The sequence below is a fragment of the Diadema antillarum genome, unplaced genomic scaffold, assembly GCF_040938485.1.
Source record: "Diadema antillarum isolate AM-2024a unplaced genomic scaffold, OU_Dant_1.0 seq00000485_RagTag, whole genome shotgun sequence".
NCBI classification, from domain to species: Eukaryota; Metazoa; Echinodermata; class Echinoidea; order Diadematoida; family Diadematidae; genus Diadema; species Diadema antillarum.
Window position 1 is genome coordinate 285,618 of NW_027271448.1, and position 72,089 is coordinate 357,706.

The 72,089-nt window shown below is 38.0% G+C and overlaps 1 protein-coding gene across 1 annotated transcript; it reads left to right on the plus strand.

The window, feature by feature from the left end:
* Positions 1-16,847: 16,847 nt before the first annotated feature.
* Positions 16,848-41,683, plus strand: LOC139733633 (uncharacterized). The gene is made up of 6 exons (XM_071644448.1): positions 16,848-16,946; positions 21,719-24,292; positions 28,490-28,652; positions 38,425-38,615; positions 39,865-39,986; positions 41,626-41,683. Exons 1-6 carry the CDS (start codon positions 16,848-16,850, stop codon positions 41,681-41,683), a joined length of 3,207 nt encoding a protein of 1,068 aa, XP_071500549.1.
* The last annotated feature ends 30,406 nt before the right edge of the window (positions 41,684-72,089 follow it).

A 72,089-nucleotide genomic window follows, 5' to 3' on the forward strand; every position in this document is an offset into this window, starting at 1 on the left:
ATTTGCAACCATGAACATGGCTGAATTGCAGAATTTTGTACAGTGTAATATTTCATTTTATGGTAACATACATAATCATACAATCAGTCTACGATTAAAAGATAAAACTACACAATTATATACATACATATAGAAAGCCACCTGATAACCAAAATAGCAGAATTAATCAAATACACTTATACACACACATTGAGAAATATGCTAGGAAAATTATACATAATCTTCATATCACCATCATATACATACACAAACGTATAGACAAAAATATATCAAAAATACACAAATCATTACACTTCTCCGACAACTTTCAAATTTTGTTTACATCGTGTTTACATCAAATACATGTGCTGAAAAAAAAAATAGGCCGGCAGTGATAACATATAAGAGATGTCAAACACTCGTGTATGGAAACGGAGATATATATATATATATATATATATATATATATATATATATATATATATAAAAACACACAAATCATTATACTTCTGCAACAACTTTTATATTTTGTTTATACATGTGCTGAGAAATAATTTAAGGGGGCAGTGATAACAAGAGATATCAAACACTTGTGTATGGAGACGGAGAGAGAGAAACACAGAAGGGGTACTTGTAAAAAGGAGATAGCAAGAAAGATAGAAAGAGACAAGAGAATACTAGGGAAGAGATATGCAAAAAGATATAAAATCAAATATATTTGTTTTCATCTTCTATTTCTATCAAAATCATCATTTCAATCCATATAATCTCTTAACTTTGCTATCTTTTTAACAATACTGTACATCATTATTGATCAAAATTAGATAAAAACCAAACTACCTTATCCATATAAATCGTATAATAGATATAAAATATCAATCTTATGAATGCAGATGTGAAATACACACAAAATATATGGATCAGAAAAAAAAAACATTCCAAAAACTCACAGAAAATATTACAATATCATAACATTCAGGAATAATTATTGCACAACAAAAATATTGTAAAAATGTGGCTTATTAAATTTCGATCGCATGATTATCATTATGACCACTGATGGACGGGGAGGGCGCCCCATGAAACCGTATCAAACGGACATTGTCATATTGCTTGGTATACTCTTTTGATGTAGAGGTATGAATATTGCAGAAAGATCTCTAAAGACAACCAATAAACTCTGTACACCCCTGAGAACCATTATTTAGATGGCGATTTTTAAAACGTTGCGCTATTTCGCGTAAAAGTAATTTGAAGAGAGGGAGAGAGAGAGAGAGAGATAGGAAGAAAGAAGCGAGGGCAAGAGAGAGGGAGAGAGATAGGAGAGAGCGAGATAGGTATAAAAGCCCATTGCCATAATGCCTCATAAATAGTGCATCCGAACAATAAAATATAAATTATGTAAATTATGTAACATACAAACAATCTGCAACTTAGTTTGTACAAAATACCATACAAATAATATATCATTACCAACCTGATTAAAAAGAATTCAACAAATCAATGGGATACGGTACTGATCTGTTGCGGAATCACTGGGTTTTGCATCTTAATTGTTCTCTGACATTTGATTTGCGTAAATCTCTAATGTTCTTACATAGGGGTATGAGGCAGGGAATCTTATCATTTGAAAACAAGTTCTCAAATCTCAAATGATAACCAATGTACTCTGAACACCAATGAGAACCATATTTGTAAGGTAATTACAAAACTTTGCACTATGTCACAAAAAAGTGGTTTGAATAGGGGAGAGATAGAGAGAGAGAGAGAGAGAGAGAGAGAGAGATGGGAAGAGAGAAGCGAGAACGAGAGGGAGAGGAGAGAGCGAGATAGGTATAAAGGTCCAAAGAGATAATGCCTCGTGGATAGTGCAACCGAACAATAAAATATGAATTATGTAACATACAACCAATATGCCACTTAGTTTTACAATATATAATCATAAGCCTGATTAACATGAATTCAACAAATCGATGAAATACGGTACTGAACTGTTACGGAATCTCTTTGTTTTGCATCTTAATTGTTCTCTGACATTTGATTTGCGTAGATTTCTAATGTTCTTACAAGGGGGTATGAGGTAGGAGACCTTATCATTTGAGACCATTTTCTCAGCAAAAGTCAGACATAATTGTTTCCTTCTGTCAGCCAAGGATGACAAGTTCAGAAGAGTCAGAGCTGTCTCGTATGATGAATAATTCGTGCCTAAGATTATTTTCAAACTTCTTTTCTGCACCCTTTCTAAACAGTATACTTGTTCTTTAGTTAAGCCACCATTCCAAACAGGGCAGGCATACTCCACAAGGGGTCTAATGAAGCCAATGTATATGGTGCAGAGATCCTCAATTGATAATCCGTATCCTTTCAAAATCCTAATGAGATATATCCGTGCGTTAGCTCGCTTAATCATAAAATCAACATGATCATTCCACTTTAGATCATGACGAATGTGGACTCCCAGCAATTTTACAGAAGTGGATTGTATGAGGGGTTCTTGGTCAATTTGCAGTGGCCATGGGTTTGGGGGATTTTTCATGAAACAGACTTGCATACTCTCACATTTAGCGGGGATAATAGACATTCCATTGGACGTAGACCATTCGGCTAAACGCTTGAGAGTCGCTTCCAATAAAAGGGGTTGCTCTCCGGCGAATCTTGAGTCAACAATGGAAAGGTCATCGACATACTTCCAATATGCTATATCACTATCACGTAGCGCATCGTTGATGACGATTAAAAACACAATTGGTCCAAGTTTGGTCCCCTGAGGTACTCCGGCCTTTAGAGTCGCCCACATGGATGTGGCACCACGGTAGCGCACGCATTGGCTCCTGTCCGTAAGGAAGTGTGCTATCCAGCGAATCAGCGTAGGTTTCACTCCCAGAGAGATCATCTTTTGGACGGCAACAGTGTGGTTGATTCGATCGAAAGCCTTGTGGAAATCGGTCATGACAAGTGTAGATACAGCTTTACTAGTCTCTGCGTGCTGATAAAGGTGATGCAATAAGTCAACTAGGTAATGCGTAGTGGATAATCCTTTCACATTACCAAACTGTTTGTTGTCAAGCTGCGATCCAATGGACTTCATCAGCCACTTCGAGACGAAACCCTCAAAGACTTTGGCGAAAGTATCAGTCAGAGAGATTGGACGGAGTTTATCAATTCTCGCAGGAGTGGTTTTAGGGACAGGGACAACTACAGCTCTCTTCCACATCGTCGGGACGGCACCTTCAGCAAGTGAAGTACTGTAGATATGGGCCAATGGGACACTAAGTTCAAATGCAAATTCTCTAATGATTCGGCAAGGTATCATGTCAGGACCAACCGCTTTCCCAACCTTCACCTTCCTAAGTTGCAGATAGACGTCCCATGGTTCAACGCGGGGAGGAGGAGAAGGATCAGGTAAGTATGCAGGTAAGTCTTTAGTGTCCATAGCAGGTACATCTTCAGCGACCGAGGAGAAGAAGGCATTGATCATATTCGCTATGACGGCGGTGTCATCTCTGTTAACTCCAGGAACAGTTATGTGTGAGTTGACATTTCTCATGTTGGTCATAATTTTTATTTGTTTATACCATTCTGCAGGATTGGCCTTTTTATGTTTCTTCACTCGGTCGTTGTAATAACTGTGCTTGGCTTTACGTATCTCTTTTTGAACACGATTAGCAAGTTTCCTGGCAAGTTTCTTGTCACCACTATTGAAAGCAGCTTGTCTTTCCTTAATCATAGATTTGATGACAGGAGTAACCCATTGCTTGTCACGACAGTGTATTCTGGTCATTTTTGTTGGCAGAAATCGGTCAATCTGGGAGTTAAGAGTGGCATAAAAAGATTCCGTCTGCTCGTCTGATGAGATGCTGTCTATCACAGAACTCCAATCATAGCTTGTGATCCAGGACCCGAATCGCCTCAAGTCTGAATCTCTAAGTGGTCTTGTTATCCGTTTTGAGGTAGAGTTTTGATAATGAGGAGGGGTACTCGGTGACCATACCACCATGTTGTGATCACTAGCTCCTAATGGGCAACAGACGAGTGGTTGGTCATAGAAGTTAGGGAAGTTTGTCACTATCTTGTCCAAGATCCTACTATCTCTCGTTGGCGTCTTGACAACTTGTGTGAAGTTTGCGTTAGCAAGCAACGTAGTTAAGTCAAGCTGGTTGAAATCTCCCATAATCGCTATGCCAGTATCTGGATGTTGGCTTAAGATCTGGTCCATGGTATCCTGTAAGTGATCGATGAGTCTGTCTGCATGTTTAAAACAATATATATATATATATATATATATATATATATATATATATATATAAATTGAAACAAGAAAGGGAAAACTGGCACATTAACCTGTCACATGTCAGGTTAATGTGTGTGTGTGTGTGTGGCACACATACACACACTATAGCTTCTGATCACACGAGCAAAGAGAGTTAAGGGTTCGGGACGAACACCGATCTAGTAATCCGGAGGTCTCGGGTTCGAATCCCGATGAAAACCCATTTTCTTTGCTCAAAGTTTTCGCCATATATATATATATATATATATATATATATATATATATATGTATATATATGTAAGATGCTATATTCATTTAAAGGTAGGGGATACCTTTTACAGACCTCCCAAAATGCAGCAAAACATTAAATATGAACCTCAGGGGACTTGCTTAGGCCACTGCTTAGAAATTTGGAAGTCAACAGTTATCTAAAATTTGAATAATGCACAAAACTCAACTACTCAGTAGTTCTGTGTGTCAGCCACACTTAAGCCTTTTTGTTGCATTCATCTGTATTTGTGATCTATAAACACAAATCTAAAACTACAAGAGCTGATGTAATAACATATAGAGTGTGTGGCAAGAATGTATGTAGAAATGTTTGTAAATGTTGATGAACTTTCTTCACAAAATATACATGATGGACACACATGCAGTACATGGGTCTGCAAAGGTAGCCTAGTAATGTACTGGAATTTACGGTGAGCCCCGAAAACAATTCAATTCAAAATCTAACGGTCAAAAAAATGTACTAAATGTTACCTCTCATTTTCAATACTTTATGGGAGTTTCTAAAATGATGCTCTCTTCAACATACCACTGTATTTATACAGCTCTGCATTTAAGGCATGCAAATGGGATTCCCTACCTTTAAATACAACAATTTATGAATAAACACAAGGCATCAATAGATTCATGTAGGTCCTTTGTAATTTATCCTCAGCCTGCCTTTCGTCACCTTGTCCGGAGAATTCGGTTTGCGTGGAAACAGTCTCAAGCTTTCAGTGTATGTATCAATTACTATACTTGCAGGTGCGAATGTTAACTGAAAGGTCAAGTGTACAAGTGGGTGTGGTTGAAACAATGATGTGTAGTGCTCTGCACGTGGAGTAGCAATGTAAAAGCGACATTTTTAGGGCCTAAAGTTATATACAGGTTCTGTAATCGATATTTTCATCACGAATATGGGTACAGTTGTTATCGTCATCATTTAATCACACAGTGTGGAATAAAAGCACCCTCAGTTTAGAGCTTTTTGAAACCAATTCACACATTCTATTCAACAATGCTCTAGGTGATAGATATATGGTTCGAAAGTTAGTGCTCTTATAAATTGCCTTTTTAGTGGATTGTTATAGGCTAGATTTGAATCTTTGGATATAATGCTGTTTCCACGGTAATACCGCTGAATGCTGTCCATCTGGGACTTTTACACTGAACATGGTGTCCTGACATATAACAAGATTTTCTTAATGACACACACACAAAAAAAAAATCCTCGTCAAGTTCGTTGGATTCCAGATGATCGAAAGTTATCTTAAATGTTAAGTTGTTATCTATGTAAATAAAATGCCATGCGCTCAAACATTATTAACTTGAGCACTTAGTTCTGTTCGTGCTATGAAGTCCACGTGTATACTTCGAACCCTCAGCCTTGGACACCGTTCTGTGGGAAATCTTTGTAGTTTGGCAAAGATGATTTTGCATTAAAATTTCAATTCTAAAGATATGTTTTTTACGTGTTTTGTCGATAACGGTGTTATATCACTGAGATTGAATGATACGTCAAGAAGACGTGCAGATTGCAACATATAGTCCATGGTCCAGGCCAGATATTGGTACCATCTGAGGTGGCAATACCTTTTTGGTGTCATTTTGTTTGTCGGGCATAGATATGCTTATCAAGCTATGATAGCATTTCCAAATGAGTAGCTTAGTCATAGTAAATGAATTTTAAACCAATTTGGTTTCGTTGTTATATCCCTGTACTTCTGAATGGAGACCAACCGCTATACAAAGAAGAGCACTGTCTTCTGTATGTTCACAGGTGTTCTGTTGTAAACGCGGTGCGCTTAGTCTTTATTCAAGGCAGCGAAGGGAATATCCAAGGGTTATGATGTCCACAGCGCTTAGTCTAATATTCAAGACGGCGACGGGAAAATCCAAAGCTTATGATACAGTGTATATCCCTTTATCTAAAAACAACAACAACAAAAAAGCAATTTCTCGTGAATTTCAGCGTCTTTTTCAATTATTTATCATTTTCCGGTGAAAACGCTACGCTGAAAACGCTAATACCACGCCAATGTCGCTTTATTTCCATCCAACAATGAAAGATTATGCAAAAACAATGTACCGGTACACTACAGTACATTATAATTAATAATGTTGTAAATGAACAGAGTGATTTTTGTTTAAAACTGATGTATTTGTTGAGAGGGTGGTATAAAACAGTATAGATAATCCCTTTTATTAGGAACTTTAGATATGATAACGGTACATTGTTCTAGATAAAGACTAAGCGCACCGCGTGACAGTTGTGGACATCATAACCCTTTGGATATTCCCTTCGCTGCCTTGAATAAAGACTAAGCGCACCGCGTTTACAACAGAACACCTGTGGACATACAGAAGGCAGTGCTCGTATTTGTATAGTGGTTAGTTTCGATTCAGAAGTATAGGGATATAAAAACGAGACCAAATTGGTTAAAAATTCATTTATTATGACTAAGCTACTCATTTGGAAATGCTATCATAGCTTGATAAGCGTATTTATGTCCGACAAACAAAATGACACCAAAAAGGTTTTGCCACCTCGGATGGTACCAACAACCCATTTTTCGGCTCTTGGCCCATGGACTAATAGGATCTTTGCCTCGTTAAACGTAATCCTCTCCATGTGTAACTGGTTACATTCCCAAAAGGCGTTCCATCTGAAAACGGTATTGTGCATGCAGAGAAAGACCGTGATGTCCGCCTAATCGGCGATCGTAACAAACGGGATGGTGCAGTAGAAGTGAAGAGTGGCGCCACTGGTCATGCTGGTTGGTTATCGCTTCCCGCTTTACACTGGGACATATTCCAAGCATCGGTCCTCTGTAGAGAGTTGGGCTATCCAGGCGCCCTTGCTGCCTATGCTAAGGGAGGAAGTCAGAATTCTACAACTCACATTTTCGCTGTAGCATCGCTACCGAGTCATTTCCGATGCAATGGTAACGAATCAAGAATGGATGAATGTACCCGAGTCTCATCTTTTGTCGAGGGCTTCGGCGACCAGCTTAGCTCCGATGACGTCCCATGGCTTGCCCATACCTCCTGCTGTACAAGTAGGAATGCCAATATTTTCCCGAATGTCAATTATCGTACACCTAAAATACATGGGTAATTCATAAAAATGTTAAGATTCATGTAGTGTCAGATCACAGCAATGTAATGTATAAGTCAACAAAAATATGCTGAATGTACTTTTGCACTTATGTGTTTGGTAATGAACTTTTGTACTAACCACATAATAGGAGAAAGAGAAACGCAAAGTCTGATATCTTTTAAAATGCTAAATTTCAAACTGAGAGTATTTCATCTCGTTTATTACTTCATTTTTATAATGTCTAAAATAAATAGGCACTACGTCACTATCGACGACATTCATAAACCGGAAAAATAAAAACACTCTACACGTAATTTGATGACAGAGTCATATCATAAAAAGTGGTTGGTGAAAGGGGACGTGCAATCTTTTTCGACACTTCCAAGAGAGAAAAACGATAAGGTTTTCGCTGTGTTGCGTATCGCGAAATCGCACTGTTGAAAGCATTTACTGACAAAAAGGAAAATTACAAACACAGACACACAGCACTTACAATTACACAACACATACAAACACAAAGACAGACAGACAGACAGACACACACCCACACACAAACTTTCAACTACCCTTTGGCCATCGCCGGGGAAGATAAAACGTACGACCAAGAAGAGCACCATACTCTACCCCGTGGCGTATTGCCACGAGACCCGGAAAAATTGTGTCATATTCATTACCAGGAATGCCTACTGGGATCGCAAGTCAGCATACTGCAATAGACGGAAAATCATAGTAAGCAGACAATGGAACATCCGTATTTCAAGGAGAGAATAATTCATGCATCAAAATGTTTGGCTACGTGTGATGAGTGCATGCGTATTCATTTTGCCAATGTGTAAATGTAATTGTCAGAGAGACAGAGAGAGTGAGAGAGCAAAATGAAGTGAAGACTTACTTTCGAACAAGCTTCTGCCTTATACCAGGAAATCTATTATGATATTAACACAGAAAAAAAATCTCTTGTAGTGTTGTTTGATTGCTGGCACCAAAATCATGGTGTTTCGAAACAAGTTTACATGGAGTGTGTTATGCATATAAAGTGCGAACTTCTATACTAATTTCATTTTTTCGTGGGAAAAAGATGGACGTTTGACGAAAACACTTGTTAGTACTTCATGAAACAGCAGAAGACCTGTAATGCTCGTCACCAGGTCCAAATTCAACACTGCTTTAATTGGCGTTTTACCACATCCCATGTTAATACTGCTTTAGGTAGTATCCATGACACTTGGGTTTTAACTGGTGTTATGCTCTTCTGCTGTGCAGTCATCATAGTGTTGAAATAATACAGTAAAACAAAAAACAAAATAAAAAACTTTACTGACAGGCAGACCAAAGTGATTTTTTTTCTTTGGTTCAGCATTACTTTTTTTTTTTCCTGCTAAACTGCGATGGATATTATTAAATTTTGTAGATATAGTACACGCTAACACAACAAGTTAACACCCACGCATAATCATAAATCTCTATGTCTCTGTATATTATATGTATACATAATAATATTAATCATAACAGTGCATATATATATATATATATACATATACATATATATACATATATATTGATATTGATATATCATTGATATTATAATCATCAATTTTATGAATATCATCATTCTTATTTTTGTATAAATAATCGTCATGGTTATATTGTTATTTTAGAAATGTACTTATTGAGCTGCCGTTCTCATTATCTTTCGTATCTCTTTGGTTTTTGTTTTGTTTTTGTTTTGTTTTTGTTTTTTGGTCTACCAACAAAATACAGTTAAATAACTTTTGAAGAAATATTTGATGAACCTCATATATAGCACTTCTCTTTTGACTGCTTTTTGTGCACTGTAGATGGATGCACGCAAGAAGGTGAAGTTCCAAGGGATTATCGTTAGCTCACAGAAGGGGTGCACTAACACCACATTTACACTGTCCTACTCTAGCAACTCGGCCAGAATTCTCCACTCTCTGAAGTCAGCATGTGACCATGACAATACAAAGGTGTGACATTACGTAATGAGCTTATATGTGTATGTGTGACAGTACATCAAAAAACGAACAAAAAGTCGCACCTCTTGATTTTACTTGATGACTCCAAAAAGATGAAACGGGTCAACCAAGGCAATAGCGACTTGTTCATATCTTCTTAAAGAGCTATTCTTTTTTTTTTAAGTTTGTGATCATAAAATGAATTGGAAAGTGCGTTTTCGGCATTTTTGTACGTCGGTTTTATTTTGTTTTGTTTTTTGGCTCTTTTTTTTTTGGGGGGGGGGCTACATTTCTGTAAACAGGTATGTCTTAGAGGCAACTTTTCATTTCTTAAAGACACTTTACACATTCTTCCCTATCGACTCTAACAACTTTTTGAAAGGATAAACCTACTGGTTTGAATGATGGTTTTAGAAAGAATGATGTACCAATAGAGCACTAGGAAGTTTAGCTTAATTTGATATTCCCTTCATTATTGTTACTGCGGAGATTAAAAACCCTTTTTTATGTCCCATTCATTGCACAGCTAATATGGCTTGAAGATAGACCCCATATACTTAAGAGCCGTTTTCTCAGTGAACGCTTTTTCCAGATTATCGTAATGTGTCTTCTTTTCAATGTCTAGATTAGTTTAGGTTAAGAGAGTCCATTTGAAATGACTTATACACTTGTATATCATTTTAGAATCAGGGTCTGGTCTCTCAGAATCTGCATTTAACTTAAAAACCATGTCTGGCCACCTTTTGTTGGTTTTGTGGTGCAGGGTCATATAAATATATGTTATAATCATACATGTATGAAGAAATCAAGTTTGGTGCGGAAAAAGAGAAACAAGACGTTGACTCTCGGTCTGTATACATGGAACTCTCGCAATATATATATATATATATATATATATATATATATATATATATATATAAATGGTATGACCTTTACTTGTCTGAAAGACTCAATTTGATCAGCAAGTTCTCAGTTGCTAAGATAATTGTGCAGAAGGTCATGAGCAAATCTGCTGTATTAGTGTATATTGGCATGTACGCTTGCTTGAGTTCGGCGGCTTCCAATTCTAGGAGAGAAAGGAACTTTATAATATGTAGTTTTATGTATATATATATATATATATATATATATATATACATATATATATATAGAGAGAGAGAGAGAAAAAAAAATATATGTACATATTATTGTCGCCTAATGCAGATTTTTTTTTTTTTTGTCGCAAATGTTCCATTTTCAGGTCTTCACAATTTTTGAGGAAAGTGACGACGAAATTTTGTATAGCTTTCCCTACCACTGGCGTAGCCAGGGGGGGGGGGGCGATGGGGGCGATCGCCCCCCCTAAGATTTGGACCGGGGATTTGGGAGGCGGAAAAAAAAAATGCGTGTATACTGTATATGCATGCACATGAAGCGGGTCTCCTTTGCAACCTTTCATCAAATAAGATATTTTTTGAATATTTCACTCAAAGTGTGCACCAGATCGTTGAATTTCAATTCAAAATATGCAAAATCTCTCGTGCTTGGGAGGGGGATACCCCCTCCCAAACCCTCCCCCTCTATGCCTCTTTCCCTAGCTTAGTACACTTTTTAGATTTACAAAAAAATTATGAATAATTCTGAGTGCACAAGACTTATCACTTATATTCCGAAAACTCAAGGTTCCCTCATGTATAAGGGGAACGGGCCTTTTAATCGGCCCTTTCCTCCCTCAGCCCCCCCCCCCCCAATCAGTTTTGTGTGTGTGTGTGTGTGTGTGTGTGTGATTTCCCAAATGGTGATTCCATCAAAAATGCGTAGATGAGATATCTCAATTTCAACCTTAAAAAGGCAAAAGCTCGATCGGAAGGGAAGGGTGGGGATAACACTCGCCCACGCCTTCTCCCTGCTCCCCCGCCCCTCCCCCTTCCACCATGCATAGAAGTATAGACTGTTGCTACACCCAGATCGCTTTATTTCAATTCTAAAAACGCAAAAGCTCCGCGAGCGGGAGGAGGAATCCCCCTTCCTCTATATATACCTCACTAGACTTTATACATACACACAGATGGTGCACATTCGGAATAAGAGCTAAATTCCGTGATTTTATCACTTCGATGAAAAAGTATTGCACCAAAAATTTGCAACAGATCGCTGAATTTCAGGTCTGAAAACGCAAAGTCACCTTCGTGTGGGAGGGGATATGCCCCTATCTACACCCTCGTGTGCATGCTTTTTCTGTTTGACTGCTGAACAGACGGTGTTCATGATATTCAGTGTAAGAATTAATACAAGAAGATTATTTAAATGATACTATTTTATAGGCAAATTGTTCAATAATAATATACACTAAATTATACTGCAACCTTAAACAAGTGGGACTGTTTCATCACGTTAAAACACGCAAAAACATGCATCAAATTGCACCATTTGCAACATCGAAATGCAAAAAGTTCTCACCGTGGGAGGGGGGACACCCCCTCCCCTCCCCCCTCGATCGCTCTGCTCGCTCGGGTTCAGTCGCGTTCATGATATTCAGTGAAAAGAATTGATACAAAAAGTGTATTTAAATTATACCATTATATAGGCAAATTGTTCAATGATAATCTACATCAAAATATACTGCAACCTTAAACAAGTGGGACTGTTTCAACTCGTTAAAACACGCAAAAACATGCATCAAATTGCACCATTTGCAACATCAAAATGCAAAAAGTTCTCACCGTAGGAGGGGGGACACCCCCCTCCCACACCCTCCCCTCCCCCTTCACTCGCTCCACTCGCTCGGGTTCAGTCGCGTTCATGATATTCAGTGAAAAGAATTAATACAAGAAGTGTATTTAACGTATACCATTTTATAGGCAAATTGTTCAATAATAATCTACACTAAAATATACTGCAACCCTAAACAAGTGGGACTGTTTCACGTCGATAAAACGCGCAAAAACATGCATCTAATTGCACCATTTGCAATATCAAAATGCAAAAAGTTCTTACCGTGGGAGGGGGACACCCCCTCCCACACCCTCCCCTCCCCCCTCGCTCGCTCCGCTCGCTCGGGTTCAGTCGCGTTCATGATATTCAGTGAAAAGAAGTAATACAAGAAGTGTATTTAAATTATACCATATTATAGGCAAATTATTCAATGATAATCTACATCAAAATATACTGCAACCTTAAACAAGTGGGACTGTTTCAACTCGTTAAAACACGCAAAAACATGCATCAAATTGCACCATTTGCAACATCAAAATACAAAAAGTTCTCACCATGGGAGGGGGACACCCCCCTCCCACACCCTCCCCTCCCCCTTCACTCGCTCCGCTCTCTCGGGTTCAGTCGCGTTCATGATATTCAGTGAAAAGAGTTAATACAAGAAGTGTATTTAACTTATAGCATTTTATAGGCAAATTGTTCAATAATAATCTACATCAAAATAAACTGCTGCCTTAAACAAGTGGGACTGTTTCACGTCTATATAACGCGCAGAAACATGCATCAAATTGCACCATTTGCAACATCGAAATGCAAAAAGTTCTCACCGTGGGAGGGGGGACACCCCCTCCCCTCCCCCCTCGATCGCTCTGCTCGCTCGGGTTCAGTCGCGTTCATGATATTCAGTGAAAAGAACTGATACAAAAAGTGTATTTAAATTATACCATTATATAGGTAAATTGTTCAATGATAATCTACATCAAAATATACTGCAACCTTAAACAAGTGGGACTGTTTCAACTCGTTAAAACACGCAAAAACATGCATCAAATTGCACCATTTGCAACATCAAAATGCAAAAAGTTCTCACCGTAGGAGGGGGGACACCCCCTTCCCACACCCTCCCCTCCCCCTTCACTCGCTCCACTCGCTCGGGTTCAGTCGCGTTCATGATATTCAGTGAAAAGAATTAATACAAGAAGTGTATTTAACGTATACCATTTTATAGGCAAATTGTTCAATAATAATCTACACTAAAATATACTGCAACCCTAAACAAGTGGGACTGTTTCACGTCGATAAAACGCGCAAAAACATGCATCTAACTGCACCATTTGCAATATCAAAATGCAAAAAGTTCTTACCGTGGGAGGGGGACACCCCCTCCCACACCCTCCCCTCCCCCCTCGCTCGCTCCGCTCGCTCGGTTTCAGTCGCGTTCATGATATTCAGTGAAAAGAAGTAATACAAGAAGTGTATTTAAATTATACCATATTATAGGCAAATTATTCAATGATAATCTACATCAAAATATACTGCAACCTTAAACAAGTGGGACTGTTTCAACTCGTTAAAACACGCAAAAACATGCATCAAATTGCACCATTTGCAACATCAAAATACAAAAAGTTCTCACCATGGGAGGGGGACACCCCCCTCCCACACCCTCCCCTCCCCCTTCACTCGCTCCGCTCTCTCGGGTTCAGTCGCGTTCATGATATTCAGTGAAAAGAGTTAATACAAGAAGTGTATTTAACTTATAGCATTTTATAGGCAAATTGTTCAATAATAATCTACATCAAAATAAACTGCTGCCTTAAACAAGTGGGACTGTTTCACGTCTATATAACGCGCAGAAACATGCATCAAATTGCACCATTTACAACATCAAAATGCAAAAAGTTCTTACCGTGGCAGGGGGGACACCCCCCTCCCACACCCTCCCCCCCCCCCCCCCCTCGCTAGCTCCGCTCGCTCGGGCTCGGTCGCTTCGCTCCCTCGCAGACTAACCGCCCCCCCTAAGATGAAATCCTGGCTACGCCGTTGTTCCCTACGTCTTGGATCTCCGGTTTCTCTTGATATCCGTGAAACCCACCAATAGCTGTACTCATATGAGGTTTGACCCGTTAACAGGTGAATCAAAATTTGAAGTAAAGTAAACCCGATTTTTTTTTTTCATAATCCCACCAAGAAGACAAAAGAGGACATTGATATCTTAAGAGAAAGTACTGCTGTATGATTATCATTTTCCCTTTATTATTTTCCCGCTACTTATTTTTCCATGCTTGTTTGAACTGTCAAAATAGCAAATTGTAGAGAGAAAGAGAGAGAGGATTTGAATATTTGATTTAATTCAATAAACGTACCTGCACATTTATTTTCTATGTAACATTCAGTGGTAACAAAACTTTAACAGATTATATTTACGTACATATTACCCCCTTTCCTGGTTGAAGTGTCGTTTGATCAGACATTTGAGTATATGAATATAAGAACGACACAAGTCCATGGAAGACCATTTCGAGTAAACTAAAAAGAACTTCATATCTTTTTTATTTGTCCGATAATATTCTATTTAACTGTGATGGGAAGGCAACATTGTATATACAAATTAGAACATATATTGCTATGACAATTAACATTTACATTAATTGTGGAGAGGCCATTTTGTGTGGTGGACTTGGGTCGTTCTTTGATTCGTATGGACTTGGGTTGTTCTTTGATTCATATACATGATATTCTGCTATAGAGATGAGAGAAGGATGAGAGAGGGCGCTATTATATGAATGTAAGAATGACCCAAGTCCTTCATTTTTACATTAATATAAGATTTTACTCATTCATTTCAGGTGCTTCCGGGGGTAATTAGGATTTATCATTTATACACAAGATGAGTCCGTGCATATGCTACAATTTCCCATGTCAAACTGAATTTGGCCAAAAATTGGACTTGGGTCGTTCTTATATTCAGTTCTTCATTTCTTATGATTATCATGAAATTTATTTCATCCCCATCGTACATGCGAATTAAATATTAATGATGCATTAATAATTTAGCGCATAAAAAATATTTCTACTATAAAGAGGTATTTTTTTTTGAAAAATTAAATGCTTCTGATTAGACAGAGTTATACGCTTTGCAAAATGGCAATACTGGAATTAATATGGTTAAATCTTTTTTTATGTATTAGAACGTTCTTTTGATAAAAATTCAACATACAACAAGAATCTAGGAATTCTATGAGTTTCTAAGTGTACCAATTTTCTTTTTTCTGTCAAAAGAAGTTGTGATTTACAACATTTTGCGGAAATGAAACAGAATTGATATGCTCATCCTAACTACAGTTCTTATTGATATACTCTTACTAAGATATTTGGAATTGGAAAAATGTAACATCGTAATAATCGATTGTCTTTAATTTAACATGAAATAAAAACATCTGGAGAATCATTCGTATGCCATCTGATCATATTCATTCGTAAAGACTTGCTCTTGTTCTTTGTAGACGTTCACACTGGCATATGTGATCCTGTATCTCCAAAAAACAAACAAACAAACAAACAAACAAAGATTAAGGGTTGTGACTTTTTTTTTTTTTTTTGGTTTTGGTTTTGGTTTATGATGCACAGTCACATATAGAGAGTTCTCACGTCACTTTGAAACTTGTTCTGTGTTACATCAACAGTTGAAGACAACCAAGGAAGACAACAAACTTTACTCGGTAAGTGTATTCGGTCCCCTCAGAGATAAACGAAAGTTGTAGACAGTTCATGGCCTTTGGTTACCTTGGAACATAGTTGTTTCTTGAGCCAAAACAAATTTACATCCAAAGACACACGCTGTATTTACTAATATGGCTTCTGATTTGCGTAATGTACAAAAGTGATTGCATATTTGAAATAAATCCAAGGGATATATATATATATATATATATATATATATATATATTGAAATATACATACATATATACACACACTCAATTCAATTCTTATGAATGTATCATTCTATCATTATCATTTACAAACTTTTAAGAATTCAATTTTCCATTAATAATACTTTTAGTAAAAATCGCAAGAAGACTATATGTACAAAGAAAATTGTTAACAAAAATGGTCTGTAGTGATTAAGATAAACACTCGGTTCAAATGATTATGCAAATCAGGCCTTTGTGATAAAGGAAATTCTCGTTGCAAGCCGTGTTACTCGCAAGCATTGACACAAACTTAGCCCCTTACAATCTCTACTTGTAAAAATCCTTTTCGAAGCAGATAATATAAAAAAAGAAAATGCGTTGTAAATGATACTAGCTGCAATCTTGTCCTCACACTTTCCTTTACTGGTGCTTCTAATGTGCATGTACCCATCTCGTTGCTGTTCCCTCCCATTTTGTTCGGTGCAGAAACAGAGTGCGTCTTTTCCAAAGCCGGTGCACGGTGGTATATACCCTATCACACGCTTTCATATAGTAAGCCGATACCACCCAGTACTACCTGGTGCACTCAAGATTTCAATTTCCGAGTTTCCTTAGCCGGTCAGTACATGATATACGGGTTTCGAATCATGTCCGAGGCTGTGATATCTGCTGCCATCAGCGCCTTCGTCACAGAGGACGTCTACTATGTGACACGTCTTATGCCGGTGAACCCGTCTGGCACAGACGTAAGTACAACAACGGTTGCATTTATGACAAACAAGTACACTGGCAAGCACAACAACAATTCGAATGAATATCATAGGCCTAAATATGTGACCCTGCATCACAAACCTCCTATTTTTTTTTAAGTCGCCAGACAATGATTTTAAGCTTTAAAACTAGGCATTAAAACAATGTATAGCTCAATCGAAATGGACTCTAGTAGCATAATGTTATCTAAATATTAGAAAGAAAGCACACACTCTGGAAAAATGCGATCATAGAAAAGAGGCTCTGAAAAACAGTGTCTATTCGAGCGCTTAATCTGCACCAAACAGTGCTAGCTGCGCGAGGAATGAAACTAAAAAAATGGAAGACAGTGTGTACATCACCGGAGCATAGCTCCATTGAATGGATTCTCCTAATATATCTAAATATTGGAGAGAAAGCACACACCCTGGAAAAGTGTGAACCGAGAAAACAGGCTCTGAAGGACAGTGTCAATGCAAGCTCTTAATCTTCACCAAACAGTGCTGAGTGTGCGATGAATGGGACCAAAAAAAAACAAAAACAAAAAAAAAAACAGGGTGTAAACCACCGGAGCAATAACAATGAAGAGATTCTCAGACTAGGCTGATATAATAAGCTTTGTTACTACATTCTGTTTGAGGTAAAAGACATCATTTACCATTTGCAGATGAAACAAAACACCGGCTGTAGTGCTTCAAAATAGTTTAAAAATATGAGTTTGGCATAGAAACAACCGGAATTGTAAAATTCTAATCAAGATACAAAATGTGAACAATAGATATGATTAAATTATGTGTAGACTAAACCGTCTACAGTTATGGTTTAATGAGAAAAAAACAGTGATTTCTATTTTCGGTTTTATTGCAAAGTTTTATATGATAGAACGTTTTGTGATACAACTGACCTACAAATATGCATCAAAGTGATAACTAAAAAAAAAATTAAATCACTGCTCCCAAAGGTAAACTGTATCTTTAATGCCATCTTTCAGAGCAGCAGCCTTATCCCTTCAAAAGTTACTAGACTTGAAAGTGAACAGTATATGCAATTAAGGTTACCAGGCAATGAAAAGGGGCCTCTAAGACACACGCAAAAAAAAAAAGTTGTAGAAAAAAAAAACCAGCTGAAAATGCGCTCTCACATTCATTTTATGATCCCAAACTTAAGGATGATATGAACGAAGGGGAGCTCTTTCAGAAAATATGAAAAACCTAATATTTTGCCTTGGTTGACCGTTTCATCTTTTTGAGTCCTCGTGTGAAATAAGAGGTGCGACTTATTGTTGGTTTTGTGATGCACGGTCTTATTATACAGTGTGAGAAGATTGAACGGCATTCAACGGACGGAGCAAGTTCGGGCATATTCCTAGTTAGTAGCTAGTAACTAGCTAGCTGCGAACCAAACGGTCGGGTCCCGTTTTCGGACACACACACACACACACACACACACACACATTTACGCGTTTTCCAGCCATTAGGGGAAGTACGGAATAAATGCTAGTTTAGAGGACTTTTGATAAAAAGCATAGAAATAGTTTTTATACTGATCTAACACATATATTTTGATCATTATTCTGTATATCGAAATCCTGTTTCGACCCTTTCCAGAATTTTAGACAGTGCCTCGACAAAATATCAGAGAAATAACCCAGCTAACATTTGGACGTTTTATGAACGTTCTTGAAACGATCCAAGTTCGTTATTTGGATGTTTTGTCAAAACGTTTTCAGAACGTCTTTTTGTGGAAGGTTTTCGACGTATTCCAAATGTTTCACATGACGTTATAAAAAATTTTTCTAAACGTTTAAAAGAACAATACAAAACCTTTCACACTTTTTAAGGACATGCAGAAAACTTTTTGGACGTTGTAGACGTCAGAAAACCATTTTAGAATATTCAAAACGTTCTGTCGACGTTCTGCGGTCGTCCAGAAAACCTTTGAAAACCGTCTAGAACGTTCAAAAAACGTTTTAAGAACGTGTAAAAAGTCTTATGACCCTTTCCAGAACGTTTAGACAACCTTTCATATTCGTCTAAACGTCAAGAAAAATTTCTAAGAACGTCTATGTTTATTCTTTGATAGGCCATTAAAAAAGTAAGGTTATGAGATTATGCAGGCACAATCTGGGATATATGTGCCCTAATCCTGATCCTATAAAGAATTCTATCCTAATCTGTTTCTAATGTCCTACTACATATATCTACTATATAGGAATTTGTATCACATTCTTTTATATACCGGAAAAAATGTTGAAATGCATGAAGACATGGTTACTAAAATTAAATCACATATATCTAAATTAGGCCTATTCACAACTGAAAAATATTTCTTCATAGCACAGCTTGAAATTGTGAATAACTGAACAATAACGCAGGTAAAATTTTTAACACAGAAAGTTTGAACCCAGCATAAATACTTCAGATTTCAATGTCTTCTATCTAGTTTTCATATTCTAGATTTTATTATATGAATATTCATACATATGTATGAATATTCATGATAAAGAAACCGATGACGGAGACGTAGCTGGCCAAATGAAAAAAAAAAACAAACGTTTTTTTAAATGTTCATTAAAGACAACGTAGACAAAGCAGACGCAATAAAAACGTTTTGTGGATGTTTATAAATGACGAAGAGGTAGCAGACATAATAAAAACGTTTTGTAACGTCCATTGACGTTTTAGAAACGTTTTCAAAAAACCGGTGCTATGCGGTAAATTCTAAGTCCCAACTTTGAACTTTTACGAAGACGCACGGAACCTAAAAAAATTAAGGAAACGTTCTGAAAACGCTACATATTTGCTGGGAAATGCGTTATGAACAGACAGGTCTGCTATGATATCGACGGAACTTTTACGCCGTTGTTCTGTATGCTCAACTTGAAGTCAAAGATGTGTTTAAATTTGATTTACTCACCAATGTAAGAACTCGATGAAACATGCAATGTTGTTTTCTTAGCATACATGCTTTTAAATAGTCTTCCAGTCGTATAATAGCAAAGACAATTTTATTTCCAAATTTTATTTGATGAAATGTATAGTTGATATGTGAAACATTCAGGTGTGAATTTCTTTATTTTTTTCATTCATTTGATATGAAACATCGTTCTGCAGCATCCGTGTTCAGTAAATGATTCACATTCAAAATCAACCTCATGCGAGGTACCCAAAGCAGTCCACCCCTACAGTTACCCAAGGCAAATAAATTTGTTGTTCCAAGTTTACATGCTTTTAAAGAGTTGTTCAGAGGGTAAAATATTTATTTAAAAAAAAAAAAAAAAAACTTGTTTTCATGAAATGTAATGAAATTGATAAGGGAGACCTTTCTCTGAACATCTTATGACAGTGAAGTGCTGAAACAAGGCATTCAAAGGTGTCCACAGTTATGTACCCCACCTCCACGTCCCTGTCCCTCACATGAATTATGCCAGAGCGGACTCAGTTGTTCCAAGAGTACATCATTTTCCTCAGACTTTGTTCTGTTTGAGGTCGCGCTCGCGGGAACACGTAATTTGAAAAGTGTTCCGTACCATGAATTCTTTTTTGCTTTAGATAATGTGTTTTGGATATTTATTTTCTTGCCAAACTACCTCATTACGTTTAGGACATCACCAGGGATCACGAATATGGAATCAAAATTTTGTTGATGAATTTCTACACGTTTCAGACCCTTTCTTTATTTTTCGCGGGCTTGGACAATTCATCGGCCATCTTGGCTTTTGCCAATACAGTAGTCCCACAGCTTTATCTTCTCGTTATTGGGATGTTACCTATGTACCTACACTGCAGTGTTCACACCGCCTCGCAGGCATGGCACCCTAAACTTTGAAAGGTACAACCTTCAAAACCAGACTTGCAGTGATCATGCAGCCTGCAGTAGTAACAGTACCAGTACACGGATTTGAGGTCAGTACTATCCATGTCATTCCTCCTGTCTATCCTGCCATTGTGCATTGAGCCTGGGCAGCCATCTTCGAATTTCCAATAGCATAATAGATCTAGAGCTGTGTAACGTGTTAGAGTCCCACAGACACAGCTGCAATCTTTAGGACACAGACAGCATTCAGCGAAACATGTTTAACTCACAGATCTTCGCAGGAGCCTTTCTCCTTCCAATTCTGATAACAAATTTGCTTGTGTCTGAACAATTTTCAACTCCCTTTGCATCAGGAGGAAACCTTGGTGGCAAAACACCCACTTCTGCATTTTCTCTCGTTGGAGATTTTCACTGTCATGGAAGTGTTGCAAATACAAACAGCAAATTTCTTCAAGCTTCATGGGTCACTTCGATACATAGTTTCTCAGTTCCTCATATTAGGTTCAAGCCTGAGCAGAAGAAGAAATCTGTTTACATGTACATAGCCATTCTTCTGATTATCCGATCGCATGATACCGAAACCAATCCAGGACCACGCAAACCAAAATTCCCATGTGGTGTTTGTCAAAAAGCAGTTGGCTGGTCTAACACCAGGACAGCAGTGGCTTGCGATAACTGTGATACCTGGTATCACACTGATTGCATGGGCATGTCATCAGAGTCATATGATCGAGTCAACAAATCCAATGTCACTTGGATATGTAGCAAATGTGATACACCCAACCATAGTCTATTCCTCTTTGATTCATATTTATTTGACTCGGACAACAAATTCAACCTCCTCGATGACTGTAGAAATGATTCAACTCGTATAAATAGCGCGTCAAGTCAAGAGACTTTAGACACAGTGTCAAACCCAGGATCCCCCGTACATCACTCTTCACCAATTAAGAAAAACCTTAGAAGAAAAACCGAACCAAAACCCCTGAAGGTTTTAACAGTAAACCTACACAGTTTGTGTGCAAAAAGGGAAGCTTTCTGGGAGGCTGTTGAAAGCAGCCAACCAGCCATCATCATCGCAAATGAAACATGGCTCAAACCATCAATTCTAAACTCAGAGATAATGCCTCCTGGATTTAACACCCCATTGAGGAAGGATCGCCCTGACGGCTATGGTGGTGTCCTGCTTGCTACAAGAAAGGATCTAACTGATTGTGAAATCAAAGTTGAGTCTACTTGTGAGCTGACAGCCACCAAGATCCAAGTCTGCGGTCAACAACCCTTGATCGTCATATCGTCATACCGGCCTCCCAAGAACGACATGGCTTACGCGCTGGAAATGTGTCAAGCTATCAGAGATGTCATCATCAGCAACCCATCTGCTGTAGCTTGGGTCAGTGGGGACTTCAACCTCCCAGACATCAACTGGTCGACGGGCTCCATCGAGAGTCATCAGTACACAAACGCAATCAACAAGCACTTCCTGTCCACCTTCTCTGATGCTGGGCTCACACAGATCATTGATTTTCCTACACGAGGGGAGAAGACATTAGATCTATTTCTTACCAACAGGCCATCACTGATCACCAAATGTGTACCTTTGCCAGGTGTTAGTGATCATGATATGGTTCTTATTCTCTCTGATACACGTGCAAAGAGACAAAAACCTGTACGCCACAAGATTTTCTTATGGAAAAAGGTTGACATATGCCGCATGAAGTCAGAAGCTCTCACGTTGAGTGAGGATTTTGTTGAGGAAAACTCTTTCCAGACAGATGTTGATACTTTATGGATGAAATTAGCGAATGGACTCCATCAAATTTTGGACACACTAGTCCCGTCTAAGTTTAGCTCAACACGTTTCAGTCAACCATGGATTAATGCCAACATCAAACGCTTATCCAGAAGGAAGAAGCGAGCCTTAAAACAAGCTCGGAAAACTGGAAGATCAGGAGACTGGACAAGATACAAATCCATGAAGAGTATTATGCAGAGGGAGTGTAGAGTGGCTTACAACACATTTATCAGCGACATGCTCAGTGAAGAAGACGGCAAACCTAAAAGATTCTGGTCTTATATAAAAAGCACTAGGTGTGAAAACTCAGGTATTGCACCTCTGCTGAAGGACGGCTTTCTCCAGAATGACGCTCACATTAAGGCCAACCTACTGAATGAACAGTTCTCTTCAGTGTTTACACAAGAGAATATGTCCAACCTCCCTGACCTGGGTGAAAGCCCTCATGCTGCTGTTCCATTTTTCTCAATCAGTCAAGAAGGGGTCAGGAAACTTCTTGCCAACATCAAACCCCACACAGCCTGTGGACCAGACAATTTACCAGCCCGTCTTTTGAAAGAGACTGCAGATGAACTAGCCCCAGCTCTCTGTCTCCTGTTCAATGCAACTCTCCATCAAGGAAAAGTTCCACAGGACTGGAAAACTGCAAATGTTACCCCTGTCTTCAAGAAGGGAGACAAGCACAAGCCGGACAACTATCGCCCGATCTCCCTTACGTCCATCATCTGTAAGACTGTTGAGCACATCATTCACAGCCAGATCATGCGCCATCTTGACACCCATGGCCTACTTGCAGAATCCCAATTTGGCTTCAGGCGCGGTCACTCGTGTGAGTCGCAGCTACTGATTACCGTTCAAGATCTCGCTGCAGGACTCCGAGATAAACAGCAGATCGATGCTGTCTTACTAGATCTCTCCAAGGCTTTCGATCGTGTCCCACACAAGCGGCTCCTACTCAAACTCCACTTCTACGGAATAAGAGGGCAGCTCCTATCCTGGATCCATGACTTCCTCCAAGGGCGCACCCAACGAGTGACAATCGAAGGGGTCAAGAGTGACACTACTACTGTGTCTTCAGGTGTGCCCCAAGGCCCAGTGTTGGGGCCTTTACTTTTTTTGGTATTTATAAACGACCTTCCTGAGTATGTATCATCATCTATACCCCTTTACGCTGATGATGCCCTTATATATCGATCCATTGAGTCACTTCAGGACACTGAAGCACTACATCAAGATCTAGCAAATGTCCAGGAATGGGAGAAAAGGTGGCTCATGTCATTTAATCCCGACAAGTGTGAAGTGCTACGAATTTCCAATAAGCGTAGGAACATCATCGCATCAAACCCATATTTGATCCATGGGACAGCACTCCCTGTCGTGGATGAAGCCAAGTACCTTGGCGTCACTATCCAACGAAATCTCAGCTGGAAATCTCACATAAACAACATTTGTAAGAGGAGTAACCGCACCCTCGGTTTTCTTCGGCGCAACCTAAGGAGATGCCCCCAGGCCATTAAAGAGCAAGCCTACAAAACTTACATCAGGCCAACCCTAGAGTACTCATCCTCAGTATGGGACCCACATACCAAAGAACTCATATCACAGATAGAGACAGTGCAACGACGTGCCGCCCGCTTTGTGTTGTCTGATTACAGACAGCAAAGTAGTGTTGCCCTAATGCTACAGAAACTACAGTGGCAGTCACTCAATGACCGCCGTGCCCACAACAAGGTAATCATGCTATATAGAATCATGAATGGCCTTGTGGCTATCCCCGCAGCCCCACCCTACATATTCCCAGCTTCAGGAGGAACAAGAGGTCACCATCTACAAATCAGACAACATCATTGCAGAATCCTAGCATACCAGCATAGCTTTTTCCCGAGTGTGGTCTGTCTATGGAATGCTCTCCCAACCGAAGCGGTGTCAGCCCCATCCATTGAGGTCTTCAAGCACCGCCTCTCGTCAGTCACCCTCCGTTAAAACAGCAAGATATTTGGTTTTTACTTGCACTTTTATTTTGCCCTCCTCTTTTAATTTGTGTGTGTGTGTGTGTGTGTGTGTGTGTTCCCACTGCATTCTGCACTACACGTGTTCCCGTGACCGCGCACCTCACTGCACTCAGTACGACTATACTCTACTAAGAGGGATGTACTTTAATGGAAGAAGAAGACTTTCACTGAGTGCTTCACAAGTATGTCTGCATTTACTGAATCTGCATAGAACAACATGTTCAATAGCATTAGGCAAAGAAAGGTACCTTATTTCTTCTCCTATCTGCATATTCCTGTAACTTATTAATGCATGAACAAGTTTTGCAACATACAATAATGCACGTTAAAAAAAAGCCAAAATGTTACATGAATTCAGTAGGTACGGAAGATCGTGTTAGCAATATCATTTTCTATTTTTTATTTGTAACTGTCTCTATGTTTCATGAGATGTATATACATGAAAGAAAGTTATTATTCAGAGGGGTGAAGGTTCAGATGCGAGTTTCTCCCCTTTGTCTCCCTCTACAAATTAAATTTGTTAAGATCGCAACTGCTGCTCTGTACAAACATGTCGCAAAAAGGAACCAGTGAGACTCGAACCTGTCATCTACTGCTTTCCGGGCACTTCCACCAGGCTGTCCCTGGTTTCAGATATATATATATATATATATATATATATATATATATACATATATATATACATTCGTTTAAAACCCGATCTGTCAGACCAATGAAGATATCATAGTAAGACCTCACTTGCGTACCCTCACTTACATACAATCTGGCATATGTTTTTGTTGTATTTTCATCACCTCCTAATTCGTTGACTACCATTATGGAGCTAGTCTTCTTGGAACTATATATCAACACCAATTATCAATTTGTCCACAATAATGGCAGAAATAATGACAACATAAATTATACAAAATATATTACTGTGCGACACGCATGGCAACTCGCAAGTTTCTTATTTGGAAGAGATTTATTAAAAACTACAGCGGGATGCTAATATACTAACTTTATTTCTGCAGCTCCACCTTGTTACAGTGGCGTATCTAGGGGGGGGGGCAAGGGGGGCACGTGCCCCGGGCGCCACTCCTTGGGGGCGCAAAAACGAAAAAAAAAACCGAAAAAAAAGAAGAAGAAGAAAAAGAAAAAAAAACGAAGAAGAAGAAGAAGAAAAAAACTCGCCCGGAAGGAGGGGGGGGGGGGGGGAGGGGGGAGGGGGGGGGAGGGAGAATGGGTGGGGGGGGGGGGCAGAAAACCAAATCAAACAAGAAAAAAACAAAACATGATGATGACGCGGACAAAATAACAATGTTTATTGTGTTCACACAAGAATTCCATGTTCTGTCAGCTGAAATACACAAATTTTCGGCTCACTCGCTGCGTTCGCTCGACAAAATTTATATAAATAAAGAAGGTAAGAACAAAACGTGATGATGACGCGGACAAAATGACAATGTCTTTTGTGTTCACACATGTCAATTTATATTTGTGACACTGCACCTCAAAACAAACAAAAAGTCGCCAGACATGAATTTTTAGTCAAGACCATATTCTAAAAGAGGAGACTTTAAGCTTTAAAATGATGTATAACTCAAATCAAATGGACTCTCCTAACCTATCTAAATATTGGAAAGAAAGCACAAACTCAGGAAAAGTATGAACTGAGAAAAGAGGCTCTGAAGTACAGTGTCTATTCAAGCGCTTAATCTTTACCAAACCGTGCTGGCTGTGCGATGGATGGGACGAAAAAAAAGGAAGTAAAACACCAGAGTAACAACAATGAAGAGATTATCAGATTAAACTGAAATTGAGCTTGCCTCATTAACACATTCTGTCCATATTTAATGCCAACTTTCAAAGCAGTAGCACTATCCTTTCAAAAGTTATTAGAGTTGAAAGTGAAGAGTGTGGACAAGGTTTGTCAGAAATGAAAAAAGGATTCTAAAGACACACCTAATCACACTATTCTACCAAAAATGTTCGAGATAAACTGCTAAAAAAACACACCTTCCTGCCTGTTTTACGATATCAAATTTTAGCATAATGTAAAAGAAGACCCCCTCTTTCAGAAAATATGAAAAAGTCAAGTTCGACTAGGTTGACCCATTTCACTTATTTTCAGTCCTCATGCAAAATCAGTGTGTGCGACTTTATGTTCGTTTTGAGGTGCACGGTCACATTTAGCAGGCAAAATGTTTCACGGAGCAGCGGCTGCAATTTCTTTCGTTCTGAAGCGATCGCCAATTGGATCAAAAGAAGGCGCCAACGGTTTCGAACATACGGGGGGGGTGGCGGGGCGCAAAAAATCAAGCATGATAAGAACAAAAAGTAATGATGACGCGGAAATATACAAATTTCGGCTCACTCGCTCGTACAATTTAGAGTATTTTTTTCAAGTCCACAGTTTGTTGGTATAAATCGTTATCTATAAGGCCGTCACTATATCTTGATCAGAATTATAAGATTCAATAAGCAAAAATGACAAGAATTCAATGTTTTGTATAAAGCTGAAATACAAAAATTTTCGGTTCGCTCGCTGCGCTCGCTCGCCTAAATTTATCAAAAAAAAAGAGAAGAAGATGAGAACAAAATGTGACGATGACGCGGACAAAATGACAATGTCTTTTGTGTTCACACATGTCATTTCATATTCAGCAGGAAATTTAATGTTACACGGAGCAGCGGCTGCAATTTCATTCGTTCTGAAGCGATCGCCAATTGGATCAAGAGAGGACGCCAACGGTTTCGAGCATGGGGGGGGGGGGGCGCAAAAAAAAACAAATCAAAAAAGATAAGAACAAAACGTAATGATGACGCGGAAATATACAAATTTCGGCTCACTCGCTCGTACTAATTTAGAGTACTAGTATTATAAGCCCTCATCTATAAGGTCGTCCCTATATCTTGATTAGAATTGTAAGATTTAATAAGCAAAAAATGACATGAATTCCATGTTTTGTAAGCTGAAATACAAATATTTTCGGCTCGCTCGCTGCGCTCTCTCGCCAAAATTTATCCAAAAAAAAAAAAAGAAGAGATAAGAACAAAACGTGATGAAGACGTGGAAATATACAAATTTCGGCTAATTCGCGCGTACTAAATTAGAGTACTTTTTAAATTCCTCATTCAGTTTGTTGGTATAAATCGTTATCTATAAGGCCATCACTATATCTTGATTAGAATTGTAAGATTTGATTAGCAAAAAAGACAAGAATTCCATGTTTTGTAAGCTGAAATACAAAAATTTTCTGCTCGCTCGCTGCGCTCTCTCGTCAAAATTTATAAAAAAGAAAAGAAAAAAGAGATAAGAACAAAACGTGATGAAGACGTGGAAATATACAAATTTCGGCTAACTCGCGCGTACTAAGTTAGAGTACTTTTTAAATTCCTCATGCAGTTTGTTGGTATAAATCGTTATCTATAAGGCCGTCACTATATCTTGATTAGAATTGTAAGATTTGATTAGCAAGAAAAGATAAGAATTCCATGTTTTGTAAGCTGAAATACAAAATTTTTCTGCTCGCTCGCTGCGCTCGCTCGCCAAAATTTATCAAAATTCATTACATTTAAATCATCCTCAAAAGACCCCTTTTAAGTGCTTGAAAAAGCATATCATGTGGACTTTGTTTAAAGTCCCTACCGGGATGGGGTTGGGGTTGAACACTTTTTCAGAAATTAGGGGCACAATTTTCGCGCTTGCCCCGGGCGCCGTTTTCCCTAGATACGCCACTGCCTTGTTATCATGGGATAAGATCAGTGTCAATTTGCCTTATCTGTCTTGACTTATCTAGATGTAATAATGTTTGAGAAGGAAAAAATGGATTATGATTTTGACAAACTTTTTGTTCATGAAATTATTACATGGTCTCATCCTATTCTTGATTAAAAAAGAAAATGCGTGTGTATTTGTGTTCTATCAACACAGTTTAACATAGCGGACAGCGATCGTCTGACGCGCTACCACACCATACATCCGCCTGTGAAGGCCAGTGGTCTCTCCTTGAAAGTGACGAGTTACAAACCGGTGCCAAAGTACTGGCTGTGTATGAACATTGCAGTGCACGGTCATCCCATCGTCAAACACCTAGGTTTGTTATATAATAATGATGATGATGATGATAATGATAGCAATAGTAGTAGTAGTATAGTAGTAGTAATGATAATGATAATGATAATGATAATGATAAATATAATGATAAATATAATGAATAATAATTATGATAGTTACAGTAATTATGATATTAATACATGTAATAAGGTTTAATTTACACAGGATAGCCTTTTCAGTGTTGTCACTACTCTAACCAGAGGGCCCTGCTGTTATCATTACCCAAGCGCTGCCAGGTATAGGCAGCTACCCATTTATTCACCCGGGTCGAGCGGGGCATAGCGGGTAAAAGCATTTTGTCCAAGGACGTAAGCTCTGGACGGCATTCGAAGTCGGGTTCTCCGAACGGGAGTCGGGAGTTTTATCTACTATGCCTAGGCGCCCCCACAACCGTCTGGAAAAAAAACGCAGTGCAGAACCCAGTGTAAAATTTTGGCCTTTCAACAGTGTGAGCATAGAGTCCCACACTGACTTCACATGGTCGGACACACTCCTGTGAACGGAAGCCCAAGGTTCGAGGCTGTGTATTCACAGAGTTACCTGCAAACTGTGTAGATAGTGGATACCCTGTGGATACCCTGTGGATACCATGGACACTCAATACGAACACATACCGTGGACGCTGTATTCTTTCAATCAAGAATGATTCTCCGTAGATTCTTCTACGCTCAGATAGTCTGTGTACTGTAGAGCTGAACCTTGTTTTACAGTCTATCCAAAGTTTTTTTAATGTATTTACTCTATTTCGAGAGTGCTGAATCCAAATCTGAATGATCGAATTCATGCATTCTTGAGGGTTTAAAGATATTCAAAATTGCAGCCAATTGGCCGCCATATTAAAATCTTAATGTCTGTATTTCTTTATAAGTAGTGAAAATGTCATAAAATATATATTTTTTTTTCAAGGGTAGGGAATCCGAATCTAGATGATTAAAGTCTGACATTCTTGATGATTTTGAGATACTCAAATGGCCGCAAAATAATGTGAAATTCCCATATATTTCTTTTTAAAATGTGAATAAATTGACAATAAATCGATGGTTTTCCCCTTATTCAAGTGTGCTGCATCCGAATCTGGTTGATGAAAGTCTCGCATCAGTGAGGTTTTTGAGATATTCAAGATTGCCGCCAAAATAGATATCCGAATAGATAGATATATCAAAATAGATATCTTGAACATCTCGAAAACCTCGAGGATTCAAGAGTTGCATCAACAAGATTCGAATTCAGCACCTCCGAAATAGGGTCATTGTCATGTTCGTATTACATTTTATTAATTCACCTTTTATAAGGAAATACTTGGGTATGGAAAAAAATCCTCATTGAAACAAAAGTTAAATCAACCAGATTTGTATTCAGCACCCTCAAAATAGGTTAATCAGTTCGATTTATATCACATGTGGGATTCATACGGAAAGACTTAATATCAAAATTTCAATTTTGGCCTGCATTTTGAATATAAGGAAATGCTTTGAATAAATTTGAATTTATATTCAGCATCCTCAAAATAAATTTGAATTTGTATCCTCAAAATAGGGTAATCAGTTCGATTTATTTCAAATGTGGGATATATACCGAAAAACGATTATCAGAATTTCAACTTTGGTCTGCATTTTGAATATCTCAGATCCACAGGGATACAAGAATTGCGGTATCCATAATTGGATTCAGAATTTGCATCATCCATATTATTTTGGATTTCGCACCCTCAAAATATGGTAGAACTATATTTTCATGTCCAATTTTTCACCATTTACTAGGAAATATATTGGAATATCCGTTTATGTGGCCAATTTGGCGACCATTTTGAATATCTCAAAACCCTCAACGATACAAGAGTTGCATCATCCAGATTCCAAGGCAGCATCCTCGAAATAACGGGAAACCATTCAAAAAAAAAAAAAAAAAAAAAGGGTTGGGTAGAGGGTAAAACAAGGTAAGGCCAAAAATTTGACTGGGGCACCCAAACTAAGTTCTATCAGGAAATGAACAATATTAATGTAAACTTTAGATGCACATTGATGTCATACAATAGAATGGAATAAACAGACTGAACGTAGAGGGAAATGATCAATTCTCTGTTTGCATTGTGAAGCAAAATGGAACTATATAGTCTATACACATACCAATATGCTGGTTCGTCGTGATCTTGTAAGAATATGGAGAACATATCGTTTACAACAACGAGGAAAGTTAGCAGACAAATCAGACGATTATCGATATACTTACTAGCACGATAACTCTTTTGTTCCGTGAATGTCGTTGCAATAATCAAAATATCCATTATGCGGTGTGCATTGCAGAAATATTCACATGTGAGGTGGTTTATTGTATCGCCCAGCATGTATGCCGGAGGATAATTTGGATTCAGGAGCGTTACGTCGTCTCCACCGCTGCCTCCGCCGGCGCCGCGTTACATTCTTGTCTGCACTCCAGCGGCCACGATAACGCCTTGACGGATTTCTTTGAAATTTTTGTATGGAGGCCCATATTGCTAATACATGTGTATCTCTACACCTATAACTTCAAATGATGCTGCCCCCGGTGTGCTGTCTTTTATGGGGTAAAATGTCTTATTTTTGTGTGCGCTCTAAAGGCTACATTTGTGAACGGATTTTGTTCGAATTTTGTAAGGTGGTTTATCATGATGTAATCTACAAGCCTATAGCTTTGGATGTGCTGCCCAAGTGTTCCGTCTTTTGTGGTCAAATAAATATCATGTTGTTGGCGGATGGTTTGTGTGCGCTCCAAAGGCTACATCATTTTGTTAACGTATTTTGTTCAAGTTTGGACAGTAAGTCTACCATGATATTCATTACAAGCCTATAGATTGTGGATTTGCTGCTCCTATAGTATTTCATCTTTTATAGGGTCAAAGATAATGTTGGTGGATGGTTTGTGTGCTATCTATAGGCTACATTTGATAACGGATTTTGTATAAAGGTCTACCGTGATAATATATTTTACAAGCCTGTAGATTTTGGATCTGCTGCCCCCAGTGTTCCGTCTTTCGTAGGGTCGAAGGTCACACTGTTCCTGTCCCTCCCAATCCCTCCCATTTCCCGTCACTACATTCCGTCGCTCGCATCTCCCCCCCCCCCCCAATTTTAAACGCAATCGTGCATCAGGACATACCCCATTTATTTTTTGAAAGTGATCAACTTAAAGGAGGTAGTTGACAGTTCATCTTCAGCGACACACATCGAAAATAGATCATGGGCGTACATCATTGCCCTACATCGACATAAATAAGCACTGAATTGATTCGTAGGTTCGAATCCTGCTCGAGTATGTACGCCCATGATTTTTTATGATGGCTACTACTAAAACACTGATCAATTCAGTGCTTATTTATGTCGATGTAGGGCAATTTGTCAATCAGTTGCAATGAAAACATCTCGACGGAAGAATATCATGAATTTGAATAAAAAAGCAGTACCCGCTGCATGCTATAAGGATTAGAACCGACACTTGCTGTCGGGCGAGAGCTCGGTGGTCTAGTGGAGGTGACGCCTGTCCGGTGATCAGGAGGTCGTAGGTTCGAATCCTGCTCGAGTATGTACGCCCATGATTTTTTATGATGGCTACTACTAAAACACTGATCAATTCAGTGCTTATTTATGTCGATGTAGGGCAATTTGTCAATCAGTTGCAATGAAAACATCTCGACGGAAGAATATCATGAATTTGAATAACAAAGCAGTACCCGCTGCATGCTATAAGGATTAGAACCAACACTTGCTGTCGGGCGAGAGCTCGGTGTTCTAGTGGAGGTGACGCCTGTCCGGTGATCAGGAGGTCGTAGGTTCGAATCCTGCTCGAGTATGTACGCCCATGATTTTTTTATGATGGCTACTACTAAAACACTGATCAATTCAGTGCTTATTTATGTCGAAGTAGGGCAATTTGTCAATCAGTTGCAATGAAAACATCTCGACGGAAGAATATCATGAATTTGAATAAGAAAGCAGTACCCGCTGCATGCTATAAGGATTAGAACCAACACTTGCTGTCGGGCGAGAGCTCGGTGGTCTAGTGGAGGTGACGCCTGTCCGGTGATCAGGAGGTCGTAGGTTCGAATCCTGCTCGAGTATGTACGCCCATGATTTTTTATGATGGCTACTACTAAAACACTGATCAATTCAGTGCTTATTTATGTCGATGTAGGGCAATTTGTCAATCAGTTGCAATGAAAACATCTCGACGGAAGAATATCATGAATTTAAATAACAAAGCAGTACCCGCTGCATGCTATAAGGATTAGAACCAACACTTGCTGTCGGGCGAGAGCTCGGTGGTCTAGTGGAGGTGACGCCTGTCCGGTGATCAGGAGGTCGTAGGTTCGAATCCTGCTCGAGTATGTACGCCCATGATTTTTTATGATGGCTACTACTAAAACACTGATCAATTCAGTGCTTATTTATGTCGATGTAGGGCAATTTGTCAATCAGTTGCAATGAAAACATCTCGACGGAAGAATATCATGAATTTGAATAAGAAAGCAGTACCCGCTGCATGATATAAGGATTAGAACCAGCACTTGCTGTCGGGCGAGAGCTCGGTGGTCTAGTGGAGGTGACGCCTGTCCGGTGATCAGGAGGTCGTAGGTTCGAATCCTGCTCGAGTATGTACGCCCATGATTTTTTTATGATGGCTACTACTAAAACACTGATCAATTCAGTGCTTATTTATGTCGATGTAGGGCAATTTGTCAATCAGTTGCAATGAAAACATCTCGACGGAAGAATATCATGAATTTGAATAAGAAAGCAGTACCCGCTGCATGCTATAAGGATTAGAACCAACACTTGCTGTCGGGCGAGAGCTCGGTGGTCTAGTGGAGGTGACGCCTGTCCGGTGATCAGGAGGTCGTAGGTTCGAATCCTGCTCGAGTATGTACGCCCATGATTTTTTTATGATGGCTACTACTAAAACACTGATCAATTCAGTGCTTATTTATGTCGATGTAGGGCAATTTGTCAATCAGTTGCAATGAAAACATCTCGACGGAAGAATATCATGAATTTGAATAACAAAGCAGTACCCGCTGCATGCTATAAGGATTAGAACCAACACTTGCTGTCGGGCGAGAGCTCGGTGGTCTAGTGGAGGTGACGCCTGTCCGGTGATCAGGAGGTCGTAGGTTCGAATCCTGCTCGAGTATGTACGCCCATGATTGTTTATGATGGCTACTACTAAAACCCTGATCAATTCAGTGCTTATTTATGTCGATGTAGGGCAATTTGTCAATCAGTTGCAATGAAAACATCTCGACGGAAGAATATCATGAATTTGAATAAGAAAGCAGTACCCGCTGCATGCTATAAGGATTAGAACCAACACTTGCTGTCGGGCGAGAGCTCGGTGGTCTAGTGGAGGTGACGCCTGTCCGGTGATCAGGAGGTCGTAGGTTCGAATCCTGCTCGAGTATGTACGCCCATGATTTTTTATGATGGCTACTACTAAAACCCTGATCAATTCAGTGCTTATTTATGTCGATGTAGGGCAATTTGTCAATCAGTTGCAATGAAAACATCTCGACGGAAGAATATCATGAATTTGAATAAGAAAGCAGTACCCGCTGCATGCTATAAGGATTAGAACCAACACTTGCTGTCGGGCGAGAGCTCGGTGGTCTAGTGGAGGTGACGCCTGTCCGGTGATCAGGAGGTCGTAGGTTCGAATCCTGCTCGAGTATGTACGCCCATGATTTTTTATGATGGCTACTACTAAAACACTGATCAATTCAGTGCTTATTTATGTCGATGTAGGGCAATTTGTCAATCAGTTGCAATGAAAACATCTCGACGGAAGAATATCATGAATTTGAATAACAAAGCAGTACCCGCTGCATGCTATAAGGATTAGAACCAGCACTTTCTGTCGGGCGAGAGCTCGGTGGTCTAGTGGAGGTGACGCCTGTCCGGTGATCAGGAGGTCGTAGGTTCGAATCCTGCTCGAGTATGTACGCCCATGATTTTTTATGATGGCTACTACTAAAACACTGATCAATTCAGTGCTTATTTATGTCGATGTAGGGCAATTTGTCAATCAGTTGCAATGAAAACATCTCGACGGAAGAATATCATGAATTTTAATAACAAAGCAGTACCCGCTGCATGCTATAAAGATTAGAACCAACACTTGCTGTCGGGCGACAGCTCGGTGGTCTAGTGGAGGTGACGCCTGTCCGGTGATCAGGAGGTCGTAGGTTCGAATCCTGCTCGAGTATGTACGCCCATGATTGTTTATGATGGCTACTACTAAAACCCTGATCAATTCAGTGCTTATTTATGTCGATGTAGGGCAATTTGTCAATCAGTTGCAATGAAAACATCTCGACGGAAGAATATCATGAATTTGAATAAGAAAGCAGTACCCGCTGCATGCTATAAGGATTAGAACCAACACTTGCTGTCGGGCGAGAGCTCGGTGGTCTAGTGGAGGTGACGCCTGTCCGGTGATCAGGAGGTCGTAGGTTCGAATCCTGCTCGAGTATGTACGCCCATGATTTTTTATGATGGCTACTACTAAAACACTGATCAATTCAGTGCTTATTTATGTCGAAGTAGGGCAATTTGTCAATCAGTTGCAATGAAAACATCTCGACGGAAGAATATCATGAATTTGAATAAGAAAGCAGTACCCGCTGCATGCTATAAGGATTAGAACCAACACTTGCTGTCGGGCGAGAGCTCGGTGGTCTATTGGAGGTGACGCCTGTCCGGTGATCAGGAGGTCGTAGGTTCGAATCCTGCTCGAGTATGTACGCCCATGATTTTTTATGATGGCTACTACTAAAACACTGATCAATTCAGTGCTTATTTATGTCGATGTAGGGCAATTTGTCAATCAGTTGCAATGAAAACATCTCGACGGAAGAATATCATGAATTTGAATAAGAAAGCAGTACCCGCTGCATGCTATAAGGATTAGAACCAACACTTGCTGTCGGGCGAGAGCTCGGTGGTCTAGTGGAGGTGACGCCTGTCCGGTGATCAGGAGGTCGTAGGTTCGAATCCTGCTCGAGTATGTACGCCCATGATTTTTTATGATGGCTACTACTAAAACACTGATCAATTCAGTGCTTATTTATGTCGATGTAGGGCAATTTGTCAATCAGTTGGAATGAAAACATCTCGACGGAAGAATATCATGAATTTGAATAACAAAGCAGTACCCGCTGCATGCTATAAGGATTAGAACCAGCACTTGCTGTCGGGCGAGAGCTCGGTGGTCTAGTGGAGGTGACGCCTGTCCGGTGATCAGGAGGTCGTAGGTTCGAATCCTGCTCGAGTATGTACGCCCATGATTTTTTATGATGGCTACTACTAAAACACTGATCAATTCAGTGCTTATTTATGTCGATGTAGGGCAATTTGTCAATCAGTTGCAATGAAAACATCTCGACGGAAGAATATGAATTTGAATAAGAAAGCAGTACCCGCTGCATGCTATAAAGATTAGAACCAACACTTGCTGTCGGGCGACAGCTCGGTGGTCTAGTGGAGGTGACGCCTGTCCGGTGATCAGGAGGTCGTAGGTTCGAATCCTGCTCGAGTATGTACGCCCATGATTGTTTATGATGGCTACTACTAAAACCCTGATCAATTCAGTGCTTATTTATGTCGATGTAGGGCAATTTGTCAATCAGTTGCAATGAAAACATCTCGACGGAAGAATATCATGAATTTGAATAACAAAGCAGTACCCGCTGCATGCTATAAGGATTAGAACCAACACTTGCTGTCGGGCGAGAGCTCGGTGGTCTAGTGGAGGTGACGCCTGTCCGGTGATCAGGAGGTCGTAGGTTCGAATCCTGCTCGAGTATGTACGCCCATGATTTTTTATGATGGCTACTACTAAAACACTGATCAATTCAGTGCTTATTTATGTCGAAGTAGGGCAACTTGTCAATCAGTTGCAATGAAAACATCTCGACGGGAGAATATCATGAATTTGAATAACAAAGCAGTACCCGCTGCATGCTATAAGGATTAGAACCAACACTTGCTGTCGGGCGAGAGCTCGGTGGTCTATTGGAGGTGACGCCTGTCCGGTGATCAGGAGGTCGTAGGTTCGAATCCTGCTCGAGTATGTACGCCCATGATTTTTTATGATGGCTACTACTAAAACACTGATCAATTCAGTGCTTATTTATGTCGATGTAGGGCAATTTGTCAATCAGTTGCAATGAAAACATCTCGACGGAAGAATATCATGAATTTGAATAACACAATCAGTTGCAATGAAAACATCTCGACGGAAGAATATGAATTTGAATAAGAAAGCAGTACCCGCTGCATGCTATAAAGATTAGAACCAACACTTGCTGTCGGGCGACAGCTCGGTGGTCTAGTGGAGGTGACGCCTGTCCGGTGATCAGGAGGTCGTAGGTTCGAATCCTGCTCGAGTATGTACGCCCATGATTGTTTATGATGGCTACTACTAAAACCCTGATCAATTCAGTGCTTATTTATGTCGATGTAGGGCAATTTGTCAATCAGTTGCAATGAAAACATCTCGACGGAAGAATATCATGAATTTGAATAACAAAGCAGTACCCGCTGCATGCTATAAGGATTAGAACCAACACTTGCTGTCGGGCGAGAGCTCGGTGGTCTAGTGGAGGTGACGCCTGTCCGGTGATCAGGAGGTCGTAGGTTCGAATCCTGCTCGAGTATGTACGCCCATGATTTTTTATGATGGCTACTACTAAAACACTGATCAATTCAATCAGTTGCAATGAAAACATCTCGACGGAAGAATATCATGAATTTGAATAAGAAAGCAGTACCCGCTGCATGCTATAAGGATTAGAACCAACACTTGCTGTCGGGCGAGAGCTCGGTGGTCTAGTGGAGGTGACGCCTGTCCGGTGATCAGGAGGTCGTAGGTTCGAATCCTGCTCGAGTATGTACGCCCATGATTTTTTATGATGGCTACTACTAAAACACTGATCAATTCAGTGCTTATTTATGTCGAGTAGGGCAATTTGTCAATCAGTTGCAATGAAAACATCTCGACGGAAGAATATCATGAATTTGAATAACAAAGCAGTACCCGCTGCATGCTATAAGGATTAGAACCAACACTTGCTGTCGGGCGAGAGCTCGGTGTTCTGGTGGAGGTGACGCCTGTCCGGTGATCAGGAGGTCGTAGGTTCGAATCCTGCTCGAGTATGTACGCCCATGATTTTTTATGATGGCTACTACTAAAACACTGATCAATTCAGTGCTTATTTATGTCGATGTAGGGCAATTTGTCAATCAGTTGCAATGAAAACATCTCGACGGAAGAATATCATGAATTTGAATAACAAAGCAGTACCCGCTGCATGCTATAAGGATTAGAACCAACACTTGCTGTCGGGCGAGAGCTCGGTGTTCCAGTGGAGGTGACGCCTGTCCGGTGATCAGGAGGTCGTAGGTTCGAATCCTGCTCGAGTATGTACGCCCATGATTTTTTATGATGGCTACTACTAAAACACTGATCAATTCAGTGCTTATTTATGTCGATGTAGGGCAATTTGTCAATCAGTTGCAAATTTCATGTCCTTTATTATCTAATATGACATTGCGTGTACTTTTGTGTAACCATGTGTAGTTTTGACTTTATGAATTTCTCTCTCCTCCTGTGATCCATTTAGATGCAGTTTTGCTAGACATATAAATATGATATTGCATGTTCTGTTTTGTTACCATGTGCAGTTTTGAGTTCATGAGTTTTTCTCTTTCCTGTGATTTATTCAGAACAAGTTGTGCGAGACATTCCCGAATGTAACAAGTATGTCATCAGTCAGTTAGGAATGTCCAGTGGAAAAATAAATGACGACAGCATCAAAGCCTCGTCATCAGCTTACGGCTCAGCCCCTTATTTTGCCCGGCTAAATTATCCAAATGGCTGGAGACCCAGCAGTGCTGATTCGGCGCCATGGCTGCAGGTATGCGGGAGCCCCTCCTCTGGTCAAATGAGAAAGTTACATCATTGTTTATGGGCGTAAATGGATAAACATGGTGACTATTAGCTACTATCCTTTTGTGTTTATATCTAGCAATTATCTCTTACTGGCAAAAAAAAGAGACAGTGTGAGATGACAGAGCTCCATACATTCTCATCTCATGCGATTTGCAAGAATGATGATGTGAGATCTTTTTCATAAACACTTGTAAAACGTGAACAACGTAATGAAGTGTTAATTTTGATGTTTGCTGTCCTTGCTCCACTCTTATCAGTCGACTTTAAGATGGACATATAAATGGGATATAGGTGAAATGTGTAATATTTCAAAATGAATTGGACCTATCAGAGTTTAAATGTATGGAGAGGAAAAGCCCTAATACGAATGCTGCATTTAAGGATTCAGTAATGCATATCAGTTCATAACTTAAAGGGATTGTACAGTTTTGGTTGAGACCTAGTTTCGGGTTTCTAACATTTTTTGGTGAAATAAAGAGAAACCTCTTATGAAGTATGAAAGAACATGTAATTCTATGAGGAATTCAACGTTTATTTGATGAAAATTGGTTTTGGAATGGCTGAGATATCCAAAAAAGAACGATTCTAATAAAGTGTTGGACCCACACTTTATTACGATCACTTTGTTTTACTTTGTTTTTGGATGTTTCAGTCATTCCAAACCCGATTTTCATCAAATAAACTTTGAATTCCTCTTAAAATGGTATGTTTTGTACTATATCATAAATGCTTTCTTGGTATCTCGCAAAAAGTTCAAAGCCCAATTCTCATCACCACCAATACTGTACCATCCCTTTAAAGTTGATTTAAATTTTGGCTTAGTAAAAGGACAAGTTCGCAGTGTTTCAGTTCGCATATTTTCACAAATAACTGAAAAAACTTGTCGTGGGATCATCCGAGACGATGATCAAAAAGTCAATGTCGTTTGGAAAAGCCCGAGTTCAAAGTGCTTTCAAAGTGTCGTAGATTAGTTAGAATCTTAATTCAACGACGGCAAGTATATTTTTCGTTCTCTTCCTTGAGCAAGCGGATTTTCTAATTGATAGCACTTATGGCTAATTGATAGCACTTATAGCTAACCGTTAGCACTTATGCTCATTCGTGTGAACAATGGTATATAGATATGAGTGAATTTAGGGCAGTACCTTATCTGCAAACTTTTACAATACACTAAATCTGAGTTTGAGATATATCTCTTTTTCCATCTTGCTCAGATCAAGCTTCCTAAGATGGCTGTAGTCTACGGGTTTGTTGCTACAGTCAGATATGTCGCTACGTTGCACGCAGACGCTTCTTTTCACGTCAAATATGCCGAAAATGAAGACGAGGAGTTGAAGTATGCAATGGACCCTTATTTCAATGACATAGCAGTGAGTAAAGCGGCAATGTCATATCCAAAGATCATAAAGGCGAAAAGGATGTTCTTTCCTTAATTAGTATTTCCTCTTTCTTTTTTTTTCGTCGTCCTGTTTGGGTATTTAATCAAACAGCCGATATCGATACAGTTTTGTTTTGGTTTGGTTTTTTTCTGCATCATATTGCGGCCTACTTTTTGAAGTTGTGTGTGTGTGTATGTGTGTGTATGTGTGTGTGTGTGTGCGTGTGCGTGCGTGTGTGTGTGTATGTGTAGGATGTGAGGATAGAAGGAGAGATAAATGGATAAGACGGGTACTGAGCGAGCGTTGGGGGAGAGAATTGCAAAGAGAGGGAGAAATTTCTTCGCATTACTGTATTTGTATGAGTCATACAGATTTCGTGCTGAAGGTTTATGTAATTACAGTGGGCCTAATATCTTGAAGATATGTGGTTTGCACCGTATGCATTTAGGACAATTCATGTATAAACATATCGACCATTCCCTCCCCCTCGTCTTTGAATCCATGTTTACTTAAGACAAACTTGTGCATTCATACCTTATCCGCCAATTCAATAAATTCCCGTTGCCTCTATGTAAGATCATTTTTTACAAAATCGAAATTCTTTTTTTTTCCCGGCTCTTAACTTTGGAAATCTCTAGATGTCAGCATACACGTGTAAGATTTAGAAGTTTTACTTTTGACATTAACATTTGTGTGTGTGTGTGTGTGTGTGTGTGTGTAAACTCCTATATAAAGCAGGCGCTTCACATTTAGGAATGCTATCGATTTAATTCTTAATTTTTCATTCGCTTATCCTCGTTTCTGCTTTTGTGTATATTTGTGCATGCGGTTGTGCGCATGTTTTTTGTGTCTTTGTTTGTTTGTTTGTTTGTGTAATTTCATTTTTTAAGGCAATTTGCCTAAGTTTCATTACTTCAATACATACTTCAATGTTCACGAGGGGGCTGCAAATTTACAAGCCAAGGTTTTCAGCAGTCCCTTCCATTTCCCACAAATTTTCTTTCATACTATACATTCCACGTTATATGAAGAGTTTGTTCGCAAAAACCGATAAGTCCATTTTTGAAGATTTTGAAGCACGGTCTCTGTCATAAAGTACAAAATAATACCTTTTAAATTATATATTGGTCACTACATATAAAGGTACATTTTTGAAGTTATGGTCTAAAGAAGGCAGAATTTTCTTATTACTCTCTGTATTTTTCTTGACCTTTAATCGCAGATATCTCCATTTGGCAAAAAAGGACTCATCGGTTTTTGCGAACAAACTCTTCATATTTTTGTACTACTCTATTATCACGATAAACAAGCATCTTTGATTTTGTATAACTGTGTTTAAGAAAATATCATTTTGTATTGTACTTTGTTTGAAATGAAATTGATGAAATGAAATATGAAATTCCTCACGCGTATATGCAAATCCTTTGACTGCTTTATAACAGCTGTCGCAACACAGAAACAATCATAACTATTTCACAAAGTATTGATTGTTTGCCATAAAGCAAATAAGATTACAACATTATAGAAATATACATGACGTTGTGTTGTGACATTCTATTTCTGTTACATTTTTAAATGTCTTCCTTTGTCTAACAGAGATTCCCCAAGAGATCATCTGTGGTTAAGATGGAGGAGGACTTTCCAGTTCCCCTAAGAGCGATAATCGTGCGCATACATGTAATACTGGCAAAACATATTCGCTTTAATTTTGAACTGTACGGCGTATATTCGAATTCTCAGAGCTCTTAGAACGTGAAAGGGTCGTCATCATATTATAAGACAATTCTCTATCAGAATCAGGATTGTAACTATTTTTCATCTATTTCATTTTATTTATCTTCTCACTTTTGTTGGATATAGATAGTAATTCGATCATTAGCTCATGTAATAGTGTTAATCTGCTCATTCTTTATTAAGTCATCCTCCTATATAAAAGTTATTCAAATATCTAATCGTAGTTCTTAAATTGTAAACAAATCTACTCGACGCTGATAAAACTGCTGTAACATCTAGCTGTTTATGTTGTAAGATCTATTAAACATTATTGTTACTGTCTGCAAAGGCCTCTCTTTAATGTGTGTTATATACAAATTTGGTGTTCCCTGTTGGAGTGACTTGCTCTCAACAACATTTGATTAGTCTGTTCTGTTCTTGTATGATTTACCACCGTGTGCGAAATGTGTACTAACATAACCCATTTTGAACCATTTGTTAAACAAAAAAAAAAAAAAAGGTTTACTGGGTGTCAGAATTTTCGAGTTATTTGCTCAATAACTACACTCTTGTAGATGTGCTATCTCTTTTGATAATGTAGTAAATCGTCGTGTTCCTATTCTCACGCACGGACATTTAACTAAGATCAATGAATCATTCATATACGTGTATATATATATATATATATATCATTATTATTATTATCATTATCATTATCATTATCATTATCATTAAGAATTCATCAGATAAAGTGTTAATTTGAGAGGAACTAATTCGATGTTGTTAATCAGAGTAAATAAATCGCCTTGCATGCAGTCCGTAAAGAATCAGAAGGGTTGTGTCACTCTTTCCTATTGATTTAAAGAGGGACTGTACGTGTACTAGCGAAGATTCGTTGAGCATTTACTACGTATTTGTGTGGAGAACCATGAATCATATTCAAGGACCTCCTCGCCAAATATGAGCGAAATCTTTGCGTCAATTGTTTTACTTCCTGTTATAAGTATTTATGTGTAATTAGTTGTTGATGGAATATTGCATTTTGAAAGAGAATTGCATTTGTAGCATATGTATATGTAATAATTAGGCTCAATTTTTTCGATAGACTGTTTAATGTAAATGATTATTGTATCGCATTGTTTTGTTTCGTTTGTATATTTACATCAACAATTCAGCCTCTGGGCTGCTATGTATTTTACTTTTGATGAAATAGACCAATATCTATCTATCTATCTATCTATCTATCTATCCTGCATGGTATTACGACAGAAATGTGGGATTAGGTACGAAAGGTAATGACAATTATCTTTATCGTTAAAAAAAAATGGAGAATTTGTGCGTTTTGTCTGCAGAAAATAAGAGATATGGGTGAAATATTTTACTATACTACTGACATTCAAAGTTTCAGTCCAACGGGTATGAAACGCGTAATCCTACTCTGAGGGCTGACAACAGAGGGCGTGGGACAAAATGGATTACGGATTTCTTACGATTACGGTTATTCAATTTCTTTCTATTACATGCTGTGGCGTGTGAATGACATGATAAGTCGTTTATGTTCTTCGCAGTTTCAAAGACTTGCACTCTGCTAACGATGCCTTTGTATGTAATGTCAGATAAGATTTCCATGGGGTTGAAAAGTATAAAACTTACAATTACATAATTATTCCAATAAACGGATGGAGAGTATAATTGGGGAGGTCATTATCTTCTTGGCATTTGAATTGGGATTTGACAGAAGATTCTTTATTTTCCTCCAGTATTTTAGCCTTTATTGATTTCTTGGGCTTCAAGGATATATTAGAGATCATAGGTCTACTTTTGCAACTTAGACCAGGCATCCACTAGGGCGCGGACAAGACGCGGACAAGACCCGGAATGCAAATTTGGTATTCCGCACTCTTTCGGCAACCTGTCCGCACGTTCCTGAACGTGTCCGCTCACTGTCCTAAACATGTCCGGGCGTTTCCGCACCTTCGGGAGAGAGAAAAATTTCCGCGTCCAAATTTTGATCGGGACCAAAATTTGGACGCGGAAATGAATTTCCTGACACCTTCGGCAACTTGTCCTGACGATGTCCTGAGGACATCCCGCCTTTCCGGAACCCTTCCGCATCTTCCGCACACGCTCCTGAAAGAATCCCGCGGTGTGGGGGAAGCTTTGCGAATGAAAGCGGAAGACACCTGGGGGTGTTTCATAAAGCTGTTCGTAACTTTACGAACAAGTTACGAGCGACTGGTGATCAGTTTTTATTTGCTATACTTATCAGAATGTTCATAATTCAGCACAAGAACTGATCACCAGTCGCTTGTAAGTCGTTCGTAACTTTACGAACAGCTTTATGAAACACCCCCAGGAATGTTTTAGGACAACGCGGAGCCAATGCGGATCTATATATGCAAGTGTCCGGAACCGATGCGGACATTTTGTGATCCAGACACGAAAGTGTCGACTCGTTCAGCGAGCGTCATGCCAATAAAACGCAAAACGAGCCAGAAGGGAGGTGAGGCCCCAATGCAAATATCCCCATTTTTTTCAGAAATTATTTTTCATCTGAGTGACTTTCATGGTTGCCATTACCTACTATGGTACAATTTCTTTTATGTTGTTTTCTTATTTTATTTGCGAACAAACTAGGTTGTCCCATGTTACAGCCCAGCTGAAAATTCACAAAAGTATGTGAAGATACACTCAGAAAAAAAAGCATGTAAACACTTTTTCAAGGTAACATTTCTCATAGAATTTTTGACTTAATGTTAATATATCATATAAACATGAACAAGTGGTTATTCATACGTAAATGCTCTTCTATAATACAATATATTAGAACAAAAGAAAAATTTAACACAATAAAAAGCATGAATTCAATTGCAAAAATATACCTATGGTCTCATTACAATGTAATGTCTTTGAAGCCCAAAATAACAATGAAAGCTAAATATAATGGAGGAAAATGAAGAATTTTCTGTCGAATCCAAATTCAAGTGAAATGAGAGAAAAAGCAATATTGACATAGGGTTGTGAATTGATTTCTCAAATTAGCAAAACTTTAAATTATATTTGGTTCTCGAATTTCTCTCTTACATAACTTCTTACATAATTTAACTGAATGAATGAAAGAACTGTATTCTATTCATTTAATCATTATTTGTGCCCTTGCTCTCTATGCCATTTGAAGTTTGAGTTGTCAAAAGAAAATAATCAATTTCCCCTTTAGTTTCCCACTTTGATTTTGTTTGAGGTTATAAAGAGATAAAGACAACGAAATCTTATTTTTGCTATTTCATTCATGTCTTTCATTGTGTTAAACTGGTCTTTTGTTATCATTGTTATCTGAAAGGGCACTTGCAAAAGAAAGGCAATATGTCAATTTTTCCAATGTTTACTTTTGTGCCTTGGAGGACACAAACGAATTTTTCCATCTGCAGCGGTTTTCTATATCTATGTATCATATTGTCTGGCATTCTGGCTGTTGTAAATTACGCTGTCTGGCGACCCCAGCATTTTGTCAACATCCACGCGAACTTTCTTTGTGCGCCGACACATGACAGGTGCGCACTACATTCTCCGCCTTTGTCATCGCGCCGAGGTACGCGTATTTCACATTCCAACAGTAGTCGGATTTTCATAAACACACCCCTTGTTTTGCTGTCACGGAAACAAGCTACCAATTAGTGGCGAGCTGTGTATCTTCACCAGCCAATTACCACTCTCAAAGCTCCTGTCCGTGACACGTTTTCTCCGACCACGCTGTTTCATTTTCCACGCTTCCTCCCTTCACGATTAGCTTTCATCCAGAGAGCACGTCCTAAATGAGAATGCAAACATCACACGGCCAATGTCTCTGAACACAGATGAAACTTGTGTGGTCATGCCTATTGCGATCAGGACTCGAATCATTGATTAAAAAAAAGATCGGATCACCTTAATTTGTCTCTAGTTTCATATTATTTCGGGCTGTGCAATACAACCTACAGGGACACTGTTCACCTCTTCTGGTGCCCTAGTGTATTCTACCACTGATACGGTCGTCTACCACTCCTGCCGGTGGCGCCTTCAGCTCCAAGTCCCGTTAGCCACTCGGTGAGTACTAGTAATCATTAGGTATTACATTGTCAGGCCCACACCATAATACAGTGTACCTACACATCCATGCGTAAGGCTTTGTGTTGTATTGACCTACTAGGTTAATAGTCAATTAAAATACCCTTAATAAAATGGTATGTATAAAACATTGATTTTCATCAAGATATTCTATGAAAATTATGAACTCGTAAAATAATTGTTTAATTTCTTTCTTTCTTTTTTTCCCTGCTGGGTGTATATATTAAAGTACACTCTAAGCATCAGCAAATCATTTCAGAAATATTTTACCTGAATGATTTTCGTAGTTGTTATTACCTAATAATTTTATCTTCTCTTCAACAACTCTAAGTTCTTGCATGAGCGTCTCATACTGGCCATATTGAAGTCTCCTTTCTACTGTCAACCATGGTTTTACCCACCATCTGTGACGTCTCCTTCTCCTTCCCTTGAGGGCCAGGACAAGTGCTAACTGAGCATCTCTCTCAGCTTGTATCTGAAGCAATATCGCAAGTTGAATTCCGGCTGGTGCGATCTCCATGACGCCTAGCAGTCAAATGAGGAAAATTTAAAGTCGGCGCGAAATTAATACCTTTCCATTTTCCTGGTATTGTCCGCAGTTTGTCCGCATGTCTAACTTATGTTGTCCGGAAGGCATCCTGATTGTCCGCGTTCATTCCTGGTGTAATCCTAGATGTTTCCGCGCTACCCGACTACGATTAGCATATTCCGAGGTATTTCGCGCTCTTCCGGAGTGATTCCTAGGAATGTCCGCAGTCAGTCCGCGGACAGTCCGCGGACATTCCTAGGAATGTCCCAGGACAAGCCGATTCACACACTTATTCCGCGTCTGACGCGGACAGGATGCGAAATGACAGAATTTGCTTCCACAACCCTTCCTGGGCTTGTCCGCGCCCTAGTGGACGTCCGCCCTTAGTAATGTGTTTACTAGTATTGCATTAAATTTGTCTTTTGTTCCTTTGTAGAGAAATATAAAGATGGTCACTCATACGTAAAACTTTCCCTTTTTATTGACCAAACAAGTCAATAACGAATTAAATCACCTTTCATTTGGTATATATTACACTAATTTCTGACCAAATATTCTACGGGTTTTTGTTTTTTGTTTTTTGCTGAGTTTATATATATATATATATATATATATGATATATTACTTATATCATATGCAATAGAATCCAACCCTGATTTTTTATAATCACTCGCAACAGATGATAATAAACTGTTTGAAACTTTTGATAATTTTCATGTGAAAAGATTACTGAACATGATGATATTGATAATATATTAGTAAAAATGTAATACTGCAAATTTTTAACCCTCTTTCGCATTGTTCAATTCATTAAGCATTCAAGTAACATGAAAATAGCTAAAGTTTTCCCCAACTTCTACATCGGGCAATGGATATGTGATTTACAACAGGGCTTTATCATTGCTTTTTGAAAAAAAAATTGAGAATATTATTTATACAAGAATAACATTTAGATTTCTTAATAACTGTATTTCATATTCTGATTTTCAGTTTTGGTTTGAATAGAAAAAAAGAGATGCCTTACTAACAATATGCATAAAGTAACTACAGCAACTAATATTTATTATCAATTTTTTTTTAATAATCCTGAACCAAAGGCTTTTGCTACAATTGATACCACCAACTCTTATAAAAAATAATGTCAGTACGCTATGAGAGGAAGGGTCTGGGAATGATTGTATACACAGGGCGTATCAAAAAAAAAAGCCCCACAACATTACACTTTTGAAAAAAAAAATTGTCTAAATTACATTTCTAACTATTTGGAAGATTTTTTTTTTCATATTTATGGATGCCCAATAGTCTTATCTAATATCAAGTGCAATCAACAAAACAAATTTTTGTTCACGCTTGGCTGAACACTGACGCTCTTTGTCCAGAGTGTGAAAAATGACTTGCGCCAAATTGAAAGAAGATGGGAGTGCTCCCATTCAAACAAATTGCTCTTTTGCTTAAAGCTTTGAAAATGTTATGATAGTCTGAGATTTTTTGTTAGCTACATCATAATTTCAATGATTTCATTTCTAAATCAATTGGTGAGAATTAGAGTGTGTAATTACTTCAAGATCTGTAAAGCACAGTTTTTCACAATACGCGGACACATTGATACCATATTCCAGTTATTCATTAATGCGGTAGTGGTACCAAATTAATCAACATTCAAATCATTCATCCCATTAATCAATCAATTGATTGACCAATTAATCAATCATTCAATCAATCAATCAACCAACCTATCAATATATCAACCGATATATCAGTCAATCATTGAGTCGTTCAATCGATCAGTGAATCAACCCAATAATCAATTAATCACTTTTCAGTCATTGAAATAATCCATCGGCTGAATGAACAAATAAACTAACAAATAAATCAGTTTTTCAAACATTGATCAGCCTTTAATCCATGGGGGGGGGGGGGAGGTGATATTCCCTATGTCTATCTGCCACTTTTTATAAAACATGCATACAATTGTGACTGACTGACTGACTGGCTGATTGATTGATTGATTGATTGAATGAATAAATGAATGATTGATTGCTTGCTTGATTGATTGATCGATTGATTGTATTGATTGAATGATCTGAGGATGCTTTAATTTTGTACTTTTCTTCTTGACTGAGTGACTGGCATGTGGGTTCGATATGTCTGTGCATGATTTGTGATAACTGTGCTAAAGAGATCTTGATGTTGTTAATCAACCTTCCATAACACAATGAAATTATTTAAAACAAGACATAAAATCGCCAGAAAATTCCTAAACTAGCATAACATAATCACAACTATGAGGAAAAGAGCAATTTGCTTGAATGAGAACACTTATTTGGACTACTGGCTGTATTTTCCATCTTCTTTCAATTTGGCGCAAGTTATTTTTCATGCTCTGGACAAAGAGCGTCAGTGTTCAGCCAAGCGTGAACAAAAATTTGTTTTGTTGATTGCACTTGATAGATGAGACTATTTGGTATCCACATATATGGAAAAATCTCCAAATATTTTGAAATGTAATTTAGACAAATTTTTCAAAAGTGTAACATTTTTTTTTACAAGCCCTGTATATCTTACAGATAAAACACAATCTGTTTTTGAACCGAAATGAAAACATTTCATCCACGCACAAACTTCCATGTGGAGTACAATAAACAAGTCTTTTTCGCTCATCATTAGTCTTCATGTCCATTAATTGCATACTATATTCTTCATGTGAGCTATTCTTTGATTTGTTTGGTGATAATTCTAATAATCCTAACATAATTTTGTTTCAATCAAACCCCATAAACTTTCATGAAATAATGAATGATTCTTATTAGAAGGTTGGTTTTTTTTTTCCCAAGACATTCCATTGCTATAGAGTTTTAATACTCGAGTTACTCTTGACTGCAATCAGCTTGATTTTCGATAACAAATAATGTCATCATTGTCGTACTTGTTCCAATGCAATTTTTATTTCATAGACAAAGATTCCCACGATTTTAATGATTGTGTCCTCACATAGTGTATATTTTCTTGGAATTGTTCAAGGCTTCCGATACCACTATTCACAATGTCCTCCTTTATCAAGCAATATATCAGTGGAAATACCCTGGAGTGGATCAAGAATACACTTTGCAAATACACTCTAAAAATGCGGGGTTAAAAGTGACCCCGAACGGGGTTGAAAATGACCCCGCATACTTGGTCAACTATGCACTAACCCCGTACGGGGTCACTTTAACCCCGCATTGCGGGGTCACCCAAAATGACCCGGCAGCGGGGTTAAAATCTAACCCCGGCGGGGTTAGAATTCAACCCCGTCGCGGGGTCATTTCTGGATGACCCCGCATGATTGCGGGGTCATTTAAAAAATAACCTCGCATGACTTGCGGGGTCATTAATCCGACCTTTTATGGGAAGCCAAAAATGACGAATTATTTTCACAAATGTCAAATTTTCACATCAAATTTGATAAACAGATTTACATGAAGCTTATTTGTTTTTTCTACCCAGAGCAAAATGTAAAGTACATATCAACATGATACGGCATTCCATGATCATTGTAAAGAAAGAAAAGAAAACGAAAGCGTACATTTAGAGTCTAGCAAGCAGTCTTGAAGAATCATCGATCACTGGCGTAATTTGTATGCTTTGTAGTGATCAATACCAAAATATAAGAATCAGCTCTGCAATGATTCCCTCCTGCTTATGCAGATTTTGGAGAAAGTGGGCGTGTGTCAAAAGATGTTATGATTCTAGATATGACTTGTAATTGTAGATAATGATTATGAATAGATAAGTACATCAGTTTTCCTGGGATTAGAATAACGATTTTAACTTAGTGTAAAATGTAAAAATAATTTCAGTTTTATACAACTAACACAAAAGCACACAAATCACTGCAAAGTATTCGTTTCTCTCCCAATTTATTTAGCACTACAATTCTATCAGAAGAAATTCAACATTTGATCGTGATCATTTCATTTTATTCTTTGTTACAAGCATGCGTTTGTTTACAGTTGGATTTAAAAAATAAAGCTAACCAATTTACAATTGGACGAAAATCAAAGCAAACCGTTCAATAATAGGGTTCTATAGTGCCCGGGGCCAGAGTTGTCTATTTCTATAGCGAGAGACCGCCGATGTGTGATAAAACTAGAGAGTTAGTCTGAAAGTCTGCTAGTCCTTAGACTTTGATTCGAGAATGATAGGGCCAGGACGTCCAATACTAAGTAACTGAAACTCACTTACGTGATTAGGAGAGTTAAGCTGCGTCTGCGATAGGTTTAAAAAGTACATAGATGAGAAGATGATCCGTTCGATATAGCCTACATTTATAGAAATGTTGATTTATTCCATATTCCAAGTTGGTGGCGTTGATCAGAAGGATGATGGCCTGGAAAGGTGCCACGATGTCAGTGAATTCGTTCCAGCTTGGCTCAGTGAAGAGCTCGATCGGCGGCTAGACTAGATTTACATGTTCCTGATTTCCCTGGGCCTACCTGTTTACGACGACGATGATGACAAGATGTGTCCAGCCCTACCTCGACGATGACCTACATGTAATTTAAATTTCAGGCGCAAAGACAAACATCTCAGCAAAGTTCGATCTCGCGACGAAGAAACACCTACAAGAGCACGATGATTAAAATACACCTTCTGTTGCAACAAATCTAGAAGTAGAACTCTCTTTACTTTAGTTGAAGCTGACGATGTCGATGTCGATAAACAGTAACCGGCGGCGGCTCCAACTATACAGTAGCTTCCGTATCTGTACACTTTCGTCTGAAATGAGAACAGTGTATGGTTTACGTAGGTGTAGGATTCAAAATCAGAATAGGAGCCCAATAGTTCCGTAAAAACAAAGTTGAGTTATCTGCACGTTGTAGTAGAGCGGTTAAACCCTCAAAATCATGAGAATTGTGCAAAATTTGACTAAAGTATGAAACGTTCACCAGTGTTAGTACATACCATAAGATTCATTTTAAGATCAGGAGGTAAGTCTGATTTGACCTCTGATGACCTCCAGAGGTTAATGAACTTTAAATATCAGAATATTGATGTTTGGAGGCATTTGTGAATGATAGGCTTAGATCTTGGTTACGCTGCACTAAATATGCATTTGTACTACAAATCTTCTGATTCCACAGGGTATTGACAGGTTTCTACCTTTGACCTCTGATGACGTTTAGAGGTCAATGACCTCAAAATACCATAATATTGATCTGTGATGTTATTAGTTAATGATAAACATGGTTAAGATGTGCAAAACAAGCATATCTGTTTTGCAATGAAACTGTCTTCATATTCCAAAGAGCAAAGACAGGTTTCTAACTCTGACCTCTGGTGACCTTTTAGAGGTCAATGACCTCAAAATATCATAATATTGATCTGTAGTGTCATTAGTTTATGATAAACATGGTTAAGATGTACAAAACAAGCATACCTGTTTAACAAGAAATTGTCTTTGCATTCCAAAGAGCACAGATAGGGCTCTACCTTTGACCTCTGGTGATCTTTAGAGGATGTACAAAACAAACACAATTGTAGCCAGATGGCTACTAGCACATGTTTATAATAAAGAATAAAATAGAATAGAATAGAATAGGATAGAGAGTAAAAGAAAACAGAACACTGCGGTCGTTTTCCTAGACACCCTGTGAGGTCAATATATGCTCAGTCTTTTCTCCTTCTTGGAGTTTACGAAACCGTTTATCTTCCTTCCAGCTATTTCCTTTCTTTTTTTTCTTTTTTTTGGTCAAAACCACCTCTTCCAAGAAAATTCTATGGTCATAGGAATTTATGAGTTTGATGTTGGCTACTTTCCGCGCTAGTGGTCAGCACTCTCCATCCAAAAGCCCCGCGCCAAATTACGGGGAATGACGTGATGACATGTTTTTGCCCTCTGATCCCCAAACATAAATGACCCTCTGAGCTGGAAGGTGGCCCTCCTGCCAGAATTTATCCCTCTATTTTAGCATTTATTGTTTAGTGGAGTGGGTCAAACAGGAACTCCATAGACAAATTCAGGGGTAATGACCAAGAACAACGATGACGTTGGTTGCCATAGCCTAAGGACACTAATATTCATTTGGTTTATCATTTTGATATCCAAGAAACAATAAAGTCTTTACCAGTGGTTACAGAGAACAAGTGAATGAAGAAACTAAAAGAGAGTGGGCGAGTTAATCAGAATTAGAGATGAATCATAGAAAATTGAGTTTTCACAGAAACGAAAAGAAAAGAGAAGAGAAGTCTCGCTCTACCACGTCTACATATACCACAACGCCTACGGATATCTTTGTTTCACATTGTTTGTGGGGAAAAGAAAAGAAAAAAGAAGTCAAGCTTCATGAGAGATGTTCAGATCCCGCTAGACACCACAACGCCTACGGATGTCTAGGCTGAAGGTGGGTTTGAATGTATTATAGGGCCGATAGAGCACCAACAGTAAGTGCAGATTAATTGGCACGCTATCTTTTGAAGAGAAACAATACTTTGTTTCACACAAGATGAAAAAGCAGAAAAACAACTGATAATCATCCGCTCATGTAAAATCAAGCAGAAGTTTTTCAAAACATTTCAAGAGGCATCTTGGTGAGTTACAGTCTGTTAAACATGCCAATATACACTCTTAGAAAAAAGGTTCTTTTGAGCACCATTAAATGGTTCTCAGCACTGTCACAATAGCGACACCCTTTTTTTTTTTTTTCTTAGAATGTAGTATGTGAATTGATGTCTGTGTGTTTTCTGTGTGTTTCACACGCAGTGCTGGTAAGTTGCTTCACTGGCACCATTCTTAAAGGTACATTTGTACATATCTGCATTGAAAATGTGCATCACAAACTCATTTGAAATTAAATGAATTGAACTAAATTTCATCTCATCAGTCGAACATTCGTACAAAACCTACATATTAGCAATACATAAGCATATCATACATTATCGTTGACACTGGAAAAAAAAAAGCAAGGATAACACACCCATGCACACACAGTTTCACAAGCATGAATACAAACGTGTACATGAAGAGTTTGTTTGCAAAAACCGATAAGTCCATATTTGCCAAATGGAGATATTTGCGATTAAAGGTCAAGAAAAATAAAGAGAATAATAAGAAATGTTTTGTTTCTTTTGACCATAACTTCAAAAATGTACCTTTATATGCAGTGACCAATATATCATTTGAAAGGTATTATTTTGTATTTTATGACAGAGACCGTTCTTCAAAATCTTCAAAAATGGACTTATCGGATTTTGCAAACAAACTTTCACATGTACATGAAATTCACCAATATTTTTTCATGAAACATCACTCAATAACTGAAAACCATAGAAATTTGCTCTTTCACAAATTCGCAGAAATGTATTTATTTACCTTAACTTTTACAATCTAAAGGTGAGGTTTGTATTTGTCATGTTATAATCTGTCAAATATTCTTAACAAAATGTTTTCATTTGTTCACTAATTTTTTTTCCACAATATGTGTCATTTGTGTACCGAGCAGTTCTTGAAACACCATCACACATCTCTGTACAGATGATATGAAATAGCAAGAGGTGCATCAGGCTTTTGAAATACATAACAAAATTTCTAATTCTCTGTGAAATAATTCCTGCATGGATGAGATACAGTAATTGTGTCAGTCTTAAGATAGGCAGAAGTCAAGTACATTACTTAAGAAGTATGAGGAACTTTTTCCACATATTTGCTAGTTTGTTTGGTGTTGTTGTTTTTTTCTTTTAAAGCATATTTGTCCTAAAAGCAATTACAAAGGGCAGGAAAACAATTCCATTAAACAGGACCTTTGGTATTGTCACAGAAAACATATATGGCCATTTTTACAATCAGTGGTGTAAAACGCAGTATTGGCACTAATTGGTGTATAACTTTCTCATACACTGACAGATATGCATTATTTTTTCTCATAAACTTACCACCCACAGTGTCTACCTTGGGTACCTTAATGAACTTTCCTCTCTTTTTCTTTCAGATGTGGCAGGCACTTACATGCTTGAAATCCAACACTTTTGGTGTACTCACTCTGACATAGTATTTTTGTCAGAGCTAGCATATTAAATTGTTTATTCCTTTTCATTATTTGTGTTGCTGTTGTGATAGACAGGTATCCAACATTAAGAACTATTATGTTTACCAGGTTCTGCTTTGTCTTCTTTAAATACTGAAATTGTCCAAACTTTATGTTTCGGAGGTGACATTTTCCGTTAACAATTAACCCCTCTTTTGAGTTAGCTCTTGTTCACAATTATAAAATTCAACTTTGCTAATTTCCATCAAAACAGAATAGTAATCAATCTGACTTAACTTTGATCCAAAGATTATTTAATTCAAATAACTTATCATTTTTTGGTGAGCGTTTATAAATTTATGTAACTTTTCCGTTAACATTTCTGTCACCTCCGAGACAACAGATTTATGTATTTAATTTTTTTTATTCTTGACATCAGTTTTACATCACACTTGCAAAAATGTAACATATCCCCTCACATTATCTTTGAAGGAAGGTAGTAGAAATATAGCCTGTTGTTTTCATTTCGGAGCAATTTACAATTTTCCGTTAACACTTGTCACCTCCGAAACAATTGTCACCTCCGAAACAACAGGCATATTATATTTGATAATTTCTCGAAGACAAAGCAATTTTGTTTGATTCTGTCCAATTGACAGGAATCTCTTTTGGATGACAATAGTAATATGGCAACAGGAAGTGAGAATATTCTAGGGATTAATAAAAGATTCAATAAAAACTAAAAATTACTGTTTCGGAGGTGACAAAACACTGTTAACAAGATTTTTTTGTTCATTTCTGTTGAAGAGAAACCATATCATGTATACCAATGGTTTCATTTATTTTAGTAACATAAGTCTCAAAGTGGAGAAATCAACTACCACACTCTCACTCTTTTTTTTATTACTAGACTGCACGTTTTAGGGCAAATTTACATTTTTTCACTTTTTTTAACAATGAGAATGCACAAAATACACCCATCTGTTGTATATATAATATTGTAATCAAGATCATTTCTCCTGCTTTAGTAAAGTAAACATATAGATGCTTTCATCTTAGAAGCTTGATTTCCAACAAGCAATTTAGTTGTGAAGATTTACCAATCACAGCTTTCCTTGTAGGTTGCTTTTTCTTGTGTTTCGGAGGTGACATTGTTTGTTAACACCATATTGTTATGTGATAGTGAAAGGCAAGACTTCAGTTCCTTTTCACTATCTATTAACATTTTCTAATACATTTAATATCTACAAAATCATCACAACAGAAGTGACTTTTGTATACATAGCTCACCAGAATTCCCTTGATACCAAAGTAATACATGTGGCAGTTCATGCATGCCCTAGTCCACAATCTTTAAAAAAAAAAGAATGTAAAAAAAAAAATCATCAAATAATCAAACTCCACAAAAAGGCCACATGCCTATAGCTGGTGCACAACTTGTTCTTGAATTCATAGTTGTTGTTTTTCCATGTACAATGTGGTAATCATAAACAAAATTGTGATTTTTTTTTCATATGACAATAATTATTACATTTTCCAAGTTGAACCAACTGTTTATGACATTGTATTTTTAAAGATTATTGAAGTTATGTGACAACTATAGTGAACAGAGGAACAAGTCCCCAGGACTGGAAAGGGAAAGATAAAAAAAAAACAAGATTTGTAGTTCTATTTCAATACTTTTGATGAGTTGATTACCTTGTTTTGTTATTATGTTTTATCTTAGAATTTGGCTTTAAGTACTGGAATTTCAAGGAAAAGAAAATGGTTTCTTAAAGGACAAGTCCACTTTCATATACATGTGGATTGAGTGAATGCAAATGTTCAACAGTAAAACATATCATTGAAAGTTTGGGGGAAATTGGACAATCCATTCAAAAGTTATGGGTTTTTTAAGTATCTGCGCAATCACTGCTGGATGAGAAGACTACGACAGTGTATGATGTCACATGCATACAACGATATAAGGAAAATATAAGTGAATTTCACAAAACTTTACTTTTTGAAAAAAGTGCACATTTCTTCAACTTGCTTCTGATGTATTTTAGGGCAATATTATTCACCCTGCCTTCCAAAAGAGAGAAGTCATGTGTTCTTTTGTTATGCAAGAAAAGTGAAAATACAGAATGTTGAATTTTCTTGATACTTTGTCTACATCCTTGTACACATGTGACATCACAAGCTATAGAAGTCTTCTCATTCAGCTTTGACTGAGCAGAAACTTTAAAAATCCATAACTCTGGAACGGATTGCCTTACTTTCCTCAAACTCTCACTGATGTGTTTTACTAATATTGCTATATTTACGCAACCCTCATGTCTATTGAGGTGAACTTGTCCTTTTCCAGTTTCGGTCCCTTATAGATTTATTTGAGACCAGTTTGTGTCCGGGACCTTCTGTGAAGTTGATGGGGAAAATTACTGAACAAAAACAAATTTTCCCCTCAAGTTCACAGAAAAGCATTATGCTGCTGTCTTCAGCTGGGAAACACAAACTGTTGTCTTAACCAAACTGTAAAAACCTGTTAAAGATTAGTATGAATTACAATCTCAAACAAAATATGAGCTGGTATCCATTATCATGAAAGAGAATAACCAAACAAAATAACAAGTAAGAACTGAAAGAAAGAGCTAATATTTGAAAATTAAAGCCATTAGGAAAGACATGAATGTTCACTAAATAGTTAACACCTGAGAAGTTGGGTTGTCTCTGTGTTGTGTCACCTCAAAAACAATGAAATGTTTTTTCTTATCATATACTTTTTACTCTCAAAAGTGAATGTTAAATATGCATGATTTGCTGGTAATTTTCAATCAATTCAAAATGATATGTAAAATATATTTTAGTAATGTCAACAGTTTAAATGAATCTGGTGTATAGAAAATTTACCCCAGATGAACCAAACACCTTTCACCAGTATTATAACATTTGTATGGTGGCTATCAAGGATGATGAAGAATTCATGAACATCCTTGAATTAATCTATTTATAAAACTATGTGCAAACAAAAACTTACACAAGTCAAATAAGAATGTTTGCTTTTGGTATTCATACTGTATGTCCCCGCCAAAAAATTACAGTGGTACCCTCCGCAACAATAACTTTAAAGATAGTGAATCAATCTAAAATACAATGTAAGGGATTGAAACTATAACTCATTGCCCACACCTTACAAAAAACCCCATTCAATTTGCTTCAGAGGTCAAAGAGAATTGAGGATTTTTGTAGAGCATGTGAGGAATCCCTTCCCTCCAAGTTCTGCATGTGTTTACACATTAATACGTGTATGCAGTTCCAAGAGCATCCAAGTGCTGAGCTTGGAAGAATCAGACTCCTGACATCCTTTATAACAATCCACATTTCTTTGAGATCACTTAACCAAATTGACTGGGGCTTTCTGCAAAATAGAGCTAAGATGTTATAATTTAAGACCCCAAAGTAGAATTTAGGTGATTTAGTCATATTGGGTGCTATCAATGCAAAAGTCTAATTGTAAATTTTTTTTGGGGGGGACATACTATATGAATACATGAACACAATGTTAACATTGAATGTCACCTCCGAAACAAAGTTATTCTTCCCTGGTGTTGTGGAATAAAATATTCTGAGAGTAAAGAAACATTACTGAAATGATCTTACACCCTCATTTTAATTTAAGGTAGAAAATGGAATGCCATGTTTCTTCAGGTTACAATATCTAGCTTATGTCCATCATATTCTTAATGTAAATTAATATTTTAACACAATGTTAACATTGAATGTCACCTCCGAAACGAAGTGATTCTTCCCTGGTGTTGTGGAATAAAATGTTCAGAGAGCAAAGAAACATTACTAAAATGATCTCACACCCTCATCTCAAGGTAAGGTAGAAAATGGAATGCCATGTTTCTTCAGATTACAATATTTAGCTTACATCCTTCGTCCAAATGGAAGGCAAACTACCGGTACCCATGCTAATTAATGAAGTGTAAAAAAAACACTTGTTCTGTGTGGTTTATCTGCTTGAAACAGGAGTTAATTTCTTGTTCTCGAGTTATAATTATTAAAAACATTGATAAAAAGAAGAAGTTTTTGTGTTATTGTCACTTATTCTCAAAATAAGTGAGTGTTAATATTAATGTCACCTCCGAAACATTCTAATATGTTAACTGTCACCTCCGAAACATCCATGTGTGAAAAATCCAAGTTTTAAAGAAATGATTGGAATTTCATTTAACCTACATAGGAAGGTAGCCCTTCTTAAAGACTTGTTGTAGTAAGAGTTTGACCTGGCCTGCCCTCCAATAAATAGTTAAAATCTTAAAAATTACATGTCAATTGGTATTTTTAGCATGAATTTATAAATCTCATGTATTTTTTTTTAATTCACTTTATATTCAACCCCCAAATAGTTTTGATTCACAAGCTATATATTATTGTTAACCATATAAACTTTGCATGGTGAAGTTTGACTACAGAATTTTGTCAATATGGTGCAATTCATGAAAGCAAAATTTTGCTTAAAGTTACTTCAGGTGCCAGGGTTTTCCTTAAATTACACCAATAACCCTTCAGCTTTAAGGTCTGAAATGTTATTTTTTCAAAAATTTGAATACTTTCAAACAGGAATCAAACAGAATAATGAAAAAATATTTTGTTTGAAATTTTGACCCTCCGAGTACAAAAGTTACACCACTGATCGTAAAAAAGGCAATATACATTATATTGCTGGTATGATGCTTGGGAGAGGATAAGCTTTACACTTCTCCACTTCACTTCACTACACATTTATAACGTCGAGTACTTGAATTAACTTATCTTTGTTTGTATACGAGTGCCTTTTTTTTTTTGTTCTGCAATTTGAAAGCACCATAGACACATCTATACAACTGCAAATACAAGAAGAGTATCAATTCGGGTTAATCATGACCTCTGACAATTTACAGCATGTCCTACGAAAACACACACACACACACACACACACACACAAAAGAACACATTGTTTTATAATGTGAATGATAATAAGAATCCCAAGGGGAAAAGATCTAGGATACCACACCCACATAGTTTCACAAGCATGAATGAACAAAACTCCTCAACCATGATCTAAAATAACATTGGGAATCAATAAAAATTTACACTTTTTTAAAAGCAGAGCCATAAATTCATTAGAGTAAACTATATACAATGCAGGCCTAAAGCTGAGGTTTGAATTTGCTGTCCTATAACCTGCCTATGACAATAATATGTTGTTAGCAATTTGGCAACAGTCTTTTAAACACCACCACCACGTACATGTACATGTACATTTTGTATTTCTGCAAAAACAATATAAACTGGTGACAAGAGGTGCATCAGTGCTTTGCAATAAATTACAAAATATTCAATTCTCTACAAAATACGTAATTCCTGCGTGGGTATAAATGCAATAAGTTTTACCAGTCTAGGTGCAAACTTTAAAGGGGAAGGCTAGTAACTGATCAGTGGGAATCAGTTGAAATGCTGGGAAATGATTGTTCCAATCCTTATGGGATTCATTCAAGAGTTCATTGTATATCTATTGTTGTGTGAAAATGATTTGCTTCAGAATGGTCTCATATTCAAGTAATGTGCAGTTTAATGCTTCCAGGTTAGCGTCCCTGGTCAGTGACGGAGCATTAATCTGCACATTACTTGAATATGAGACCGTTCTGAAGCAAATCATTTTCACACAACAATAGATATACAATGAACTCTTGAATGAATCCCATAAGGATTGGAACAATCATCTCCCAGCATTTCCACTGATTCCCACTGATCAGTTACTAGCCTTCCCCTTTAAAAGTGTGCAGAAATCGACCACACAATGACTGGAGAAGTATAAAGAGCATTTTCCGTTTGTGCTTTTAAAGTTTAAAACTATGAATGACTCCACTTCTCAGATTGGCATCCGGTCTGATCTCATTACGTCTACCCCCCCCCCCCCCCCCCCAAAGTACAGTTGATTCAAAGTTGTTAAATGCAAATTATAGTGAAACATTATCACTGGTACATTGTAAGTTGCAAATACTGCATTGGGATCATAACAAAACATAATAATTATGTGACCCTCCATCACACAAACCAACAAAAAGTCGCCAGACATGAATTTTGGTTGACGGCAGATTCTGAAAGAGCAGCTATGAAATACACTATAGAAGTCAATGCAAACGGACTTACCTACCCTATCTACATATTTCTAAAAGGTTTTCTCTTGCAGCATCAGTGTTTTCTCTTTAGCTCAGCTCATTCCTGGCTAGTGTGGGTGTCTGGTCGATGCTGTAAACGGGCTGTCCGGGCTAAAATTGTCATTCTGATCGATGTATTCTTTTGGGCACCCAGCTCATTCTTGACTAGCCCAGAGTTCTGTCTGATGCTGTCAACGGGCTATCACGAGCTGTCATTCTGATCGATGTATTGTCTAATAGCCACACAGCTCATTCTCGACTAGCCCACCGGTTCTGGCTGATGCTGTGGATGGGCTATATCGGGCTCTTATTCTGATCGATGAATTCTTGTGGCCTCCCAGCTCATTCTTGGCTAGTGTTAAGCCTACGGTTCTGGCCGATGTTGTCAACGGTCACACGGGCTGTCTCTCCGATCAATGTAGAGTCTACCTTGTTCCCTAAAGGCACCAGCGACCCAAACACGTCCGTACTGGTTATTGTTCCGGCCGGAGTTACTTGTTCCCTGGTTTCTGTGCATGTTGGTGTGTCCACTTCCCTGACATATGAATTGAAAGATACAATAGACCTACACCGCGTTAATAAAACAAAGTCATTGCTATAATTCGATAAACAGAACACAGCATTACATGACGTGACTCCTTAAGAACAAGCTTGAAAACATACTGAAGAGATTTTGACCTAGGCCTACTGGGCTTTAGACAGACCTCTAGTATTGGCTCTAACGTTAACACTAACAACAGTTATAACTTATATAGAACAAATTTCCTTATTGCATGTACCGGTATAGGCCTTACCCCGGGGCGCTCCTTGTACACAGTTATATCTTTGCGTTCGGCGTTCGGGCTGTGTTTCGGAGTTAGTAATAGTAGACTCTACTTAAACGTTACATGCAGGCCTAACTAAGTAACTTAGCCCGGCCCAGTCGCTATAAAACGTGACAGCCATGCTCCGCACGGCGTCTGTTCGGGCTAGCCCATTGCTATGCCAAATTTCTAATTGTAAAGCGTTAACGTTTAATAGGCCTAACATGTTATTGTTAGATCTTGATCAACTGTACCTGTACATTACACAAGATAGCAGCTATACTTAGATCAAATTAGATCTAACATTAGGATCTAACCGTTATCGCCACAGGTTAATCACTGAGCCTGTCTGAAAACGAAAACTGAGTGATGAATTTAACTTGATTTTGTACCAACGAATGTCATCTAAAAATGAGATGAAACCACATTAAAACTAAAAATCTTACCTATTCTCCTAAATTGTGATGACTGCCATGGCGAAAATGGAATTGACAGTGAAACGTTTCCAGTCCACTTTGACAAAATTAATGTCTAGCTGTTAACGTTACCGGGTGCCGTTCGTTATGGGTGTGATGCATAGACCTGCTGTACGTTATTACTGTGTGTGTCCACACTCGACTCTCGCCGTCTGCTGCTGCATGCATGGTATTGCATTGGCACTCTGCCCGCAGCGTGGTGGTAGGTGTGCATAGCTAGGCAGGCGCTAGGCGCAGGCAGCACAGGGCTACATAGCCGCAGCGCGTGTCGTGGTGGTTACATACACAAGATTCCCATGCGGTGGTGCAACAGTGCAGTACTAGTATGTGTGCGTTTACGCGTACGCATACCTAATCGAGCGCTAAATTGGATGGTGGCAGCTGTCATTTGGCACGCAGCCAAGAGAAGTCATTAGTCTACGATAAAAAACAATATGTACTTTTTATTATAACAGCAGTAGAAGCAAATACAATATTTTTGTACCAATACCACATTTTTGGTGATTCTTACATCTGGCATTCGAATATACAGCAAGGGGAAAAATGAAAGTGGACCTAAAGATATTGTTTGACCTGCAGGAGTACCACAAATAACATTCGGGGACTGGGTCGGGGACTGGGTCGCATACTAGCAAATGGTTACGAACGGAACCATTTCGATTGGGAACCATTTACAGGTGCTCATCGGAACCATTTTGCGAGAACCATCTGATGAGAACCATTTTGGAGCCGACGAGAACCATTTGAGAACCTTTTTTTCTTAGAGTGTAGTGAGCCCTTCGCCTTGTTGCAGACCCTGCATCCACCATCCTCCACAATGCCCCATCTCTGGAGATTTACTGGAGACGGCAAAACATCAAAGGTGGAACTGATCATGAAGCGCACAGCTCCAGAGGACATTGACCAAAGGTCATTCCATGACACCTTCCTCTGCTCCACCCCTTCCCATCGGGTCCATGCTCCCTGCACTCCCTGCTGTACAGCCTTGGCAAAGCGGTACTCCTCCTCCTTCTCCTTAACCGCCTCCACCACCAACTCCCTCCTACCCTTCCTGCCTTGCTTGCTGTACCATCTGACTCCCTGATGAAACCCGACCCCTTTCCGACCCACCTGAACCGCACCCTGCATCTCCTTCCACTTTGCCATTGCCACTGCCTCCTCCGCAGCCTCCTCCGCCCTCCACTTCCTCCCTGTGCGGATCGGTGGCCTAACTCCTGCTATTACCTGGTCCTTTGACTCCCTCATCATCATCACTAGCCTAACCTTGCCAGCTTTGAACTCCTCCACCACTGACGTCATAGGCAATTGCAACCTGCCTGATCTGCAAAAGAATGCCAGATCTGTAAGCATTCTTGGAACGCCTAACCACTTCCGGTAGTATGAGTTCATCTTCTGCTGCATCCTCTCAACCCTGGACACTGCCACCTCGTACACCTGCAGTTGCCACATGATCCGTGGTAGCAAGCCAAACTGGCAGCACCACACCTTCGCATTCCCAGGGATGAGTGTCCTGTCCACCCTCTTCAACCACTCCACCACTTTCTCATAGATCTGAACTCCTCGGTGCCTGTCATTCAAGGACAAGTTCGCAGTGTTTCAGTTCGCATATTTTCACAAATAACTGAAAAAACTTGTCGTGGGATCATCCGAGACGATGATCAAAAAGTCAATGTCGTTTGGAAAAGCCCGAGTTCAAAGTGCTTTCAAAGTGTCGTAGATTAGTTAGAATCTTAATTCAATGGGGTTTGCCTGATGCACAACGACGACAAGTATATTTTTCGTTCTCTTCCTTGAGCAAGCGGATTTTCTAATTGATAGCACTTATGGCTAATTGATAGCACTTATAGCTAACCGTTAGCACTTATGCTCATTCGTGTGAACAATGGTATATAGATATGAGTGAATTTAGGGCAGTACCTTATCTGCAAAATTTTACAATGCACCAAAGTCTGAGTTTGAGATATATCTCTTTTTCCGTGTTGCTCAGATCAAGCTTCCTAAGATGGCAGTAGTCTACGGGTTTGTTGCTACAGTCAGATATGTCGCTACGTTGCACGCAGACGCTTCTTTTCACGTCAAATATGCCGAAAATGAAGACGAGGAGTTGAAGTATGCAATGGACCCTTATTTCAATGACATAGCAGTGAGTAAAGCGGCAATGTCATATCCAAAGATCATAAAGGCGAAAAGGATGTTCTTTCCTTAATTAGTATTTCCTCTCTTTTTTTTTTTTCGTCGTCCTGTTTGGGTATTTAATCAGACAGCCGATATCGATACAGTTTTGTTTTGGTTTTGTTTTTGTTTTTTCTGCATCATATTGCGGCCTACTTTTTGAAGTTGTGTGTGTGTGTATGTGTGTGTATGTGTGTGTGTGTGTTCGCTTGTGCGTGCGTGTGTGTGTGTGTATGTGTAGGATGTGAGGATAGAAGGAGAGATAAATGGATAAGACGGGTACTGAGCGAGCGTTGGGGGAGAGAATTGCAAAGAGAGGGAGAAATTTCTTCGCATTACTGTATTTGTATGAGTCATACAGATTTCGTACTGAAGGTTTATGTCGTTACAGTGGGCCTAATATCTTGAAGATATGTGGTTTGCACCGTATGCATTTAGGACAATTATTCATGTATAAACATATCGACCATTCCCTCCTTCTCGTCTTTGAATCCATGTTTACTTAAGACAAACTTCTGCATTCATACCTTATCCGGCAATTCAATCAATTCCCGTTGCCTCTATGTAAGATTATTTTTTACAAAATTGAAATTCTCTTCTTTTTTTTCCGGCTCTTAATTTTGGAAATCTCTAGATGTCAGCATACACGTGTAAGATTTAGAAGTTTTACTTTTGACATTAACATTTATGTGTGTGTGTGTGTGTGTGTATGTGTGTGTGTGTAAACTCCTATATAAAGCAGGCGCTTCACATTTAGGAATGCTATCGATTTAATTCTTAATTTTTCATTCGCTTATCCTCGTTTCTGCTTTTGTGTATATTTGTGCATAGCAGCGGTTGTGCGCATGTTTTTTGTTTGTTTGTTTGTTTGTGTGTTTTCATTTTTAAGGCAATTTCCCTAAGTTTCATTACTTCAATACATATTGTAACTATAGATATGTTCACGAGGGGGCTGCAAATTTACAAGCCAAGGTTTTCAGCAGTCCCTTCCATTTCCCACAAATTTTCTTTGATACTATGCGTTCCACGTTATAATTTATGTACTACTCTATTATCACGATAAACAACCATCTTTGATTTTGTATAACTGTGTTTAAGAAAATATCATGTTGTATTGTACTTTGTTTGAAATGAAATTGATGAAATGAAATATGAAATTCCTCACGCGTATATGCAAATCCTTTGACTGCTTTATAACAGCTGTCGCAACACAGAGTACAATCATAAGTATTTCATAAAGTATTGATTGTTTGCCATAAAGCAAATAAGATTACAACATTATAGAAATGTACATGACGTTGTGTTGTGACATTCTATTTCTGTTACATCTTTAAATGTCTTCCTTTGTCTAACAGAGATTCCCCAAGAGATCATCTGTGGTTAAGATGGAGGAGGACTTTCCAGTTCCCCTACGAGCGACAATCGTGCGCATACACGTAATACTGGCAAAACATGTTCGCTTTAATTTTGAATTGTACGGCGTATATTCGGATTCTCAGAGCTCTTAGAACGTGAAAGGGTCGTCATCATATTATGAGACAATTCTCTATCAGAATCAGGATTGTAACTATTTTTCGTCTATTTCATTTTATTTATCTTCTCACTTTTGTTGGATATAGATAGTAATTCGATCATTAGCTCATGTTCTAGTGTTAATATGCTCATCCTTTATTAAGTCATCCTATATCAAAGTTATTCAAATATCTAATCGTAGTTCTTAAATTGTAAACAAATCGACTCGACTCTGATAAAACTGCTGTAACATTTAGCTGTTTATATTGTAGGATCTATTAAACATTATTGTTGCAGTCTGCAAAGGCCTCTCTTTAATGTGTGTTATATACAAATTCGGTGTTCCCTGTTTGGGTGGCTTGCTCTCAACAGCATTTGATTAGTCTGTTCTGTTCTTGTATTTTTTGAAATAACTGACCAACGTATGCGAAATGTGTATTAACATGACCCATTTTGAACCATTTGTTAAAAAGAAAAAAAAGTTTACTGGGTGTCAGAATTTTCGAGGTATTTGCTCAGATAACTACACTCTTCTAGATGTGCTATCTCATTTGATAATATTGTAAATTGTCGTGTTCCTATTCTCATGCACGGACATTCAACTAATACATAATGTATAAAGAGCTTGCTTCCAAAAGGCTCTACATCCATCATTTTCAATGGATTTAGCCCCTTCTGGAGGCAAGCTTTTCATATATGTATGTATATATATATATATATATATATATTATTATTATTATTTTTATTATTATTATTATTATTATTATTATTAAGAATCCATCAGATAAAATGTTGATTTGAGAGGAACTAGTTCGATGTTGTTAATGAGGGTGATCACCTTGCATACTTACAGTCCGTATAGAATCAGAAGGGTTGTACCATTCTTTCCTAGTGACTTAAAGAGGGACTACTAGCGAAGATTCGTTGAGCATTTACTATGTATTTGTGTGGTGAACCATGAATCATATTGAAGGACCTCCTCGCCAAATATGAGAGAAATAATAACATCAATAGTTTGTATTTTCTGTCATAATTATTTATGGGAAATTAGTTTTTGATGGAATGTTGTATTTTAAAAGAGAATTGTATTTGGAATATATGTATATGCAATAATTAGGCTCGATTTTTTGGATAGACTGTTTAATAGGAATGATGATTATATCGTATTGTTTTGTTTCGTTTGTATATTTACATCAAGAACACGCAATTCAGCCTCTGGGCTGAGCACTATGTATTTTATTTTTGATGAAATAAACCAATATCTATCTATCTATATATCTATCTAGCGTGGTATTACGACAGAAATGTGGGATTAGGTACGTAAGGTAATTACAATTATCTTTATCGTAAAAAGAAAAGAGAGAATTTGTGCATTTTGTCTGCCGAAAATAACAGCTATGGGTTAGATATTATACTATACTACTGACATTCAAAGTTTCAGTCCAACGAGTATGAAACAAGTAATCCTAATCTGAAGAGTGACAACAGAGGGCATGGGACAAAATGGATTACAAATTTCTTACGATGATGGTTTTTCATTACCTTTCCATTACATGCTGTTGCGTGTCAGTAACATGATAAGTCGTTCATGTTCTTAGCAGTTTCAAAGAATTGCACTATGCTAACGATGCCTTTGTATATAATGTCAGATAAGATTTCCATGGGGTTGAAAAGTATCAAACTTACAATTACATGATTATTCAAATATACGGATGGAGAGTATAATTAGGGAGGTCATTATTTTCTTGGTATATATAATCATGCTGTTTTATAAGCAGGTATGCACAACAAAATCACGCTTTGTATATGATGTGTGTGTGTTTTTTTTTTTTCCTCAAAGGTACACGCTTTTCATAAAGCGTTTTTTTTTTTCTGTATAGGCAGCCCACTCTTCACTTAAGATAACTTTGATATTGATACGTCTGTGAATGTTCTAAGTCGTCCGGGTAAAGTATCTCATGAACTATATCAGTAAATTTGGTCAACTGGACTTACTTGTAATTTGGAGTAGCGACTTTTCACGTCCTCTCCGGGACTCTTCATCACGCCGACTGATCTTCGGCGGCAACTGGTTGTTGACTCGTAACGTCATATTGATGTAACTATTTGTGGGGCTAATTTACACAGATTTGAAGTAAATTATCATTTCTATTGGCGTCACTTTGCATATGCGAATTTGTGATAGCAGCCTGTATCAATCAACTCTCAAAAGGAACCATCGCTGAAATTGTAGTGCTTCAGTCAAAGAGACCACAGGAACAGTTCCAACTTGAAAAGGAATCTGTTCACCTTTCTACCCGCAAAGTCGCATCATGGAAGACCCATGAAAGATGAATTATGAGTTGCGGAGTAGAAGCTTTGAGTCAGGCTATGATTTGATTTCGTAAAAAGATGTTAAAATGTACAAATCTTTAAAAAGTTGTTTTATGAGAAAAATATGGAAGAATACTATCGGATATTAATCAAGAAAAGAGAGGGACATAACACTAAAATATAAACCATGTGTTTGCGCGAATACCAGTCTTTGTCACCTGAAGTGATGGATAAAATCATTACCTACAATAATTGCATTATGAATTGATGTTTATATAACAAATAGAATATTGGTACATACAGAAATCCCGATAATGATGGCAATGAATAGTCTGAAATTGAATACTAGGTAAATTTGCATGATATTTGAACAGGTATTATTGCTCACCTTATCGACGAGCCTGGGATCTATTCATTGGACTTGATTCGATTGTCGGATTCCACGCTTTTGAAATCCAGATCCCTATAGACTCTCGCTGGGTAAAAAATAGGGTCCATGTCTATTGCTTTCAAAATGTGACGTGACTGTAGATTTTAATTTACACCTTTGCTGCATTGCTGACACTAATCACCACGCGAAAAAAAAATGGCTGTTATCTTGTTGCTTTATTATCATGCTTTATACATTAAACTTCTTGTTAATTAAATTGAGTGATAAAATCAAGTCTTAAAGTACTGTTTGATTCAATTATAAATACTCGTAATACACGTACTATTTGTTGCTGGGGAAGGTTTTGATTAGTGTAGGCAAACGTCTGGGTGTTCTAGTATTATTTATACATATACAAACACTCAGCCAAAAAAAAAGAAAGAAGAAGAGATAAATACTTTTTTTCACTTCGGATTTTTCATAGAAGATTTTGATGAAAATCAATACACTATATATACCATATCAAAGTTAATTCAATTGGCTGTCAACCAAGTAGGTCAATGTAAAGGGAAATTTTGCCCAAAAGTGAACACATTCGTTTTGTCCTCAAGGCTCAAAAGCAAAAATTGCAAAAATTGACATGTCTGTCATTTGGAAATGCCCTTCAAGAAAATCATGATGACAAAAGACCAGTTTACCACAATGAGAGGCCTGACTGAAATAACAAACTGAAATTTTCTTTCTTTTTTTCTCTTTATAACATCAAACAAAATAAAAGTGGGAAGATAAATGGGTAAAATAAGAATTTTCTGTCATCTCAAACTTCAAATGACATAGGAAGACAATGATGATTAAATGAACATAATTTATGTTTTTCATTTTTCTGATTAAGTGATTTCAGAACTCATCGCACAAATTCAGGTACCAAATATTACTTACAATTTTCCTAATTTGAGAATCAATTTAGGTCCCTACTGTTTTTGTATATTGCTTCTTCTCCCATTTTATTTGAAAATGGGATTTGACAGAAGATTCTTCATTTCACTCCAGTATTTTAGCCTTGTATTGATCTTTTGGCCTTCAAGGATATTTTGGAGAACGTAGGTTTACTTTTGCAACTTCAGTAATGTTTTTATTGCATTAAATTTGTCTTTGTTCCTTTGTATAGAAATACAAAGGTGGTCACTCATACATAATACTCTCCTCTTTTATTGACCAAACATGTCAATAGGCAATTAAATCGCCTTTCATAAGGTATATGATACACTAACTTTTGACAAAACATTCTATGATAATTTTTTGCTTAGTTTTTATGTATTATATGTTAATTATATTAGCACAATAAAATTCTGGATTTTGACGAAAGTTGTAAATCAGTCGCATTTTTTTTTTGTCATGTGAAGTGCATAGTTCTTGAGCACTGCCTCAGATCTGACGATATTCAATTTAAAGTGCAGTTTCAATACATTGCCTTCTTTAATATACATCGCTGCTTTTATAAATTGGCATTAGTTGTATTTGTCTTTTGTTGTTATTGACATAACTGTAATGACGTAAGAAAAGCGGGAGAATGGTTGTGTATACATCATCACAAGAATACAACTATCACCAGAAATTATTGGCAAATATATTTCACAGTAAGTGATGAAAATGATGTGGTTGTACGGGTTGGATTATCAATGCTTGAAAAAATACCTTGGATAATATTATATCCAGTAATTGGCTGTTATCAGTAACATTTTTATATATCACTAGATGTAAATTGATTTGCAGAACCAAAATGAATAATTATATTTCATTAATACAATGTGAAAATCTTAAGATGGATACATTAAGTATGCTTAATTTGTAAAGTAAATTTTTCTCATTCATTGAGTCGAAGGTCGAATGATTAGTTTAATTCAAGGGAAAAATGAATTAAACACACTTGTGTCGCCAATTATCAATTGGCTTCTTCGAACGAATGGGGCTGTCGTTACTGGAGCGGCCCTGTGGATAATTCAGTTCAAATTCTGTTCAGGGGTCCGCAAAGCCAGACTACGAGTTCTTATCACTCAAAAAATCACCCATTTTCCGTACACGTACACAATGAAATATAGTCCCCTCAAATTCCACCAGAAAAGCTTTCATCTTCCAACCAAAATGCAACTTGTAGAGGAATTCATACTCAATATCTACAGCTATTCAGTTTTTTGCCAAACTACATCATTGATTTTTAATCAATTTTTTTCGTCATTTATTTTGGTATCTTTGGTACGAATTTGTGAAGGGGCCTGGGGCATTCCCTTGTATTTGCGGGTGTGAGCCCTATAGTGGAGGTCATATTTCTCATTTGACTTTTAAACATCATAAATGTGTTTTTGATGAGATTTGCACCTACATCATATGGGAAATTACACATTCAAGGGTCATAAAGCTTCTCAAAGGGACATTTTTGAAACTCATGCCCTTTGAGGTTTTTGAAAAAAATAAACATGTAGTGTGGATCAGTTCTTCATAAGATGAATACCTAGAGGCAGGCAGTAATCTTTGATTATGGGGGTGTCATCATCACATTATTGCCTACAAAATACTTGAAAAGACTCTGTTTTGTCAAACAGACTAACTTTATGAAGTTTGACCTGTTTAAGTGGTAGCCAAACAAAGAAATACATTAAAATAACACAGTCATTCAAAGTTGTGTGATACTGATGCCTGCTATGTACAAAGATCTATCTATACAACAACAACATAATAAGAAAACAAATTGTAGCCAAACAGAGTTGGGGGGGGGGGGGTGGGTAGAGGAGAGAGGTGGGGGGGGGGTAGGTAGGAAGGGGAAGGGGGGAGGGAGGAAGAGATCTGACACAATAGATCAACATAAACCAGCAGAGTTTGTATGGGATGAATACTTCCCATAGACTTGTGTGCATTGCATGCATCCTCTATAGTGGAGGTCAGTATTTCTCATTTGACTTTTAAACATCATGTGTTTTTGATGAGATTTGCACCTACATCATATGGGAAATTACACATTCAAGGGTCATAAAGCTTCTCAAAGGGACATTTTTGAAACTCATGCCCTTTGAGGTTTTTGAAAAAAATAAAAGTGTAGTGTGGATCAGTTCTTCATAAGACGAATACCTAGAGGCAGGCAGTAATCTTTGATTATGGGGGTGTCATCATCACATTATTGCCTACAAAATACTTGAAAAGACTCTGTTTTGTCAAACAGACTAACTTTATGAAGTTTGACCTGTTTCAGTGGTAGCCAAACAAAGAAATACATTAAAATAACACAGTCATTCAAAGTTGTGTGATACTGATGCCTGCTATGTACAAAGATCTATCTATACAACAACAACATAATAAGAAAACAAATTGTAGCCAAACAGAGTTGGGGGGGGGGGTGGGGAGAGGAGAGAGGTTGGGGGGGGGGGGGGTAGGAAGGGGAAGGGGGGAGGGAGGAAGAGATCTGACACAATAGATCAACATAAACCAGCAGAGTTTGTATGGGATGAATACTTCCCATAGACTTGTGTGCATTGCACGCATCCTCTATAGGGCTCACACCCATAAATATTTCCCCATAGGGATGTGTGTTAAAAATCAAATTTCAAAAAATTCTGTAAAACAGCTGGGAGAAATGAGGTGTTTCAGCTTCACTAACCTGGATAAGTTAGATATACCCTTTCATCCATCAAATTCTCAGGGTGGATAATTCAGTTCAAATTCTGTTCAGGGGTCCGCAAAGCCAGACTACGAGTTCTTATCACTCAAAAAATCACCCATTTTCCGTACACGTACACAATGAAATATAGTCCCCTCAAATTCCACCAGAAAAGCTTTCATCTTCCAACCAAAATGCAACTTGTAGAGGAATTCATACTCAATATCTACA

Bases quoted from the DNA above. Each gene is read 5' to 3' on its own strand.
- LOC139733633 (XM_071644448.1), top strand. From the start codon at position 16,848: ATGTCCGAGGCTGTGATATCTGCTGCCATCAGCGCCTTCGTCACAGAG. The intron at 16,947-21,718 runs GTAAGTACAACA...TCACCAATTAAG, and splicing joins TGAACCCGTCTGGCACAGAC to AAAAACCTTAGAAGAAAAAC. The intron at 28,653-38,424 runs GTTTGTTATATA...TGATTTATTCAG, and splicing joins TCCCATCGTCAAACACCTAG to AACAAGTTGTGCGAGACATT.